The following is a 72,089-nucleotide window of genomic DNA, read 5'->3' on the forward strand; positions in this document are numbered from 1 at the left end:
ACATGTTTGATAAATTCTCCACCTTTTGTAATTCCTTGGGGTGGGATAGAGATGAGCTCTGGGCAAGAACATCGGCTCCCAAACTCCAGGAAAGCATACCTAGTGTCATTTAAAGTGGATCATTTTTGTGGAGCCTGTCTGAACCTCCCAGTTTCTAAGGTTTCCAGGCAAAGCTGGATTGTGTCTTGCATAACTCCCGTGTGTTTATGAAAAGAAAAACGAATTCTGGCTTCAAATTTAAATTACCTTTCCACTTAGGGGAAATGGTTGGCAGAGGAGAAAGTAAACTATTGCAACATGTTATGAAGAATGAGGACTAGTGAAGAGGAAGGAGCTTAGGTAAACAGTCCTGCTTTATTTCTGTGTTAATCATTCATTGGACCCGTCAAAAGTTTCTCCCCATCTGTTTCCATCTAGCCATCCCTGACCAGCCAACTGCATGGCTGAAATTCAGGGACTTTTTGATGGAGCAATTACCCGTCAATTTCAGGGTATGATAAACTCTGATCTGGGGAGGAACCAGGACTGCATAGACCAAGGCAATTTTATTCTTTGAGAAACTATCCAAGATATCATCATAGAATCTTCTGCTCTTCCTCAACTACCAAAGGTCGGTGGACTACTAAACCGCTGAGGTAGCTTGGGGGAAAGGTTGGTGGTTTGGCCCTTTAAGGAGTGCAGGATTAGTAGAATAAAACAGAGACAAAAACTTGGAGGTGTTTTCAGCAGAAATCTTTCTAGAAGCACTGTATTAGGGGGATGTATGACTTGAAAAGTACTTTAAACCCCATCTGAGTCTCAATTTTTAAAAATTATAAATGGAGGAATAATACTGCATTCTAATAAAATAAGCTAAAGAAGAGGTGTAAGGTGTTGCTCTTGTTACCGTATCCAAAAGACAGGTGTGTCTGTTTGTTGCTCTTTCACCATCTTCCCACATCAGGGAGTTGAGGCAAGGGGTCAACCAGATTTTACAAAGCGTTCACAGGAAGCCTGCTTTTCATAGTCTATATTCTGAAAACTGGGGCTTTTTTTTTTTTTGAGATTTGATTAACCACTCCAAATCTCCTCCACCATTGACAGGAAAGACTTTCAGATTTGGTAATAAGGAGGACACTGGCCAGCCTCTGGCTGGTCTCTGAAGCTAGCAGGCTTAGTCATCCTCAGCTTCTTCTTTACTTTTTCAATTTGATGATGTTGTAATTAAGGTATTAGCCAAGTACTGGAAGAACAGAAAACACTGGCATTTCATGAAGTCAGGCAATGCTTCACCAAGGAGGTGACATTTGATTTGAATAGTGAATAAAGGAATAGTAAGTTGGAGGTAAGAGCGTTCATGCATGGGAGACAGTATCTGTAAATGCTTGCAGGTTTTTTTTTTTTTTTAAATCTTGGCTGTGTGTGGTGGCTCATGCCTAAAATTTCAGCACTTTGGGAGGCTGAGGTGGGAGGTTCACTTGAGGCCAGGAGTTCAAGACCAGCTTGGACAACATAGTGAGACCCCCGTCTTTACAAACAATTAAAAGATTAGCTGGATGTCGTGGCATGCTCATGTGGTCCCAGCTACCAGGAAGGTTGACGTGGGAGTATCACTCAAGCCTAGGAGGTTGAGGCTGTAGTGATCTGTGATTGCACCACTGCACTCCAGCCTCAGTGACAGAGTGAGACTCTGTCTCAAAAAAAAAAAAAATCCAGAATGTCTTTGGGAAAGGGTAAGTGCCTTCTTGAGATGGAACCACGGTGTTCTAAGTGAGAAATGATGCAAAAATTGGGACAGATATGGGAACCTATGGAAACTGGGAACCATGAAAGTTTTTAAGCAGAGTAACATGTAAACTGCTTTTTAGGGGCATAATGGCATCAACATGGAAGCCATCTTATAAAGTGTTTGAAGGTTTTTGCAGTGGTCTAGGGTGAGGGGAAGGGAATTATAAGAACCTGAGCCTGGACTGTGAAAGTGGAATGTAGGAGAGAGTGGCAGATTCTGGTGCTGCTGCTGTAACCAACTTGATGGGACTTGATGACTCTGAATAGGGCAGGAAGGTGAGAAGAGGAGGCAAGAATCACTTGGATTTCTAATCTGGGAGGCTGGGTAGAGATTTTTACCTTCACTGAGACAGAAAGCACAGACATCAAATAGTGTTGGAGGAAGACAGTGAGTTTAGTCTGAAATATGTTAAATTCAAGGTGCCTGGGAAATACAAATGAAGTGATTGGAAATACCGATTTGAACTTTGGGAATTTTAACTTAAATTAGAAAAAAAATTTCTTTGCTTAAATGAGAAATCTAACAGAGTCAAAAGTTTTAGTTTACTTTCAAGTTTGCAGGTAAAGAGGAAAGTGTAATAATTATCTCTGAATTTGGCAAGGAAAATTCACAAGCACTTACAACTTTCAGCAAACAGAAATGTTCATTTAAATATTATCCCAGAAAAAAAATTCGCTGAGATAACAAGTCAGAATTACGCTTTTCTAAGGTTAAAAGTTACTTTCATGTGGCAACCATCTCCAAAATCCAGGAATGACTCCTTCGGTAGCAAAAACATTTGCAAGGTCAGTTTTGTCACGCAGATTATCATGTGCTTTTTTGCAGCTGCAGAGGAAGATAAAAGAGTTCCTCCTTATTTCGCAGAGATTTCTTTCACTGCCTTTAGAAAGACCTAACTCGAGCACCAGAATTTAACTAGTTAGCAACCAGAGTAGAGAAGACAAACCTGAATAGCTCAAAACTTACACGGAGGAAGGAATCAGACAGAGTAAAATAATTATTAACAATTGAATTTATGGAGCATGGAAGTTTTTGCATGTGCCAGAGACAATTAGGCCCAGAGGTCTGTGGGTGATTCATGTACGATGATTAAAGTCATGGACACGGATGAATTCCTTCCAGAAACACAGTTGAGGGCAAGGGAAGACAGAGCTCCAGGACAACCCAGGGGCGCCAGCATCCCTCTGCTCTGCGTGACATATTGGATCTCACTGTACCAAAGGCCACAGTGGAGACCAGACCCAGGGCTTCCAGCCAGAAATTCAGTGGATGTTCCTCTGCACTGGGTTGTAATTAAGGTCCCCTGGCAATGCAACCATTATCGCAATTTTAAACCATTATGACGATAATGTTTTGACATGTACGAGTTCGGCTTCTGACAGAGTGACATTCCAATGGCAATTCTATCACACTCTTCCCTAACGTTCCTTCTGAATGTTTACTACGTGCTATCCACGCACCATGCCAAGCCCCTCTCAGCAATTCCAAGATACGATTACAGTTATCCTCATTTTACAAAAAAGGAAACTGAGGCTTACAGGAGCTGAGTGTTTTGCCTGTGGGACTCAGTTCCCATGTGGTAGAACCAGGATCCCAACTCACAGTCTGGGTGTGGCTTCAGAGCCCACGCCCAAGGTCTTGACCACACTGTCCTCCTCTGTCCCCAGCTCTGTGGCCATGGCCTAGGTGTGAGGCTGAAGGAAAGGGAGTGAAATAACTTCCTCATCACAGTGTAGGATCTGCACATGTCTGTATCTCCTGTCATCAGGAGGAGAACCAGTTTCTGCTTACTCCTTCCCTCCTTCACTGTCCTCCCTTGACTAATTGATGATATGTTGACTTCAGATTAAGAATGGAAGAGCCTAGTATAAAATTGCTTGGGCCAGTTTTCATTAAAATACAGATGTGTACCTTGCTTTACAATCAGGTAAAATCGGTCCTTAACGAAGCATACACTATAAGGGGAGACATGGATATGGCACAGTATTACTTTTCTTGGGAACATAGTTTATCACTAGGAGCTTTTGAATTTAAATTCAAGACACTTTATTGAGCACTTTAACTTCATGAGACACAGTGTCAGGTACTATTGTGGGGCAGAAATAAATGGGAGTACACTCTGTAATTTCAAGGATTTGTGGTTTAGCGGTGAAGACAGACTTCAGATATGAGTTACAAACCAAGTGCGAATCAGAGTTATAAATACTAAATTGTACTTGGTATGTGGAGGCTTGCCTGGATAGTAGGAATGCTGGAGGAGGGGCTGGCAGAATGACTAGGAATTAAAGAGGTAAAAGAGAGCGGGTAGATGACATGGACAGGAATGGGAGGTAGGAAAGTACTGGGAATAGTAAGGAATTCTGGTTGTCCAGGACAGCTGGAGCCTAGGGGATCAGACGATGCTACTGAAAAGTTAGTCACCAAATCCAGTTGAGTGAATGCCAGTTCCTGAAGGATCAGTTCATAAAAATCAATTTGATAAATTTATCGAAGTATCAATTTATCTAACATTGTTTTAAGAAATATGCATTTTGGAGCCTGGGCATGGTGGCTCACACCTGTAATTCCAGCGCTTTGGGAGGCAGGCAGATTACCTGAGGTCAGGAGTTCAAGACCAGCCTGGCTAACATGGTGAAACCCTGACTCTACTAAAAATACAAAAATTAGCCAGGCATGGTGGCACATGCCTGTAATCCCAGCTACTTGGGAGTCTGAGGTAGGAGAATCACTTGAGCCTGGCAGGCAGAGGTTGCAGTGAGCTGAGATTGTGCCATTGCACTCGAGCCTGGGTGACAGAGTGAGACTCTGTCTCAAAAAGAAAGAAAGAAAGAAAGAAATACTCATTTTGGGTCAGGCACGATAGCTCATACCTGGAATCCCAGAACTTTGGGAGGCTGAGACTGGAAGACTGCTTGAGGCCAGGAGTTTGAGACCAGTCTGGGAAACATAGTAGGGCCACAGCTGTAGTACAATTTTAGAAAGGAAAAAGAAAAAAAGAAATATTCATTTTGAATATTCAATGAGTATAAATATATTCTTTTTTTTTTTTTGAGATGGAGTTTCACTCTTGTTACCCAGGCTGGAGTGCAATGGCGCGATCTCGGCTCACCGCAACCTCCGCCTCCTGGGTTCAGGCAATTCTCCTGCCTCAGCCTCTCGAGTAGCTGGGATTACAGGCATGCGCCACCACGCCCAGCTAATTTTTTGTGTTAGGAGAGACAGGGTTTCACCATGTTGACCAGGATGGTCTCGATCTCTTGACCTTGTGATCCACCCGCCTCGGCCTCCCAAAGTGCTGGGATTACAGGCGTGAGCCACCGCGCCCGGCCTATATATTCTTTTTGAATGTAGCTAATGAATATATATTTTAGCAGCATTTAAGTCATTTTTGTTCAATTTCTTGAAACTAATGATTAATCTTACAGTGTCATTTTTATAATTATAGTCATGAATATTTTTCTGAATATATTCAACATATATATTTTTCCTGTGAATGTAATAACAACTGCAACAGTTCCTATAGGAAATTGCCACTTTATACTCTTACCCTTTCGATTTTTCATAGTCAACTTCTATTTTGCCAACTCGCCGGTATTTTTAATCTCTTTCTTCAACTTCACTGAAATTCAATAAACATAACAAATCTACTAATTGTCAAAAATTGAAGGAAGTTTTTCCCATAATTTTCATACTTCATAATATATCTTATGGGGTGAGAGAAATTTATCATATTTTATACATTTCATAGATGATGAATGAGCATGAGTGTTTATCATATGCAACCTGCCTGGCTCTCAGCTGTCTCCAGCTTCACAAGACTGCGAGGGCAGAGAGGAGCATAGAGTTAGGCAGGAGGATACTGGGAAAAGAGAGGGGGAAACTGAGTGGAAAGGGCAAGCATGAAGGCGCAGAATATTGGCTTTGGCTGCTCCCAATCTCCCAACCCTCCCACCTGGATTCATTCAGTACAAAGTCTGTGAACGTATTTCCAGTAAGTAACTACAACTGGTAAATTGCTTGTTAGGCAAATTTATGTGTTGACAGAATTGTCCCAGTGGGCGTGTATAGAGCTCATGGGACAGGATGTGTGTGACGTGGGGTTCCCACAGCTGATAACAGGTGGAAGGATGGCGTCATCAGAACTGAGTTTTAGAAAGATAAGAAGCTTATGTGAGTCTTTACTCAATGAAGAACTTGGACCCCACAAAGTATGACGGGCACTATAAACTATTCACCCACACAATTTCTCTCAAAGATGTGTCAGTCCAGCTTTATGTGAGACTGCCCCATATTACTGAGACCAGCATTATGTTGAGGGGCTGAACATTATCTTAGATGTACATTCTATTACATTACATTACAGTCCTACATTATGTAGGACTGAAACATTTTGGGGAGAAATATTGAAGGGACTCCCTTTATCTAAATGCTTGGCATGAATTATGGATGCATGAGAGTGTCCAATCATCTAGATCTAACAGAGATGTCAAAGTAAATGATGAAATTCACTATTTTATGGGAGCGAATTTAGTTAACTTCATATATTCCTTTGAAGACAAGGACTATTTATTTTTTATTTTTATAGATTTACAGTATAGACATTTCTCAGAAAACTAACAATAAAACTCCCCTTTGATCCAGCATTCCCACTATTGAGTATCTATCCAAAGGAAAGGGACTATTTCTAATGTAAACTTAGGATATATTGGGTTTTCCAAAGGGAATGGGAAGTGGTGGTGAAGAATAAAAATGTCCTTACTAACTTTGCTTTAAACAAGTCTTTACATAGTCTATTTTAAAAATAAAAGTGCACTTGCCGTGCATGTTTTTCATATATATATAGAGACATGTGTGTATAATCATTTTTCAAAACTGCAAATTGCTTTATGGTTTATTGCCTTTGTCAATGGTTCTCACAAGGAACCCCAATACTTATATACAGCGACTCAACTCTTTCTATCCCATCATTTTCCTGCCTTTTTGTTTTTTTGATGTTTGGACCTTTCCTCTAACTGCTCTGCCACTTCTTTGTTCAGATCATCTGGCCAATTGCAAGTCTTCTCACTCAAGCTCCCTGTTTCTTTCCTCTAATCCCTTCGATCTATCTTGTGCACATCTGCCATAATGATTTTAAGGCATAATAATTGTGTCACTCCTCAACTTAAAAACAAACACTCAAATCAAAAACAAAATCCCAAACAAAAAGCAAGAGCTTTTTATTCCCCAAGGAGTAAAATCTATTAATTTCCTATATTTGGCCTTTACATCCCATTCAGACGCATCTGTAAACTGTCCCTTCCCCATCTTAGACACTTACCAGCCAAATCATAGTATTATCTACCGTTTCCCCAACACGTCCTGCATCCATTCTCTGACGTCTTCAGTTTACTTAGTGCGGCCGGGCGTGGTGGCTCATGCCTATAATCCCAGCACTTTGGGAGGCCGAGGTGGGTGGATCACCTGAGGTCAAGAGTTCAGTATACTTAGTGCACGTGCAGTCTCCTCTGCAAAGCCCACTCCCTCCCTCCAGTTAGGATCGATCTCTCTTCGGAGCACAGAGCTTCTCCAGAGGCCAATCCTTACTGTCTTGTGCTGTATCATTTGTGTTCAGGGTTTCGTTTTGTTTTTCCACTCCAGGCTATTTCCTTGAAGACATGGATCCCATAACATTTATCCTAGTGCTTTATTACAAGTGGGAATTCAGTGACTATTTATTAAGTTGAGCTCTTTCAGCAGAAAAGCATCGGTGAAGCAGCAGGCCATGCGCCCCTCAAGAACTCCACCCGGGACTCTTCACAGAAAAGGGGAAATGGCAGCCTGGCCCTTCTTCGGGCTTTGGAAAGTCTCTGATCCAATTCTCTTCCAAATGACCTTGGTCGCTGCTCTGCTGCCTACTGTTCTTGGTGAGTAACGGGAAACAAGCTCAGATGGGCAACAAACAAGATCATCTGTGCATTCACTTTTAAGGCTAAAAAAAAAAAGTGGCGAGTGAGCTTCTAGCAGAGACCCAGCTTCATCAACAACTGGTTTATTTGACAGGCTAGAATTTAGGGAAATTTGCTTTACACATAAAGGAAAGAGTGTTCTAGAGATTTTCCCCTAGATTTTTCTTTCTCCAGGAATTTCCAAAACAATCTGTCTCCCAACCATAACTTAAAACAGATCCATATTATCTCTCACTCTGACAGAACAATTCCACTGTTTGTGGGTTTATTCAGGGGGAGCTTAAAAAGTAAATCAGCCTGACATTTAATTCTTGCAAGGAAAGCAAACTTAAAATTGTTATGCTTCAAGGCCTCCACGCTACTTCCCCCACATCATTCAAAATCAAACATGCATAAAAAAATAAATTAAAAATGTTATTCTTACCCATTTCCCAGACACCCTGTTTTCCTTCCCTGAGAAAACCAAACATTTTTTAAATAAAATAATATGTTTCTGTCGAGGCAAACTTGGAGGGACTTCTGACTTTGCACAGATGCATTTGAGTCAGCAGATATGGGGAATCTAATAGGTTGGTAAAGTTCATGTCCTTCTTCTTTTTCAGATAAATTATCTCATATGTAGTAGAGAAGGGATACAAATTCCGCCTTTTATCATTATTGTTTATTGTTATCATTGACATTATCGTTTATGAACAAGTATATGTTACTGATCACTCACTAGGTGTATTGAACAGAGTGTAATAGGAGTTACGGTTTTTCTTGACTAGAAGTGAAAAGAATGATCCCTGCTCTAAACGTCACACTACAGAAACATTAAGATGCTGTGTCCCAAGATATAATTTTTGGTGTTCCTTGTCATTTCGATGTCCAGGCAATTGTGGTCCTCCACCTACTTTATCGTTTGCCACCCCAGTGGATACTACGTTGGCTGAGACACAGTTCAAAACTGGAACTAATCTGAAATACACCTGCCGCCCTGGCTACACCAAGACCAGTTCAAATCAGATGCTTACCTGTAATTCTGACGGCCAATGGACATATATCACTTTCTGTACCCGTAAGTATCAACAGTTATGTTTTTCATTTGTGCTTTTCCTGTCTTTGGAAAGTTGTCTCAGAAGCTACATTTTCGGAATCTTTAGTCACCAAGGAATGAGTTTGTCAATTATCGATTTCAGGTACACACTTGTGGCACTTTTTGAAAAACAAAGCAAAGCAGAAAAATTAGGCGTAGTTAATTGCATTGAAAAATAAGTCTATTTTTTTTTTGAGATGGAGTCTAGCTCTGTCTCCCAGGTTGGAGTGCAGTAGCAGGATCTTGGCTCATTGCAAACTCTGCCTCCTGGTTTCAAGTGACTCTTTTGCCTCAGTCTCCTGAGTAGCTGGGATTACAGGCATATGCCACCACACCTGGCTAATTTTTGTATTTTTAGTAGATATGGGGTTTCACCATATCTTCCAGGATGGTCTCAAACTCCTGACCTCAAGTGATTTGCCCACCTCGTCCTCCCAAAGTGCTGGGATTACAGGTATGAGCCACTGGGCCTGGCCAGAAGTCTACTCTTTATAAAGTAATCCGCCAAACACTTCTTTCAAGAAATGAACTATAAATTTCATTGCAATATTTTGAAAACCAGATTCACTTTTTAAAAATTATAAAAAGTTAGGTGGCTAGAAAGTGGCAATGCAGTTTTCAAAAGAACCCCACTCAAAATATTTGCTGTGTTTAGAAGAAAAGTTATGATTCACTGTCAGTTGGGAAGGCATTCTGTGATGTTTTTCAACAGTAGGAGCATACAATTGATACTTTCTCTTTTTTGTTCCTTTTGTGACATGCATTTTTGAGTGGCTCAGGCTCTAAGTACATTCCATAGACATAGAATGAAGCAAAGCTCCCTGGTCCCTGGTTAGCTTATTAATCCTGGACCACGTGTTCTACTTCTGCAATGATTTAACTGGGCATTTTTCTCTATTGATAAAATGTACCAGAAAAAAATGAGATCAAATGTTGTATTAATTTTTAGGTGAGTCAGGGTTAGAAATAAGTTTGAATTTTAATCTCTGGGTGTTTCTGGAAGCAGAGGTGAACCTTGACTAGTCTTCTTTTCTAATGCCATATCTGTGAGTACTTGGAATCACTAATAATCATTTGAATTTTTCTCCCAGAGAAACGATGCAGAAACCCAGGAGATATACCTAATGGGCAAGTGGAGATTAAGACAGATTTATCTTTTGGATCACAAATAGAATTTAGCTGTTCAGAAGGGTGAGTGTGAGGTAATCTATGAATGAATCTTTTAAATTAATTTCAAAAATGAAGTGTTCATATACTTCAAAATTTCAAATGATGTAAAAAGATAGACATTGAGGATTCTCATTTCCATCCTATCTCCATACACCCATTCCTTCCTGTCCTCAAGAAAAGTTCTGTTTTTATTGGTTCTATGTATCTTTCTTTTTTTTTTTTTTTTTTTTTTTGAGACGGAGTTTCGCTCTTGTTACCCAGGCTGGAGTGCAATGGCACGATCTCGGCTCACCGCAACCTCCGCCTCCTGGGTTCAGGCAATTCTCCTGCCTCAGCCTCCTGAGTAGCTGGGATTACAGGCACGCACCACCATGCCCAGCTAATTTTTTGTATTTTTAGTAGAGACGGGGTTTCACCATGTTGACCAGGATGGTCTCGATCTCTTGACCTCGTGATCCACCCGCCTCGGCCTCCCAAAGTGCTGGGATTACAGGCGTGAGCCACCGTCTATGTATCTTTCTAGTGTTTTCTTATACAAATACAAGCTAAGAAGTTAGCATATATTCTTATTTTTCCCCCTTCCTATAATGAACCTAGTTTTGAATCTTGCTTTATTGTTTACTTATCAATGTATACTAGAGATATTTCCAGGATTGTGCATAGAGAGTTTCCTCATTAATTTCCTTTTACAACTGCATAGCATTTTGTTGTGTGGATGTGTCATGGGTTCACCATCCCTTCGATGGATCCATGGATGTTTCCAACCTTTTGCTATTCAGAACAATGCTCTGACATATTCTCTTGTATGTACGTCATTTGGTACATACGTAGTTACACCTGCAGGGTAGCTTCCTAGAGGGGACCTCCCTGGCTCAAAGAGTAGTTAGTATACTTGAAAATTTAAAAGATATTGTCAGACTGCTCTCCCTTAGGGTTTCATGGTTTTGCAGAGTATGCAAATGTCTGTCTCTCCATAAACTCTCCAACTGTGTTGTCAAACTTGGAAAACTTGTCAAAGTTTTGAATTTTTTCCAATGTAAGAGGTAAAAATAAAATATCACTATAGTTTCAATGTACATTTCTCTTATTGTCAGTGAGGTTGAGTATATTTTTATATGTCCAAGGGTTGTTGGTATTTATTTGTGCACTAGTTAGCATGTCTGTTGCCTTTTTTTTTTTGCTTAATGTTGAACTTTTCATTCTTGTTTTAGGAAATATACATTTATACATAACATGAGTCTGTTCATAACAGGATTTAGGCCTTGATTCTGATATACACTGTAACTTTTCCCACAGTATATATGTGTGTGTGTATATATATTTTTTGACTCGGCTATTGGTATTTTTCCCCCTTAAGAAGAAATTATTTGTAGAGTCATTAAATTCATCAATTTCCCTTTTAGAAATGGCTTTTGGATTTTATGTCTTAAGGCCTTCCCCAATACAAGGTTTAAAAATAATTGCCAATATTTCCTCTACTTCTTTTATATTTTCATATTTTTTAATGTTCAAAGCTTTGATTTATTTGGAGTTAATATACAGTATACAGTATGAGATACAGATTTTAGACAATATTTTTTCATATTGCTTTCCTGTTATCCCAACACCATTTATTTAAAAGTTTGCCTTTACTGATTTGAGATGCTCTTTAATATTGTATAAAAATTTATATACTTATCTAGGTCTATTTCTGGACTTTTTATTCAATGCCTTTTTTTCTGTACATTTATGTTCAAGTTTCATAGTCATTTACTAGTTGAAGCTTTATAATATGTTTAAATAGCCAATGTGGTTAGTGATGGCTTATTGCCCTTCTTTTTTGAAGTTTTCCTGACTGTATGTATTTATTTTTCTATAAGAACTTTAAAGTTAGGCGTATTTTAAAATCTGTGTTAGATTAGTTTTAAAATTAATATTGGGTGAAACGCAGTGGCCCACACCTGTCATGCCAGCACTTTGGAAGGCTGAGGCGGGAGGATCTCTTGAGTCCAGGAGTTCAAGACCAGCCTGGGCAACATAGAGAGACCTTGTCTCTTTAAGAAATTAAAAAATTAGCCAAGTGTGGTGGCATGTATTTCTATTCCCAGATATGCAAGAGACTAAGGTGAGAGAGTCACCTGAGCCTGGGAGGGCGAGGCTGCACTGAGCCATGACAGTGCCACCGCACTACAGCCTGGGTGACAGAGCAAGACCTCATCTCGAAACATAATAAATAAATTAATAAAACTAACTTTAGGAGAATAGATATTTTATAATGTTGAGTCTCTCTAGATAAGAATATGTTATCGTAGGGAAGGCAAAAAGTTTCCTCTACCCTCTTAGGGTCTCCACCAGGCCTGAGAATTAAGTTGATATAAAACAGATTAACAGGAGCAAAGCACACAGATTTTATTTTAACAAGTGCATGGGAGCCTTCACAGGAAAATGAAAACCCCAAAAGTAGTCTTTGCACAGGTTTCTCTTGGCCTTGACTTCCTGCCTCTGGTGATAAGAGTGTTCTTTTCCTTCAGGTATAGGGAAGGTATCTTTCCCATGAGAGTTTCATCTCCTGCCTTCAGGAGGAAAAGGGGAGGTCAGAGTGCCCTTCCTGCATCTTGCTGTGTTTCAAGTGCCTTCAACTCAAAAAACAATCTTTATGCCAAAGTGGTCTATTTTGGCATATTCTGCTACCCTTTGCTATGCTTTTCTCTGGCCATCTTAGTCTTTTTTTTTCTTGCTTCTTCATGACTGTTTCAGCTTTTGTCACATAGATTTTGCATTTCTTGAAGAGTTTAAACCTCTGTCCAAAACCAAAAAAATTTTTTTTGCTATTTTAAATGGTTATTTATCCATTTTATATTGTAACTAGTTTATCTATCTATCTATCTATCATCTATCTATCTATCTATCTCTTCTATCTACTGTTGACTTCTGCAGTTTAGTTTGGTATCTCAGCTAACTCTAAATTCTTTTATTATGTACTAGTACATTCTCAGGATGCTATGAAGAGATAACCAAGACTGGGTAATTTATAAAGAAAAGAGGTTTAATTTACTCAAAGTTCCACATGACTGGGAAGGTCTCAGGAAACTTACAATCATGGAATAAGGCAAAGGGGAAGAAAGGCACCCTCTTCACATGGCAGCAGGAAGGAGAAGTGTTGGATAAAGGGGGAAAAGCCCCTAATAAAACCATCAGACCTGATGAGAACTCACTATCATGAAAACAGCACTGTGGTAACTGCCCCGTGATTCAATTACCTCCCACTAGGTTCCTCCCATGACACATGGGGATTATGAGAACTACAATTCAATATGAGCTTCGGGTGGGGACTCACCCAAACCATGTCATGTTATTTGTGAAAATTTTTAAAAATTGTTTCGGTTGAATTTTCTTAGGATTACTTGGTTTGTAACCACATCATTTCCGTGATTCTTTTACCTCCTACTTTCCAATTTTTAGATTTCCAATTTCTTTTTCTTGTCTACTTACGTTAGTTAATTGTGTCAGTCAGGATTTATCTGGAGAAATCAAATCGCAGGATTTATTGTAGGGACCTGACTTGACAGGTGTGGGAGATGGTTAAATGGTGTGTATAGGAGACTGTTCCTTCAGCGTCTGTTGCTGTGGCCTGAAGTCAGCAAGGCAGGGAGTCAGGAAGGGAAGACAGACATGAACTGAGTGCTTCAAGGACAAACTGGAACCCACGAAGATGAGTGAGTAGCGCCCACCACTGTAGACTGGAATTCATCTTGTTCTTTCACTGCTCCTTAGCCTTCAACTTCAAAAATGGGTAGGTCCTGTAGAAGCTGTCCTTTGTCACGGTGCTAATGTACCTGGATCAGAAGCCATGGTACATGAAGGAGGAGATCCTGCAGGAGCTGGCTCTGCTGTGGCCTAGTTGAGCCCTCTGCCAACAAAGTGATAGACCAGAGAAACAACAGGGCTTGTGAACTGCAGTCACATCCTGTGCTCTGCTCTGACCTTTCTAGCATATGGAGCATGGCTCTACTAATTCACATCTAGCATCTTTTATGGGCCATACTAACGTGGCATTATGCATGGAAGAGAATTCTGGAGAACATAATTACAGCTCAGCTAAGTTGAAACAACACAAATCTACCACAGCTCACCCCTTGTCAAATTTGATATTTGTATTTACTAGTCTTAACCATACTTAGCTTAATTTGCAAACAAAGTCTATAGCAAAACAATACTCACATTTTACATAATGCAACTATCCTTCATACACCTGAAAACATGGGCATTCTCTTCCCAAAAGAGAATTTCCTTTGAGCTGAGTCATATCTTCCCTTTGATATTCTATAACTTAAATATTGAGATGTAAGCTAAGCCACTACTAACACATCTTATACAGTAGGGGAAGGAAAGGGGTAAAGAGAAAACAGGTAATTAATGTAATATCTATTTATATTAAAATAAGAAAGAGTCATAACTTTTATGGTCCTTATTTATGCATCTGAGCATGTGTTTGTAGCAGGTATTTATAACTACATGTTTCTGTTACTCATTCCATATTCTCTTTGCCCTCAGCAAGCACTTCATCTGATGTTGGCTCCTTGCCCAATGGGGTCACCTAAACCTTTATTCTTGAATGGTCTGGGCCATCAGCAGTCCTGCCTGATTTGGGTTGTAGTTTTCACTGATTTTAATTATAGGGCATGGGAGTATGAATAGGTGCCCTAGGGAATCTCCTGCATTCCAGACATACTCATCTTTACCACCACTGTGCAAAAGCAATCTAAGTTTTCCCTTCACTGTCAGGGTTAGTCACTCCAACCATCAGAGCAGGCTCCTTCTTTGCCTTTCATTCACTTGCATGAGGGTCCAGAGTTGACAGGTCTCAACTTCAAGCTTAATTTAGGGTTTTCAGGTAAAATACAGGATGCCCAGTTAAATTTGATTTTCAGATAAAAACAAATAATTTTAATGTATGTTCCATGCGATATTTGGATCACACTTAAACTAAAAAAAGTTCATAGTTTACATCAAATTCACATTTCGCTAAATTCACATTTAACTGTATTTGTATTCACATTTAACTAAATTCACATTTAACTGTATTTTTATTTGCTAAATCTGGCAACTCTAATTTTTGGAACTCTTGCTGTGTCCCATGGTAGAAGCATTCCTCTATTGGAGACTTCCAAACTGACTGGGCCAGGCACAGTGGCTCACACCTGTTAACCCCAACACTTTGGGAGGCTGAAGTTGGGAGGATCACTTGAGCCCAGGAGTTCAAGACCAGCCTGAGCAACATAGCGAGACCCATCTCTAAAGAATAAAAAATATTTAAAAAAGAAAAGAAATAAAAAGACTTCTAGATCAGCCAAGAATGTTACTTATTTCTATGTTTTAAAATTTACAGAGGTTTTAGGGTGCATCATGATATACAACTAATTTTTATTATTATTTCAACAGGCACTTGAAGGATTTTTTTTTATTAGTAGTATATAGAGTTTGCTATATACATATCAGATTTTCTTTCTTTTTTTGAGACGGGGTCTCCCTCTGTCACACAGGCTGGAATGCAGTGGTGCAGTCTTGGCTCACTGTAGGCTGGACTGCCCTGGCTCAAGCAATCCTCCTGCCTCAGCCTTCTGAATAGCTGGGTCTACAGGCATGTGCCGTGATGCCTGGCTAAAGTTTTAATTTTTTGTAGAGATGAGGTCTTGCTATGTTGCTCAGGCTGGTCAAAAACACCTGGGCTCAATAGATTCTCTTGCTCCGGCCTTCCAAACTGCTGAAATTACAGGCATGAGCCACTGTGCCCAGCCAGGTCTACTTTCTTGATAAGTTGTTTTAAATCTTTTATTATGCTTGTCTTCATAGATCTTAAACATGAAGATAGGAATTAAAGTAAATTAACAATTTTATAATTATTTTAAATATCATAAAATAATTTAGTGATAATTAATTAGTAGCATATCTTGATCATTTTTCTTATGTCTCATATATTTCTGTCTTATTAAAATTGCTGCTACATACATATTTTGGTACACAAAGATTCATAGCTCTTCACTGAAAATCAAAATCTTTAACATGTAAAGTATCCATTTTTGTGTAATTAAATAGTCTTGGTTCTGATGTCCAACTTATGGGATTTTAAAATTATTATCATTGCTTTTCTTTTGATTTGCATTTGTTTGGTATAATTTTATCCTGCCTTTTACTTTTAATCTGTCTAAAACACTTTTAGATTTGTCTCCTGTATGTAACACAGAGCTGAATTTTGCTTCAAGTAAAAGCTGTTTTTCTTTCATTAGGCATTTTAAGCCTAATTACATATATTGATGTGAATGATACTTATAGACACGATTTGTCATATTTTGTAATATGTATGTTTAAATATATCGTGGTGTTTAAGAAGGTTCAAATTTGGTTCTAGTGGTTACCTATATACATTTAAATTTATGCAATACTATCATTCCTCTTTACCTTTAGATAGTTTAAGTTGGTTCCTTGTTATAAACAACAATAAACTTATCTTGTATTCTTTCCTCTCCTTTCACCCTTTCTCTCTTCCCTACCAGAAAATTTGCATCATTTGTATTATCTTAGTGTTCATTTTGTATTTAACATTAACGTGAAATACTCGCATGTGTCCATGGTTACTTTCACTCCCAATCTTGCAAATGATCAGGAATAAGGGAGTTTGCTTTATTTTACCCTCTCTTCCCTACCTCTATTTTTTGTTAGTTATACTATTTCAATGCTGCCTGAGCATCTAACGTTTATATTTCCTTCAGTCACACTTAAACTCACATTTGTTTGGTCTTAGATCTGCATGTACAATATTTGCTACCATTTTCATTTGTTTTGGCTAAAGTTGTCATTGTCATCTTTGGTTGGCTATAATTTTTCCTATGGTGGTTTCCAAAAAAAAAAGGTCCAAGTAGAAATTATTCTTTGAGTTCTTGCAGGTTCAGATAATCTATCTGAGGCATTGATACCTAGAAGATAATGGAGTTTTATATGGTCTTTGGCTCATCCTTTCTTTTCTTGGATGCATTATAGTAACTGCTGCACTGTCTTTTGCTAGTGGATGCTACGGATCTGAATTTCTTCTCATATGGCTTGATCTTTGTTTGCCTATCCAAAGATGATATTCTTTATCTTTGAAACCTAATACTTTTAGTTGTTTTGATAGAAATCATTTGGTTTAATTTTTTTGCTGCTAAGTGATATGCAATTTTAATATGTAGATTGAAGTATTATTTCATTTTAGTAAATTTACTTGAAATAATATTTTTTTGAGATAAGGCCTCACTCTCATTGCCCAGGCTGGAGTGTAGTGACGTGGTCATGGCTCACTGCAGCCTCAACTTCCTGGGCTCAAGCAATCCTCCCATCTCAGCCTCTCAAGTAGCTGGGACAACAGGTGTGTTCCACCACGCCCTGCTAATTTTTGTATTTTTAGTAGAGATGGGGTTTTGCCATGTTTGCCAGGCTGGTCTTAAACTCCTGACCTCAAGGAATCCACCTGTCTCAGCCTCCCAAAGTACTGGTATTACAGGTGTAAGCCACCATACTGGCCCGAAATAAATTTTTAAAAAGCTGTTTTGTTCCACTTGGATTCCTCCTTTAGGTTATCCAACAAAGCATATGTTGATTCTCTTTTGTGTGATATCTGTATCTATTAGTTTTCTCTTATCTTTTCTGTTTGTTTCATTTTCGTTGATTTTCTCATTTTTATCCTCTGTTTTCCTTATTGTATATGGCTCCCATGAGGGAAAGTGAAAAGATTCAGAACTGAGATGCTGTTGGAACGCTAAGGTGTTCCCACTGAAACAACCAGAAACAATATTTTGTACTTAGTCTCTTGGCTAGGTTAGAAAAACCACATTTTAAAGAAAATTTAAAGTAAAGAAATACGTAATTGTAGTTGTAGTTGAGATATGTTTTTCTTAAAGCTATTGTTCAATAAATTCCACAGGCTCTTAGATTGCTGAAGGTGACATTTACTTTAGAGTTCTAGTTGGTACTCTCAACCAAAGACAACCACTGAACACATTCAGGTGAGCTTTTAATTGTTGCGCTTGAGGTCTGGATGAACTGCATTCCTGATCCCTAGTAGATTCTCAGTAACAGATTAAGCAATGAGGGTGCAAAGGAAAAAGCGCACGCATCTCATTGCAGTGATGAAATTTTACTGAATGGAGTGCTCAATGGGAAATGATATTCAAGAAAATATGATTTGTTTATTTTAATATGGAGTAACAATTCTATTTACTCAGACCCCTTTTTTTTTTTTTTTTCCCTGAGCTAGAGTTTCGCTCTTGTTACCCAGGCTGGAGTGCAATGGCGTGATCTTGGCTCACCGCAACTTCTGCCTCCTGGGTTCAAGCAATTCTCCTGCCTCAGCCTCCCGAGTAGCTGGGACTACAGGCGTGCGCCACCATGCCCAGCTAATTTTTGTATTTTTAGTAGAGAAGGGGTTTCACCTTGTTGACCAGGATGGTCTTGATCTCTTGACCTCGTGATCCACCCACCTCGGCCTCCCAAAGTGCTGGGATTATAGGCGTGAGTCACTGCGCCTGGCCCTCAGACCACTTTAATTTAATTTAGGGTAGGAGGAATTCCATTAAAGTCTTTGATCTATCTTATTCAGATATTTCTTAATTGGCTCAACCACTAGTCATTGTGAGCTCCAAGACAGAGGAGTTGACTGGAGTCATCCTCTCCCACAATGTGAAAGTAAGTAAAACTTTTCTGACTTGACTATCAATTTAAACTTTGTTAGGTAATAAAGTCCCTGTGCATCTTTACAGGTATGTGTACCTTTCATTAGAATTTGCAGGAATTTTGATTTATCACCATGCTTTCCCTGAGTGTTTCTTTCTCTTCACACACTTACCTCAGTTGTCAAGTGTGAGCCCCCTCCAGACATCAAAAATGGGAAGCACAGCTCTGAAGAAGAATTCTACACATATGGCTCTTCTGTCACCTACAGCTGTGATTCCCGCTTCTCACTCTTGGGCCAAGCCTCCATTTCCTGCACTGTGGAGAATAAAACAATAGGTGTTTGGAGACCAAGCCCTCCTACCTGTGAAAGTAAGTCACAATGATGAATTCTGCATCAAAGTATTTGCTCTCTTTTGCTTAAAAGAGGAAGGTGAATTTATTGGGGGGTAAATGGAACAATTCAAAGAGAAACTAATTATTGCTCTGATGCAATCATTTATTTGGCCACCTGATACTTATTGCATGTTGTATTAGAATATAAAAGCCATAAAAATGGGAATGGTGAGCTGGGAGCTAATGGTGTATGGGAACAAACAGCGGCAACATCTCACCGGTTTGGTAAAGTAAAAGTTTATTCTTATTCATACTGAGTTTGTTCCATGTCTAGGAGACTCTCCGGGGCAGCTGTAGTCTGTGTTAGCTTAGCAACCAGCTCAGCAGGCCAGGTTGCTTTGATCTTATTGCACCTCCTTTTCAAAATGTGCTTTCCCAATCTCTTCAGTAGAGGAAGAAAGAAAGGTCAATTGTGTCCCGGCTGAGAGCTTTGGCCTAGAAGTGACCACATATCACTTTCCATTACAGCTTGTTGTCTAGAGCTAGAGAGTAGTCGCAGAGGACTGGGGAATGTAGTCTTGGTCTGTTCAAGAAGCAGAACTGAAAATATAATTTGCATCTATAAGATGAGACACATACGCCTGCAGGGCAAGCAAAACCTACTAAGCACCAGAAGAACAACAGGACAAAACAAGTGATAATTGAGTTAAAAGATACGTCAGTTAGTGTTGTCGTCTGAGGCATCTTACGTTACTGTTAAGTTTACACAATATTGTTTACTAACCCACCACAGGACACAATCAGACTGGGGCACAAAACAGCAAGATACTGTCACCAGTGCAAAATGCCTGGAGTTAGGTCTGCAAGAAATGGAAGTGGCAATAGCTGAGGCTGGAAAAATTAGCAGGAGTCGGATTATGAAGGGCCTTGTGTTTCAGTCTCAGGAGCTCAGAACAGTCATGAAGGGGTGACTTTGAAAGGCTTTAACCAGGGGAATAAATGTGCTGCATTTTAGAAAGATAACTCTGGCTGTGGGATAAACAATAACCGGAAGTGGGACAACACTTAACTGATAGGGACCTGCTATGGCTTGAATGTGTCCCTTCAAACTTATGTTAGAACCTAAGACCCAATGTGATCTTTTTAATAGGCGGAAGCTTTGGGGAAGTGATTAAGTCATGAGGGATCCACCCTCATGAATGGGATTAGTGCCCTTATAAGAGAGGTTGAAGGGAGAGCCCTAGTCTCTTTTGCCTTTCTGCCTTGTGAGGACAGAGCATTCATTCCTTCCCCCACGTGAGGATTCAGGAAGAAGGCACCATCTGGAAAGGAGAGAGCAAGCAGACTTTCAATCTGATGGTGCCTAGATCTTGAACCTCCCAGCCTCAAGAACTGTGAGAAATACATTTCCGTTATTTATAAACTACGTAGCTAAAGTATTTTGTTATAGCAGCAGGAGCAGACTAAGACAGCACCTGTGCAAACCTCCAGCCAAAAACTAAAGGCGGCAGTGGGGCTGGAGAGACGTTAAGGGATTGTAGAGGAATTAAAGTGGCAGAACTGACAGGACTGGATGACTGCCAGATGTGGGGTCAGGGGAGTGGGATGGGGGCGGTTTGTTCTCTGCTTGTTGGGGGATGTGTCTCTGATTCCCTGGCTACCTCTGCACTATGTAATTACCACGGACCATTGACCCATAACCAAAATCATCTAGGAAATTAGGCCATTATATTGAAAGTTTTGAGGGCCTTGGAAATATGTTTCTGTTGGGTTATGTATGACTGATTTTTATTGGTAGGGAAGTTGGAGGAGTTATGCACAATCACCTCAAAGAAGTGAGGGGATATAATTAACTTCTCTTCCTGGGCCCACAATGGGGCGTGGTTTCAAAGGCAGGAACTTTCCAGCCATATGCAGGACTTGCCTTCTTTCATGTCTCCATTCGGGAGCTTAGAGGTCTTTGTTTAACTTTACCACGCGCAGGGAGATAGACTGCCCAGAAATCAAAGGTCAATCACTCCAGCAGAAGTTTAAAGGAACTCCTTTCATAGGACAGAAAGCTTGAATAGGGCGGGAATAACTCCCAGGTTTAAAGTCCCCTTTCCTCTCACCAGTGCGGACTCCATCTCTGGATCCCCTCCCACAACAACAGCATGGGAGTGCTCTCTCTCTCGCTCTCTCTCTTTTTCTCTCTCTGCCTAAATAAATCACTTTCTGCAAAACTCTTTGGGGTCTGATATTTACTTGAATGAGTTCACCACACCCAGCGGGGTCCTCTCCTCCATTCTTGGGTGAGTGAGGGACCAAGGGCCTGGAAGAACACATCCTATCGGGGAGCAACCTGAGCCCATTGTCCGCAGTTCAGTCACAGAAGGACCAATGTAATGGAAGTTCATTGTAAAAGCTGAAATTATATATATTTTATATATATACACACACACACACATATATGTATATATACATATGTAATATCAAATATCATAAAGATAGAATAATATATAATACTATTAGTATTATATAACACTATATACTATATTATATAATATATAAAATATATAATACTATATGTATTATTAACATAATATAAATGATTTCAGCTTTTGAAAGCCTCAGTAAAATGAGTTTTCATCACACTGGCCTTTCTATGACATAATTGTGGATAACTCCTTCAACTTCCTCACCAATAAAAACTAGTACTAAAAGGAGTACGTATATATAATATGTAATATATATACATGTACACACACAAATATATGTGTGTGTGTGTGTATTCGCTTTAAAATGTTTCCCTTCTATCTACTTGACACACATTCATCAGGTATTTGTGTTCACTTGTAACTGGATTAGCATTAGCAGTAATGTCCTTATTACCATTTGTCTTTAAAAATCCACTTGTTTTTCTCATGTTTTTTTAGAAGTCACCTGTCACAGGCCAGATGTTCCACATGGGAATATTGTCTCTGGATTTGGAATCATCTATAATTACAAAGACACTATTGTGTTTAACTGCCAAAAAGGTTTTGTCCTCAACGGCAGCAGTATAATTCGTTGTGAAGTTGGTAACAAATGGAATCCTTCTCCTCCTGTTTGTGAGCCCAGTAAGTATGGACTAGGAAGGAGTTTCCATGTTCAGCATCTAAAGGTACCCAGAACTGTTAATATGGGTATACTTGCATGCATATGTCCACTATGAATTACAGTAAAAATTTACATTTAGATCAATAATTTCATTTATTATTTTCTTCTTGGAAAGAAGAATGATTTTAATACACTCTGCAAGGTCATATATCATCACACAAGACTGCCACATACCACACGACTGTGCACACTCCAACCTTAAAGGGAGGTATCAACACTGTAGACATTGTGGATTTGTGTGCTCATTTCAACAATTTTCTGGAATTTGATAGAAAATTGTCTTATTCTGACAAAATCATTATATTATTATAATTATTTTGAAAGACAAATAATAATGTGTCCTGAGGACAAATGCCATTTTCTAACTTGCACAAAAGTGTTGTGTGGACTGGTTATGATTCCAACACTCTGAAGTTATAAATTCGTGGATTATTAAAAATAGTGACAATAGTAATGATAACTTGGCACTAGACTAGGTACATAACAAGGATTAACTCAATGAATCCTCCCAAAAATTGTGGGCACTATGGTTATCTTCATGCTACAGATGAGAAACTGTTCAGAGAGGTTAAAAAACTTGCCCAAGATGATACAACTGGTAAGGGAAGGAAGCCACTAATGCCTTGTGCCTTAAGTTTTGCCCTCATGAAATGTCAGGAACTTCTGGGGATTTCTGGAACAGCGGTGGAGGAGTTTGGGGATACCTCCTGAAGAAGTATCCACCAAGCTGGTCAAAATTAGCCAAAAAACAAAAAACAAAAAAAAAAACACCATTCAATATCTCTGGAGATTGATCAAAGGGATTACAACAAACTGAGAAGTATTTATTCAGCAAAAATTTGGAGACTTGATATGAACAATGGGAGGACATTGCATTGGAACTTAGGGGTTGCAACAGCTCTACCTTGTGGGAGGATGTTTTCTTTGGGCTCATGAGTGGCAATTCCCATCTTCCCCAGCTCCCTGTGGTGAAAAAGTTATTTGGGGTGGATTTGGCAGCCAGTGAAAATTATGTGATAGCATTTTTCAAAGATCCATGCTGTGGAAGGTTTATATTGAATAGGTGGCAACAAACAGACATCAGTGTCTGTTCCTTCACCCCCCCAACCCCCATTATATGGGGAGGATCTATGTGGGGCAGCTGGCAAAGAATTCGGTGCCTGCTTTTTGCATGGCTCTGTGTTGCAGGTGAACTATTCCAGTTGGCTCAGTAGCCAAGCGGCATCTCTCCCATCTTCCCCAGCATCCTAGAATGGAAGAACTATTATGGGTGGGTTTGAAAGCTGTGACTATTGGCAGATATTATTCTCCCTGGCTCTGGGCTGTTTAATATGTTTACTTGGTGGTGGGCACAGCTGGGTGGCAGTACCAGTTCTACTGCCCCCTTTTCTCTCCTCACAGCTCCTACACCATAGGAAGAACTCTGGTGGGGTGTCTGGAAAAGAATGAGTTTCCCTCAGCTAATTTCCCCCAGCTCCTGATCTATAGAACGGAGATTCTTCCAGGACAGATTTAGATCAAGCTTCAAAGACTATAAACACTCTGCCCCTTTCAAGGAACTTTAATTGAATCAGGCTTAATAATGCAATTATATACATATTGTTTTACGCAATTGCTGTTTAAATCAGCTAAGAGAAGAAGAAGTAGTAATATACATTATATTGTGTTTCAAATTACTGACATAATGACCTCTGCTGATGCTCATTGTTTTTCTGCATGGATTCAGATTACTGTCTGGTGTCACTTGCTTTCAGTCTGAACAATTTCCTTTAGTATTTCTTATAAGAATAGTCCTCTAGTAACAATCAGATACCACTTCACGTCCAGCAGAATGGCTATAATAAAAAAGATGGACAATAACAAATGTTGATGAGGATGCAGAAAAATTAACACTCTCATACACTGCTAATAAAAATGTAAATTGGTGCAACAATTTTGGAAAAGAATTTTTGCAGTTCCTCTGAAGTTTAAGCATGGAGTTACCACGGGACTCAGTAATTGCTTTCCTGGGTATCTACCCAAGAGAAATGAAAACATATGTCCTCACACAAAAATTTTACGTGAAGATTTAGAGTAGTATTATTCGTAATAGCCAAACAACCCAAATGCTCATCAACTGAATAATGAATAAACAAAAAGTGGTTTATCCATAAAATAGAATATGTCATTTGACAATAAAAATGAGAAATAAAAAGTACTGATGTATGATACAACATGGATGAACCTTGAAAATATTATGCTAACTGAAACAAGTCAGCCACAAAAAGTGCATGTATTGTGTGATTATTATTTATTTAACATGCTCAGAATAGGCAAATCCATAAAGAAAAAAAAATAGATTCGTGGTTGTCAGGACCTAGGGGGAGGTGGATATAGAGAGTGACTGATAATGAATATGAGTTTTCTTCTTGGGTTGATAAAAATATTCTGAATTAGTGGTGATGGTTGCACAACTCCGTGATTATACTAAAAACCATTGAATTGCACATTCTAAATAGGTGAATTTATTTGTTGTGACATGTATCTCAATAAAGCTGTTAAAATGAACTTTTTTTTTTTTGAGACGGAGTTTCGCTCTTGTTACCCAGGCTGGAGTGCAATGGCGCGATCTCGGCTCACTGCAACCTCCGCCTCCTGGGTTCAGGCAATTCTCCTGCCTCAGCCTCCTGAGTAGCTGGGATTACAGGCACGCGCCACCATGCCCAGCTAATCTTTTGTATTTTTAGTAGAGACGGGGTTTCACCATGTTGACCAGGATGGTCTCGATCTCTTGACCTCGTGATCCACCCGCCTCGGCCTCCCAAAGTGCTCGGATTACAGGCGTGAGCCACCGCGCCCGGCAAAATGAACTATTATATTCCATTTTGATTGTCTGAAGATAAAATGTAATCAACATCCAACATGGTAGATGTTTGCATTATATTTCCTTATCATATGAATCAGTAGCATTGGAAAAGAAAGAAGAGGACAAGACCCTAGGCCGAAGTTCAAAAAATGCTTGGAACTTGTTTTTTTTCTTGCCAAGCCATTAAATGATAACATTCCTAGTATCATCTGGATGAGGGGAATGACTCCCGTTTATTTTCCCCAGTCAACCAGGAAACAGTTAGATTTGTTTGTGACAGTTTTCCTGCCATGCTTCAATTCAGAAACTAAAATCTCTGAAGCGTAATGAAGAGGAAGGAGAATTAACTTGATTATACTTGGCATAGCACATGAAAACCACTTAGGAGTGCCCTTAGTAAAGAGCCCATCTGGAGGTGTGCACATCTGGGCAAATGTCCATGAGTGTTTTCTGATGCGGTTGATACGTCAGCCCTTGCAGGCTGGTTCCAGGCTGAATGAACACATGCCCCCCTTTGACAGGACAGGCTTATTGATTGTTGCGGCAGCCCTAGTAATAGTGTCCTTTTGCTGTTGCTCTTCTTCTTCTTTCATGAGTAGATAGTTGTAAGAACTTACCAGACATTCCACATGCTACGTGGGAAGGATATCCTAAGCCAAGTAAAGAGGACGTGCACGTTGTTGGGACTGTGTTAACATACCGCTGTCATCCCGGCTACAAACCTGCTACAGATGCGCCTACGACTGTGACTTGTCAGAAGAATTTGACATGGACCCCATACCAAGGATGTGAGGGTGAGTTTTTGTTTTGAAATATTTTTGTTCAGTACATGCTAGGATTCTCTACCCTAAATGAATATAATTGTATCCCTCACAATAAATTTAGAATTAAATTAATTCAACAGATTAGTAAGCTGTTATTGCCAGAAGGTGACCATAAACATGTTACAGTTTGAGGCACTGAGAAATTGTAACCTTTCTTAATCCCAGTTCAGAATCAAATGAGAAGTAGACACAGACGTGAACATTATGCAGATTAAGTATTAGTTTCCTTACTGGTAAAACTAGAATAGAGAATACAGCTCAACTATTGTGAGAGCCAGGCTTCCTTCATAGCCCTTACCTCCCCAGTGTGGACTTTGGGGTGTTTAGCAAAAGAAAAGTTTGTGAAGCAGTCATGAGCTTAACCAGCTGCAAGGTCACTTGTGTGTCTCCTGCCTCTTGAGCCACAAGATGGCAGGGCTGCCTGATGTGCCTCTAGAAGACAAATCCTGACCCATGACTCAGTTCTCACTTCAGAAGGATAGAAAGAGACTTTCTCCATTTTCTCTGATAGGAGAGGTACCTCTTTTATTTGTGGAAATAAGTGAGGGACTGAAGGACAAGTGGATGTTATTTTATGAGCCTCAGTGGAACACACAAGAGAGGGAGAAAATGCTTCATTCTACCCATCATCAGATCCTTGCCGCTTTAGAGGTGAAGACACTGAGGCTCAGAATACAAGGAATTTTATGCTGCCTATCAGAATTTGAACAAGGTGTGAAATGCACAAATAATGAAAGGTGGTAGTTTAGATCAACCTGTCACAAAATTACTTATTTCATATTAAGACTTAACAAAGTTTAATTACAGTTATTCAGACTCATTTTGGGGCAATAGAATAAAAGATTTTAATAAAAGGACTGAATTAAAAATATACTTAATAAAACTTACTGTCATTACTTAAATAACAAAAAGTATTGCTTATAGATGTTTAAAAACCTACTTTTAAAATTGTATTTAGGCCGGGTGCGGTGGTTCATGCCTATAATCCCAGCACTTTGCGAGGCTGAAGCAGGAGGATTACTAGAGCCCACGAGTTTGAGACCAGCCTGGGCAATATAGTGAGACTGCTGTCTCTACAAATAATTTTTAAAAAATTAGCTGGGTGTGGTGGCACATGCCTGTAATCCCAGATACTCAGGAGGCTGAGGTAGAAGGATAATTTGAAGCTAAGAGGCCAAGGCTGCAGTGAGCTGAGATCATGTCACTGCACTCCAGCGTAGATGACAGAGCAGGACCCAGTCGGTTATATTTATTTGACCCACTGTGGTCTTATTGATTTAATTATTTAATAAAGGGTATTTTTAACCATTTTAAAAGCAGAAGTGAAATAGTATTTATCCAAGTTATGAGATCTGATCAAATGTGAATTTAGACTCATTTAGACTTACATATTTAATAGAATCTTCTACTTCTAAATATTATTGTTGTTACAATATCAAATCCATATGGTTGCTGAGTATTTTTATTACAATTTCTAAACAAATGAGCACTGGAAGTATTTGAGTATGTCCAAAAAGCCCATTTTAATACTGGTCGAGTTACAGACATGGAGAATAGAGCATTTTATTCTGTTTTGATGTTTTCTCTTACATCAGACAATATCAAGTTTTTAAATGTATTTCTACTAATGAATAAAAAATTATATCCCTCTAGCAGCTCTTACTCTATTAAAAAATGAAAGCATTTGGCCAGGTGTGGTGGCTCACATCTGTGACCCCAGCACCTTGGGAGGGCAAGGTGGGGGGACCACTTGAGGCCAGGAGTTTGAGACCAGCCTGGATAACATAGTGAGACCCCTTGTCTACCAAAAAGTAAAAAAATTAGTGAGTGTGGTGGCACAAACCTGTAGTCCCAGCTACTCAGGAGGCTGAAGTGGGAGGATTGCTTGAGCCAGGAGTTTGAGACTGTAGTGAGCCCTAATTGCATCATTGTACTCCAGCCTGAGTGATAAAGCAAGATCCTGCCATTTCGATAACTATTTTTCTTAAAATTTGCAGCAGAAAAGAAAAATCCTTGCAATAAGCAGTAATTTAAATTTATTTATATGCATTAACTATCAGGTGGATATATACTTTTGAAAACTTTCTTCTTTCCTGTGACTTGAGAAGTGTAAGTTAATAGAGAGTTTAATAATGAAGCCATAAGTAGATGAATGTTGTTTGTCACTGCCCTTGAGTAATTCTGAAAATTTTTCATATTGGTTAAAAATTATTTATTTAGTTAATACAGACAGGATCTCACTATGTTGCCCAGACAGGTCTCAAACTCCTGGACTCAAGCAATCCTCTCATCTAGAACGCCCAAAGTGCTGGGATTATAGGCATGAACTACCACACCTGGTTCTTCATATAGGTTTAGTACAACTTTTCATTTTGGAGGCTCCTAATGAAATGCTTAACTGGAGGGAAGCAACCAGATTAGAAGACTTTAGCAATCAGGGGCAAGAAAGCAGACTTGGAATGTCTCGAGTCTCCTTTTCTGTTTCCCCAATCTCTCTTCAGTGGTGAGATCTTCTAAAGATGAAAAAGAGATTGTTAGCCATAGAAGCTTCCTCGTGGTGATTTTACTAACCATGCGCCTTACATTTTATTTTTCAGTGTTATGTTGCCCTGAACCAAAGCTAAGTAATGGTAAAATTACTACACATAGAAAACGTCATTCTGCCAATGGCTGTGTCTATTTCTATGGAGATGAGATTTCATATTCATGTGATAAGAACAGTAGGTTTTCATGGCTTTCAGCTTCATGCCAACAAGATGGCACATGGAGTCCCCGAACACCATCCTGTGAAGACAGTAAGAGTTCATATAATTATATTATTCTGGGAGTTTCTTCATATCAATGTGATGGAGATACTAAGAGAAGGTTTAAAATTAGGTAAAAGAATTCATGTACCATGCATGATTCTTGGAGTGGATCCAGCTTTCTCCTGCTTCCTCATGCATGTTCCCTGTCTTTTGGCCTTCTCAGTTTTCTCTTTTCTGAATCAGTGAAAATAGACCACATCTAATAGGTAATCTGGACTTTTCAAGTACTGCTTTTTGTTTCTTTGTATTATTCTCTTTCCTCCCTTATTTCTGGTCCATATGTATTAATCTGTGAACAAGAACTGTCGAAATCTATTTGAACCTACCTTTCTGAACTTGCTTCCATCTTCTTCCTCAAACAGCAGCTTTCTGTTGCCTCTGAGCCCTCCAGTCAGACCATCACTGAGTGTGCAAAGTGGGCCGGGCATGGTGGCTTATGCCTATAATCCCAGCACTTTGGGATGCTGAGGTGGACAGATCACTTGAGGTCAGGAGTTCGAGTCCAGCCTGGCCAATATGGTAAAACTCGTTCTCTACTGAAAATACAAAAAATTAGCCAGGCATGGTGGTACGGGCCTGTACTCCCAGCTACTCAGGAAACTGAGGCAGGAGAATTGCTTGAACCTGGGAGGCAGAGGTTGCCGTGAGCTGAGATCGCACCACTTCACTCCAGCCTGAGCAACAGAGTGAGACTTTGTCTCAAAAAAAAAGGATCAAGTGTTAACTCATTTTCCCTCCTCCCTTTGTGTTTGATAGCCCTATCTAGTGACGATGAGGGCTCATTACCCCTATTAGGAGCCCAAAGTAACCAGGCATTAGTTGCAGCTTATTAATCAATAGGAAAATTCCTATCTCCCCCTTGTAGAAATGTTCCCACTTTGCCAACCAGGTCTTTTAAACCTACAGATCCCAGAGCTTCAGAGATGCGAAGCACAAATTTCCCAAGTAGGTCACTTAGAGTGGTGGCCAATGGGGCCACTCATGCTGCCATCCCCTGGTTCCTGGACACATCCATTTATTTTACTGGGGACCCAGAGCCATATAAAGGTTGATATGATTCAAAATAAATACAGCATTCTGGAAGATAGGGTCCCATCATTGTCAAGCATTGCCTCCAAGCTAGCACTTCAACAGTGCCTTTAATAGGCCATTCAGTGTTTTCACAGGTCGGCAGGTTCTGAGTGACGCAGTACGTGATTTGAGTAGTGGACTCCGTGAGCACGGTCCCAACAACACACCTGCTTTCCTGTGAGTGGGCTTTCTAGTTGGATGTAGTGGATCCTATGCCAATGCCAACGGTTCAGACACTCTGCAACCCTTAAGATGACAGTGCTGACTGAGGTCCCGCAAGCAGAAAAGGCAAACCCATGCCTGCAATATTTGCCTAGTTCTATCAGAAAACACTGCTCTTCCTTTCATGGTAGAAGGAGTCCAGTGTAGTCAACTTGCTAGGAAGTGGCTTTTTGGTTGCTTCAAGTGATGGCATCATACTAGGGACTTAGCATTGTTGTTGACAGGTTTTCATATTCAGTGACAACGATGAGGCTTGGTGGGTGGGAGCCCATGCTGTTAGGCCCATGCTTGTTTTTCGTGCGTGCCACCACAGCCACTCTGCTTGTCTTCATCTTGTGCCAGCACCCATGAGGCCAATGACAGAGAATGGCTTACCTCAGCTGGCTGACACGATTTTACTTGGTTGTTTAATACCTTTTGTATTGGGGATGCTCTGGTGTTGGCACACAAAGATCTTCACACTTCCTGCCTACTCTCACATGCCCACTTACCTGCTCTTACCCCAGATCTCCCTGTGCCCAGTCTTCCAATCTTTCTCCTTACGGGACCTTGACCAGGCAAGCCATTCATTCTGTTCCCTGAATCCTAATTTAGCCTATCCTTAGGCCACTTGGTTTCTCCTTACAAGCTGTCTTTCAAGACTGACCTTGATTGGGCTGTAACGCGGCTTCCATCCGCTTTAGTGTATACACCAAAGGAGTGAAAGTAATGCTGTCTCAAAATATGCTGAAGTGGTACATTAAATATTTCAAGTTGGAAACATGAAAGGAATTTAAGTTTCAGAAAGGGCTAGCTGTCCTGTCTCTTTTTGCCTGCACAGACCATAAAGATTCCTCTGGGAGGAGTACCCTCCCCCTACTAGAGCAAGAAAATAGCCCTTATCATCAGAGCCTGGGAATTAGGGGCTGCAGTGGACCTGAATACATAAACTTGCCAAAGGAACTTTTATTTTACACCAGTGTTACAGCTCCTTCTCTCTACATCTCCTAGTGACTTTCCTAGACATTTATTGCTCCTAGCTAAATCCCCTTTGTCCTGTCATTTCTTCTGAAATATATTGTTCCTTGTTTACAAAGTATAAAATATCTTGCTTTGGCCTCTTCAGACATCACTCTCTTGGGAAGCTCCCCGTGTATGTATAACATTTGTATGCTTTCCCCTTGTTCATCTACCTAGTGTCAATTTGATTTCTAGATCTAGCCGAAAAGTCCACATAAGAGATAAGGGGATTAGAGGTGGAAGTGATCTCTCACTCCTCTACAACACATACTGTGAACACGAAACATCTGAGACAGGCCTCAATCAGTTTAGAAAATTTATGTTGCCAAGGTTCAGGACACACGTGTGACACAGCCTCAGAAGGTCCTGATGACATGTGCCCAAGTGGCCAGGTGCACCTTGCTTTTATACATTTTAGGGAGACATAATACATGTAAAATTTACACTGGTTTGATCTGGGAGGGTGGGAGAACTCAACGTGGTATCATGGCAGGGGGAGTGGGGCTGGGCTTCCGGGTCATAGGTAGATTTTCTGATTGGCAATTGGTTGAACTATTATCAGAAGAAAGGAATGTCTGGAAGGGGTTGTGGAGATATGTTTTTTGTTTTGTTTTGTTTTGAGACGGAGTTTCATCCTGTTGCCTAGGCTGGAGTGCAGTGATATTATCTCAGCTCATGGCAACCTCTGCCTCCCAGGTTCAAGAGATTCTCCTGCCACAGCTTCCAGAGTAGCTAGAATTATAGGCACGTGACCCTGAGGCCAGCTAATTTTTGTATTTTTAGTAGAGATGGGGTTTCACCGTATTGGCCAGGCTGGTCTTGAACTCCTGACCTGAAGTGATCTGCCCATCTTGGCTTCCCAAAGTGCTGGGATTACAGGCGTGAGCCACCATGCTGAGCCGTAAATGTTTCTTATTAGACTTAAGATCTGTGTTGATGTTCATGCTGGAGGGGTAAAATGAGGCATGGCCCCCTCTTCCATCATCACCTGAACAAGATGTTCAGGTTAATTCTGGAATGCCCTTGGCTGAGAAGAGTGGTCCATTCAGATGGTTGGGGGGCCTTAGAATTTTATTTTTGGTTTACAATACCAAAAATATTTATCTGTGAACCACGCTCAGAGTTTTCTCTGTCCTGACAGTTGGTTACACTAGGTAACTGCCGTAGCCACAACTGTGAACTAAGGAAGAGGCACTTGTGCCACAGTGGCTGTGCACAAGTAGGAACTGGGCTTCCTGTTTGTGCAGCTTGGCTGTGCCATCTTGTCCTGCCCATGCTCAATCCCAGTTGCACTACTTCTGTCTTGTCATGAATGGTTGCCTGCTTGACCTCATAACCTGATGGGCCTGACAGACTTGGCTCATGATGGGTGATTCTGGCTGCATGATCGCTTAATGACCCACTGTCAGGAGCTTTCTCTAACAGGACCTGGAAACATAACTCTAATATGCCAAGAATTAGATTTCAGAAAGCATAAAATCCTCTGTTGCAGTTCACCGCCTTGCTTCAGGATCTCAAGGGTCTATGGTATAAGTGTCCTGTTGACATTTGCGTCTTTCCTACTATAACCACATTCAATACACTAGGCTCTGCTGGGTCCTGAGGCCTCAAGCAACAGGATAATTTAACTGCAGACTAGACCTGCTGTTGATAACATGGGCCCCACTCAAACTTGGAAATCATTTGTCCCCCCTAGCTATGGGTTGGAGCAGTATCCCCAAGTATGGATCATGCTGTGTCTAGAATCTGAAAAGTCCTATTTAGATGCTGTGCTGCGTTCTTCAGATTGGGATGTATGATTTGCGATAATTTGACTTTAGTTTAGATAGGATATCTTAGTGTTCCCTGAACCTTAGACCTCTGAAAGTTTTATTGATGTGAAAAACCCCTGACTCTTTTTTTTTTTTTTTTTTTTTTTTTAACTTTGGAGCAGCATCATGCTAATACCTCTTGTTTATCCGGGGAATTAACATGATGCCATTGATACAGTGTATCAATGTCACGTTCTGTGGATATCCAGATGGTCAAGATATGTTCTGACTCTATTATGACATGGGCAGGAGGGTTATCCTAGCCTAGGAACAAACTTGCAAATGTACACTCTGACACCTTCCATGTATATGCAGACTGTTTCTGCTAGGAATGGGACGAAGCACCTTTGCTCAATCAGTGGCCTCGTTTACTTGAAGCTGCATTAATCTGCCCTAGCAAAGATACCACATCTGGTACAATGGCTGCAATGGGAACTAAAATGTGGCATTTTCTTCAGTGGTATACTGCAGTTCTCCACAATCCTTCTAATGTTTGTAGTAGACATACGGATTTCATAGAGATTATAATAGGGATGATTACTCCCATGTCTTTAGCTATTTGTGGCATTAATTTTCATGTTCCTCTCCTACCCCTGGGAGATATTGTGCTGGTCTATTTTTAAAGATTTTACTTTATTTGCCTTGAGGAGGCGGTGAGGTGGGTGGGCAGTATCAATTGTTTTTACTTGGCCTTCCTGCATAAGATGGCTCTTACCCCACAGGTCAAGAATCCAGTTTAGGGGTTGGGCCAACTGCCAATTTTATCTGTTCTGACTATGCTTTCAAGGATAATGTAAATGACCACAAAGTGGTCTAACAGGAGAGCTATAATGGTTCCAGGTATCAATGTCAACTCAATCCCTATTTGCAATCAGTTTTGAATTATTGTACCTCTTTTTTTTCTTAGTGCACACTGGCTACATAAATAAACATAGGTCCTCTTAGAGGACTGGCGGATTCATTACTGTGCATACCTTCCAAGATTTTGTAGCAGCTTCAGTCCTGGCAACTGGCTTCATCTTCAATTAATGACTACCAGGCCTAAAAACTGTCCTAGGTTCATATATTGGGCAAGGGAGGCACTTTTATTGGGCCAAATGCCATTGGTCCCTTGATCATCCATCCTTAATTTCTTTTGATGGTACAAATAAAGTATATATTGTTTTTGGCTGCTCGTCTGTTTTTATCCCTAAATATGCTATAGTTTAATCTTCATAACTCTCAGGCACCCCTGGTTGCCTCTGACCTTGCAATTCATTATAATGGTTGCATTTATTTAGCTTCTGAGGCCTGTGAGCACCTCTCTGACTGCTATATGGCTATCAGTGAACCTTTTTCATTCATGACCTTTTTTGTCATCAGCTCCAGCATTTGGCGCTGGTTCTCCTCTTTTCGAGGAATTCCTTATAGCTTTGGAAATGTTATTCCCTCTAGGACTTCCCATGTGGCATAACTACCTGGTGCATTTTCCAGTGTACACAAATGTCCACTCCAGCATGCTCACTTTTCTGAGTCATTTAATCCCTTGTTACACCATCTGACATGGAAATCCCAGCATTTCAATCTGACTTATGTGGGCCATCACCTTTTCCATGCTGGTAGGAGCATCCTATTGTAGTAGTTATTACTGCCATAGTCCACTGGTGTAGTACTTTGTCTGGCATTTCTGCTGCTCTGCTTTATTTAACTTTCTCATGCAATGTTTGTGGACCTGCCAGTGTTCCCTTTCAGAGAGGTTCTCTGTACCGTGTCCTCTTGACTATTTCAATGTTCAGGTCACCTTTTCCATTTTTCCTAAGAGCTCTTTTCCATACCGTTTTAAAAGGCAATATTTTCTTCCTGGGCATGCATGGACAGTATCGATTGGGGAGGAATGACTTAGAGATTGTGGATAATATAACATCCTTACAGTTTCTCACAGATGCATATGTCTGCATTTAGCCTGAAAGTGACTAAATGTATTATGAGTATGATGTGACTTAGGGCTGAATTCCACCTTCACGCCAAAATGGATCCTAAACAGTGGAAAGGTGAGTGAACTTGTCAATAAGATGAAGGAAAACCTAAGGGCTATAACTAGAGCCTCTCTATGGTTGTTCTGCCTGAGGCTTACAGGAGGGCAGCACGAGTGCCTGGGTTTGGCTATGTGCTCTTATGGGCAGAGAGGATGGAAGGACAGAATGAAGCCTCCTACAAACCACACACATTCTGCAATGTGCTACTTCACACACTTTACAAACTAATGCCCTCTCACTTTTCTGTCTCTCCCTCAAGACTGCAATTTTCCTCCTAGAATTGCCCATGGACATTATAAAAAAGCTTCATCATTCAATATTTTCAAAGACGACTTTCTATATGAATGTGATGAAGGCTACATTCTGGACGGACAGGCAAGACTCTCCTGCCAGGACTCACACTGGTCAGCTCCAGCCCCTCAATGTAAAGGTAACTCCAGATTCCTTTTCAGCCCAAGACTAAGTGGGTGGACCTGTCCTGAGAGCACTGAGATCTAAGTTTCTTCCCTGCCAGAGGCAGCATTAAAACATTTGATTTTATTTATTTTAAATAATCAATATAGGCAAATGGTACCCAACGCAAAAAGTACAAAGGGCATCTCCTCCACTTCTTTCTCCCAAGCACAAAATTCAGCCTTCTTGAGGTAGCCCATACCCAGTTTCTTGTATATTTCCAGAACCATTCTAAGAGCATCACATTTTATCTTAGTGTACCTGTGGCCTGTGGTAAAGTTTCCATGCAAACTTGCTCTAGTATGAATATAGGCTCCCCTGAGCAAATTCTAAACATGAGTGACAATTATTTCCATTAGAGCCTCATGCAGGGCAGGCACCACCTGCTATGCTATAGATAGTGTGTGTTGGCGTGAGGGTGAAGGGGGACTCTTAGTTTGCAGCAGTTGTGGGGACAGAAGGAATTGAGATCAGGTCTGAGTTTTACATGAATAGAAGTGTGCTGTCAACATGAATGACTTTGCTGTCAACAACTTCAGTATTTATTTGCCACCATTGTCTCTTTTGTACACAGGAGAATAATAGGCAAGAAGGAAATGTTTATAATTAGAATCTTTCAGTAATCATGACTGTGAGTGAGAGTTACCTTGTTAGCTGGGATTCTGGGATTACATACCTTCTTTTAGAAATATCCTGTCATGGAAACAACAGATGCTGGAGAGGATGTGGAGAAACAGAAATGTTTTACACTGTTGGTGGGAGTGTAAATTAGTTCAACCTTTGTGGAAGACAGTGTAGCAATTCCCCAAGGATCTAGAACCAGAAATACCATTTGACCCAGCAGTCCCATTACTAGGTATATACCCAAAGGATTATAAATCATTCTACTACAAAGACACGTGCACACGTATGTTTATTGCAGCACTACTCACGATAGCAAAGACTTGGAACCAACCCAAATGCCCACCAATGATAGACTGGATAAAGAAAATGTGGCACATATACACCATGGAATACTATGCAGCCATAAAAAAGGATGAGTTCATGTCCTTTGCAGGGACATGGATGAAGCTGGAAACCATCATTCTCAGCAAACTAACACAGGAACAGAAAATCAAACACCGCATGTTCTCACTCATAAGTGGGAGTTGAACAATGAGAACACATGGACACAGGGAGGGGAACATCACACACCAGGGCCTGTTGGGGGCAGGGGACTAAGGGAGGGAGAGCCTTAGGAGAAATACCTAATGTAGATGACGGGTTAATGGGTGCAGCAAACCACAATGGCACATACATACCTATGTAACAAACCCGCATGTTCTATACATGTATCCCAGAAATTAAAATTAAAAAAAGAAATATCCTGTCATATTATATAAAAATGTTATCACCTTGAGCAAGTGTCTTAATGTATCTCAACTGTCTCTTAGATAAAATGGGAATAGTAACAGTGCTCACTTCACAGGGCTGTCAGGAGACTCAAATGATAGCAACCTTAAGTGCTTAGCAGAAGTCTGATAGGTAGTCATACTCAATAAAACATTATTGTTTTCAAATGAAGGGAAAGATAGAACCATTAGCAGAGCTAAGTGCAGTTCATTCTTATTATCTGAGACTGTTATCATGTCCTTCTTCCTAGATGTATAGATTTCTTAAAAATATGTTTCCATTACAGCTTTGTGTCTGAAACCAGAATTAGTGAATGGAAGATTGTCTGTGAGTAAGAATCAGTATGTCGAGCCTGAAAATGTCACCATCCAATGCGATTCTGGCTATGGTGTGGTTGGTCCCCAAATTATCACTTGCTCTGGGAACAGAACCTGGTACCCAGAGGTGCCCAGGTGTGAATGGGTAAGTGGCACAATTCAAGGAAAGTCTGTGCTGTCAATCCTTAAAAATGGTGGCATCCCTCACATCTCTGTACCACTCAACAATGGTGAAATCTGACTTCTCAGGATTCATTTCTGAGCCACTCCCACTCAAAGAAACTCTTTTTGTCTTGAAGCATTCTGGTAAGTTCGGGGTGGTCTCTGACTTCTATATGGCTCTCAGTGAACCTTTTTCATTAATGACCTTTTTTTTGGTCATCAGCTCCAGCTTTTGATGCTGGCTCTCTTTTCAGGGAATTCCTTATAGCTTTGGTAAATATTGTTCCCTCTAGGATTTCCCATGTGGCATAAATACCTGGTGCGTTTTCCTGTTCTCACTTGAGAACAGGAAAAACTGAGCCCTTGCAGAGCAGGGTTTCATAGACCTGGTAGTACTGATTCCTAACTTAACTTTTGTTAAGCTATATAACATATTGTTGTTCCATTTCGTGATGGTCAGCAAAAACAGCCTCTGTTACCACGGAGGCCTTCTGTACAGCTGTCTCAGAACAGATCCATGTTCCCCTGGGAAGACTGTGGTGGGACGCAAGTGATTTCTTGTTTTCCCAGCTTCCATCCCCAATCTGAGGATGGTCTTGGTCCAATCCTGTAGTCCTTCCACTGTCAGAATTCACTCTGCTTCATGATTAGGAGGGAAGCTTCTCAATCACACCCACCACTTATATCTCTTTTAGGAGACCCCTGAAGGCTGTGAACAAGTGCTCGCAGGCCAAAATCTCATGCAGTGTCTTCCAAACCCAGAGGACGTGAAAATGGCCCTGGAGGTATATAAGCTGTCTCTGGAGATTGAACAACTGGAACTACAGAGAGACAGGGCAAGATTATCCATTTTGGATAAAGAACTATAACTTTTCTCAAAGGAAGGAAAAAACGTGCCTTGCTGGCTTGCCTCTTGCAATTCAATATGGATAGGTTAGCAAATCTACTGTCAATTTGGCACTGATATTCATCATAACAAATATCTAGAAATGATAATTTGCTAGTTTAGTGCTTTGAGATTGTGAAATTATTAGTCATCCTGTGTGTGGCTCATGTTTTTGCTTTTCAAGACACTAAGCACATTTTTTTTTGATTAAAAACATACATATAAAAAACTATTTTGTCTTTGTGGTCATTTAGGACTCTGTGAAATAAGCATCCTTAAGAAACCCATAATGTAAAGTTAGTACATTTGTTTTACTGTTTAGGCCACAAAAAATAGGTACTTGGGTGTGATTTTTTTTTTTTTAGACAGAGTCTCGCTCTGTCGCACAGGCTGGAGTGCAGTGATGTGATCTTGGCTCACTGTAACTTCTGCCTCCCGGGGTTCACACGATTCTCCCACTTCAGCCTCCCAAGTAGCTGAGATTACAGGCATGTGCCACTATGCCTGGCTAATTTTTGTATTTTTAGTAGAAACAGGGTTTCACCACATTGACCAGGCTGCTCTCAAGCTCCTGACCTCAGATGATCCGACCGCCTTGGCCTCCCAAAGTGCTGGGAAGACAGGAGTAAAACACCGTGCCTGGCCATACTTGGGTTCTTATCCTGGACTGACTGCCTTTACTCAACAGTTCCATGTGTGCACAGCACTCAGGTCCTCCCTGGTGAGGTTAAATGTCAAACACCCCCAAAGTCTCATGCATTCTCCCTATCTGGGGGAGTCACGCCTTCCCCTGAGCCCCTGTTCACATTCTCTCTGTCACTCATGCCACATCTCCACTGTTGCCTTCCATGAAGGAAGTTTACATTTTGTGTCTGACCTCCTCATTCCAACCCCAGAGAAGGAACTTCGAAAGACAGATGAAGATGAAGCTCACATGTCAGCCCTCTGCATATTCTCAAGTCTTCTATCTTATTTGGTCACCATTTCCTTAATATCAAATTAAAACAGGTTGAGCATGAAGAGTTACCCCGTATCAAACTGCCTCATATCTCTGGTTGCTCTAGGAACTTTTGTTCCTTTAAGTCATCCCTTTTTCTGACTCTTGCTTCCTGTGCAGTCTCTTTCTCATTTTTATCCCAGCTCCTCTGGCTGTCTCTTCTTTCCCTGCACACAGAACTCTGACCTTTTGAACACTGGCCGTTTTGGCTTAGTTTTCCCAAACATATTTCATGAAGGAAATGGCATGATGGCAGGCTTTTACTGAAACTTCCACTGAACTTTAGATGTAACAGAGGAGATGGAGCTGTTGGAGAAACCCACTGCTATAGTATGAATGTTTGTCCCCTCCAAACTCATGTTGAGAGTAAATCCCCAAGGTGGAACTATTGAAAATTGGGGTTATTAAGAGGTGGCTGGTTCATGAGAGTTCTGTCCTGATAAATGGATTAAACAATTCACGGATGAATATTTCATGTGCTAATGAGAAGAATGTGTTCTGCAGATGTTATTACAGAAGTGGAGCTGGTGGCTTTATAAGAAGAAGAGACATCTGAGTTAGTATGCTCAGCCCCCTCACCATGTAATGCTCTGTGCCACCTTGGGACCCTGCAGACTCCCCAACAAGAAGAAAGCCCTCACCAGATGCCGAGCCATGACCTCGGATTTCCCAGACTTGAGAATTGTGAAAATCTTTTTTTTAGTAATTGTTTATAAATTACTCAGTTTCAGGTGTTCTGTTATAAGCAACAGAAAATAGACTAAGACATTCACTTAACATAGAAGGTATCTATCCATGATCTTAAAAGCCATTACCTATTAGGGTACTAGGAATTTCTTGGCTTAATGTTTATTTTTGAATTTCCCCAATCCAAGAATTTGTGAGCAACTAGTTTCCCTGGAAGGTGGTTCCAAAAAACACTGTGAGTGAGTGGCCAGTAAGATGGGGAAGAAAGGAAAGCCCATGAGGAAACATTGTTGAAGGGGTTATTGCATTGCCAACCGGGACTCAATCATGCTGGCAGCATCTGAGAGCATGTAGAACCCAACTCTGAGTTGTCCTCCTCAGGATGAAGACATGAGTATTTATCTGCCTATTCTCTTCTCTCACTGGTGAAGTGTTGCTCTAAGTAGCAATGGCTCCCAGACCCAAGGGATCCACACTGTTGGCTGGCTAAGCAGGCTTCAAGGATGGGGATCACCTTCAGGCAGAGAGACATGGGTAGTCAATGGCACCTATGGGACCATTTGCAGTAACCTCTAGAGTAGGTCCAGGGCATACGGCCAGGGTACAAATGGCCTCTTCTATAGTTGCCTTTTCTGTATGGTTCTATCTGTTGACTGAGCACTGTGGCATTGGCCAGTCTCTATTGGCTTGCAGGAACATCAGTAACTTTTTTATATTAATGTTGAATATTGCAATTTTACTGACTTCATTTATCAATTCCAACAGTTTTTTGATAGAGTGTTTATGTTTTTCTAAATATGGGATAGTGTCATCTACAAACAGGGACAATTTGACTTCTCCCTTTCCAAGCTGAATGCCATTTCTTCCCCTCTTTAATTGCTCAGGCTAGGATTTCCAGTACTATGTGGAATAAAAATGGTGAAACTGGGCATTTTTGTCTTTTTCTAGATCTTAGAAGAAAGGCTTTCAAATTTTCCCCATTTAGAATGGTATTAGCAGTGGGCTTGTGTCTTATGGCCTTTTTTGGTTTTAGGTACTTGATATAATTTTGATTTCTAAAAATTTATTGTGACTTGTTTTATGGGCTAACATAGAGTCTATTCTGGAGAATATTTCATGTGCTAATGAGAAAATGTGTTTCCGCAGCTGTTAGATGAAATGTTCTGTAAATGTCAGTTTGTTCCATTTGATAGAGTGTAGTTTAACTCCAAAGTTTCTTTGTTGGTTGACTGTCGGGATGATCTGTTCATTGCTGGAAGCAGGGTGTTGAAATCTTTTAGTATTGTTGCATTGCAGTCAATCTCTTTAAGTCCATTAATATTTGCTTTATATATTAAGATACTCTGGTCTGGTGGGTATATACATGTGTAAATACATACACAAACACAATTGTTATACCATCTTGCCGTATTGACTTCTTTATCATTACATTTATTACAAAATGATCTTCTAAAAAACTGTTTTTAACCTCAAGTCTATTTGATCTAAGTATATCTACTCCTGCTTTTTTGGGGTTATTTTTTGCATTGGTTATCTTTCTCCATCCTTTCACACTAAGTGTATGCATGTCTTTATGGGTGAAATGAGCTTCTTGAGGACAGCATATAGCTGAGTCTTGTTTTCTAAAATCCATTCTGCCATTCTATGTCTTTCAATAGGAGAATTTAATCCATTCACACTCAAGATTATTACTGACAGCTAAAGACATACTATTACCATTTCGTTGCTTATTTTCTGTATGTGTTTTGTTTTTTTGTGGAGTGTTTCTTTCTTTGTTCCTCTCTGATTCTCTTTTCATAGTTAAGTAATTGTCTCTAGTACCCTGTTTTGATTTCATGCTATTTATTTATTTTAAAAGTTTTTAAAAAATTTATTTTAAATTCTAGGTTACATGTGCAGGACATGCAGGTTTGTTACACATTTAAATGTGTGCCATGGTGGTTTGCTGCACCTATCAACTCATCACCTAGGTAGTATTAAGCCCTGAATACATTAGCTATTTATCTTGATGCTCTCCCTCGCCTTGCCCTCTGAAAGGCCCCACTGTGTTGTTCCCCTCCCTGTGTCCATGTGTTCTCATTGTGTAGCTCCCACTTACAAGTGAGAACACGTGGTGTTTGGTTTTCTGTTCCTGTGTTAGTTTGCTGAGGATAATGGCTTCCAGCTCCATCTATATCCCTGCAAAGGGCATGAGCTCATTCCTTTTTATGGCTGCATAGTATTCCATTGTGTATATGTACCACATTTTCTTTATCCAGTCAATCATTGATGGGCATTTGGGTTGATTCCATGTCTTTGCCACTGTGAATAGTGCTGCCACAAACATACACATGCATGTATCTTTATAATAGAATGATTTATATTCTTTTGGGTATATACCCAGTAACGAGATTGTTGGGTCAAATGGTATTTCTGGTTCTAGGTCTTAGAGGAATCACCACATTGTCTTCTGCAGTGGTTGATATTTATTTTTTAATGCATCTACTATAAGTTTTTGCTTTGTGGTTTCCTTAAGGCTTATAAAAATTTTATAGTCATAACAGGTTATTTTAAACTGACAACAATTTAACTTTGATCACAAAGAAGAGTGGAAGCAAAAACAAACCATTCTTTAACATCACTCCTCCCCACATTTTGATGTCTCTATTTGCATATTTTTATATTGCCTATCTCTATTGTCATAGTTATTATCTGTAATAGTCTGTTTTTCAGTCTTCACGCTAAAGATATAAGTGATTGAGTTGCTACAGTTACAATATTATTCTAAATCTGTGTGTATACTTACTTTTACCAATATGTTTTATACTTCCAGATGTTTTCTTCTAACACATTAGTGTCCTTTTCTTTCAGATTAAAGAGCTCTCTTTAACATTTCTCTTAAAACAAATCTAGTCTTGATGAATTTCCTCAAATTTTGTTTGTCCAGGTAAGTCTTTATCTCTCCTTCCTATGTAAAGTTAGCTTTGCTGGGTACTCAAATTCATGTTGGACTTTTTTTTATTCAGTACTTTGAATATATCCTTCCACTCTCTCTTGGCCTGCAGTTTCTGCTGAGAAATCTGAAAGCTGTATTAGGGCTCTGTTTAATGTGACATATTTCTTTTCTCTTGCTGTTTTCAGTATTCTTTCTATGTCTGACATTTGATAATTTCATTATGATGTGCCTTGGGAAAGAATTCCTCTTTGGGTTGAAGTGGATTGGTGACCTCTGAGCTCCACGTACCTGAATGCTATAATCTTTCTCCAGATTTGGGGATTTTCAGCCATTATTTGGTTAAATATTCTTTCTAGGCCTTTTTGTCTCTTGTCTCCTTGGAATCTCCTATTATGTAGAGGTTAATTTGATAGAGTCCCATAATTCTCATGGGCCTTCTTCACTGCATTTTATTCTTTCTTTCTTTTTGTTCTCTGATTGGTTAATTTCATATGTTCTGTCTTTGAGTTTGCTGAATTTGTGTGGTTTTTTTCCTGTCACTCAGGCTAGAGCACAGTGGTGCAATCATAGGTCACTGTAACCTTGAACCCCTGACCTTAAACAATTCTCCCATTTCAGCCTCCTGAGGAACTAGGCCTACAGGCATGCACTATAATGCCTGGCTTTTTTTCTTAAGAGACAAGGAGTCTTATTATATTGCCCAGGCTGGTCTCAAACTCCTGGTCTCAAGCAATCCTCTTATCTTGGCCTCCCAAAGTGCTGGGATTACAGGCATAAGAGCCAGGCTTGTTGATTCTTTCTTCTGTTTGATCAGGTCTGCTGCTGAAGCTTTCTGTTGAGTTTTTCAGTTAAGTTATTTCATTCTTTATTTCTAGAATTTCTATTTGGTTTTTAAAGGTTGTTCCTAGGCTGGGCCTGGTGGCTCATGCCTGTAATTCCAGTGCTTTGAGAGGGCAAAGGGGAGGATTGCTTAAGCCCAGGAATTTGAGACCAGGCTGAGCAATATAGGGAAGCCCTGTTTCCACAAAAAATTTAAAAGTTAGCCAGGCATTGTGGCATGTGCCTGTAGCAGCCACTTCGGAGGCTGAGACTGGAGGATCACTTGAGACCAGGAATTCGAGATGGCATTGAGCTATGATCATACCACTGCACTCCAAGCTGGATGAAAAAGTGAGACCTCCATCTCTAAAAAACAAACAAAAACCAAAAATGATTCTTATTTCTTTTTAAATTCTTATTTTGTTCTGGCTTGTTTTCTAAATTTTATTTAATTTTATATCCATATTTTTTGTGATTTCCTGGACTTTTAAAAGAGGATTCTTATTAATTATTTGTCAGACAGTTCACAGATCTTTAATTCTTCAGGGTCTATTACTGGAGCTTTGTTGGTTTTTGCCCACAATTTTTTCCAATCCTGTGTCTTTACATTGATGCTTGTGCATTTGAAGAGATGGCCACCTTCTCCAGCTTTTGCAGGTGTTCTTTGGTGATGTTAGACTTTTACTACTTAATGTTATAACTTAATTTGCTGGCCTGTAGTTGCTTCCCATTCTGGGAAGGACTTATATTGAGCACCAGAACTTGAACACTACCCTGGAACTAAATCATTGCCCTTTCATTGTTTCCCAGTCTAAGGAAGACTTAGTGTGAGCACAAGAACTTATATCATGCACGGGAACTTAAACGCAGACCTGCAGTGGTTTCCAGGTCTGGGGAAGACTTAAGAGAGCACCAGAACTTCATCACTGACCTTTCAGTTGCTTCCAGGTCAGTGGAAAGTTCCATGTAAGCATCCAGACTGTGTGGGAAATCTGGTCAGGGACTCAGGCCTTCCAATGGATTGTATCCCATGAAGCACTATGGCACTGTCCAGTCTCCTCTGCGTGATGCCCAGCTGATGGAAATGCAGAGTAGACACCAAGATCCACATGTCAGTCCCTGTGATAAGCACCCCTTCCCCCCACTTGTCTTCAATTCACCCCAGGTGGTTCAGCCCTCCTGGCATTCCCAGTGCTTCTTGTGGGACAGGACTGCTGTGGGCTTCCCATGAAAATTCCCAGACCAGTGGGGAGATCAAATGTCCACTTCCAGTTCCCTCCTCCCACCTTGGAAACTGTGGGTTCCAGGAAATTCTCCATGAGTGGCAGTTATGCCAGCTTAAGGGAGAGGGTGGTACAGTCTATAAATGACCATTTCTGTTACCAGTTGTGGTTTTGTTGTAGGGACTTTCTTCTCTTTTCTCCCAGGTTCTGGTGAATTCAAGGTGGTGTTCTTGTCTTTTAACAGTTGCTAGTTGTACTTTTATGGGGAGGAGTGGTGCTGAGGATCTTCTATTCCACCAACCACAAATGAACTAATTTCATAAGTAAAATTAACATTCCCACTATCCAAAAAGTCACCTTCCACACCATTTTATTAGTGGATAAGAATGGGTAATTATGTATGCTTATATTTTCATGTTATTAACATGTTTAAACAGAGTTATCCACCCCAAGTCTCAGTCTTTAAGAGTATACAGAAGAAATAGTTGAGGTTTATAATACTGGCCCTTTATTTTTCCTTTCTTACCATTCTTTACTAATATAAAGGAGTAATGTTGACTTATTTTCACATAGATTTAAATTATGCTTCCATTCTTTAGTTTATCCTTTTATTTAAATCTCTTTCAAAAATTATTTGAAATAAATACATACATGTTCTAACAAATATTAAAACAATAAAGGTAGGTATAGATAGCTTACCTCCATTATATTATCCATTTTTCTCTTTCAATTTTAAATTTAAATTTCACATTTAAGATTTTAACTTTGTACATAATTCTATGAATTATAAACCATGTTAGAAATGCATCTATTTCTTGACCTTTATTTATATTTAAAATTAAGATATATTCATGTTTAACAAATTAGTGTATTATCTGGTGCACACAATTACCTTTTCCTGCTCCTAGAGAAGGATTGTCATATCTTGCAATTTTTTTCTGATATTTGTTTTTATAGTTTAAGATAATATGTTTTTTCTATTTTTCTTGTTATTCATTTTAGCTGTTATCTATTGATTACAGACTAATATTTAATCATCTTCTAATATACCACCTGCTTTTCTTTTTTCTTTCAATATGATTATTGCATCATTTTAGTTGCATCAATAACTTTTACATGTTATGACTATGCAATATACCAAATAGTGTTTTGTGAGCATGTTTCCTTTCTTTTGTTTTAATTTGTTGTCTATAATCTCCTTTTCCAGTAATATTATTTGCTTGCTTGCTTGTTTTGTTTTCTATATTTCTATTTACATTTCCTCCTAAATGCTCCAAGAGATTTTTCAGTCTATCAAATGTATTCCAAATGTTGAGATATCATATGCTTTACCAATTCCTTTCTCATTCCTATGTACCTTTCTCCCAGAGCCCTAGAAACATACCTTGAAATGAGAATTAAAGTGTAGGTCATTTGTTTAGGAGGTACAGGAAATACCAGGAGAGGAAGGAAGTGAAATGTGAAAGGAAAGGCAACCCAAAAAGGATATGTTAGTAAGCTAGTTAGGATGACCAAAGCCTCATCCCAAGGGAACCTGGTAAAGATGGTAAACTTGCACCTCAGAGTAACCATACCTAAGGGTAGGGAGCTGGGATAGTTATACAATATTTCCATCAGTTGTTAATTGAGGTCTGCTTCTGCAAGGTGTTATCTTCAGTTTATCCTGCTAAGTGCAAATCACAGTAGCCTTCCATGTTTGTGGGGAAAGCCCAGGTAAAAGGAAACAAATATTGGCAGTTGGAAGTTGTTTTGAGTGTGCTGAAGTGGCGGCCCCCCGGTGATACTGACAGGACATTGACAGGCTCTGCTACACACTACAACGAGCAATGGACATTCAAATCTGTAGGTTTGCCTTCCCGCCCCATCTTTGCTTTATTGACTCATGTTCTCCTCTTTCCTATTTCCTCACTTTACTGGAGCATATCCTTCAGGAACTGCCTAAGAAATGATGTATAGGAAATAAACTATTGAGTAAACTCCTGTATTCTTGAAACTGTCATTATTGTCACACTTGATTGATAGTCTGGCTGGGCACAGCAGGCTGGATAAAGTATACTTGTTCTTCTCATTTTAAAGGAATTTATCTATTGTTTTAATATACTCCAAATAGCTATTAAGAAGTCAGAAGACATCTTGATTTCTGACCTGATTTTTCTCCAACTCTGGAAGCTTTTAGGATACAATCTTTTTACTCATGACATTCTAAAATATCACATTGGTATTCTTTGCTGTATGATTTATTTTCACTTCTTAAGCTAATTCTTGGTGGGCTCTTTCAATAAAAGAACTCATGTTCTTTTATTCTGAGAAATTTTCTTATAAAATGTTTTCAATAACATTTCTTCATTGTTTTCTCTCTTCATGGAAACCAAACTCATTTGATATTGAACCTCCTTGTTAATTATTGGATTTAGTTATGTTTTCTGTCTTCATTCTTACCCTCAGTCCTCCAAACACTTTTTTGGAGATTTCCTTGACTTCATATGTTTTTGCTGAATTTTTCAATTTCTTCTAAGAACACTTTGTAACATTTTTCCAAGAATTAAAAAAATATATTTTCTGTCTTTAAAAAAATAGTAATCCTATTCTTTCTACCTAGACTCATTATTGTCTCTATGGAACTATTTTGCAATAGAGAAGTATGATTTTGCTCCCTGCAAACCTCTGCTAATAATCATTGGTCAGCAATTGTTCTTTATGAGAAAGGCCCACAAAATCTCGTTTAAAGTTCTGTGTGTGTGAACAAATTTTGCTGGCAGCAGGTTTACTTGAAGCGTGATGGAACAGTGAGGCATTTTTAATTAACTTGTGACTATAACAGAGAATTGTTCTCCTGTATTAACCTCTATTTATACTTTAAGTAATAGAACCACTTCTACCATTTTAAGTATCAGCAAGGCACAGGGTTGCTCAACTAGTCCCTCCCTTGGGGCAACCTCCCAATAAATGCAACTTGCTTGTCACCTTTTTAAAAAGGAAGCTTCTTGCTCTCTTCTTCCTCTTTCCTCCTTTTGAGGGCTGAAATGCTGATAGGGTGCCTGAGAGCCAGCTTCTGCCTTGCTGAGAAGGACAGCATCCTGAGGGATATTAAAGCAACAAGGAGAAAAGGCCCTAGTCTCTAGCTGACCATGTTGAGCAATACTGCCTTCCATCCTAAATGGGTTTGTGACTCTGAACTGTTTTTGAAAGAGTAATAAAGTTCTACGTGCTCTGAGCCACTGAGTTTTCCAGTATCCTGTCTAATGACAAGTATAGGGTGATGAATATCCAAATACTAATGTTTATATGTGTCTTTTCTGTTGTTGTCCAGTTGCTCCAGAGAAGGAACTTCTGTTTTTTTGCATGTTTACAACTTGAATTTACAATTTAAATTTCCCCCATGCAAAATGAGGCAATTACTGCTTCTAACTATTTAAAGTTCTGTTTCTTCATATATTCCTCAATTTCCATCACCAGATTACTTTTGCACTATCAACATCAAGAGAGCTTTCTTTCCTGAAATGATTGCACCTATCCCTAAAAGACGAAGCAGTTGCATTTGTCTGCTTGCTTTAAGTTACATATTTTTCTTTACACTATGACTAACTAGTTCATCTACTTCCTTCAGATGTTCACCCACAATGGTGCTGAATAATTACACTAGGAGTAAAAAATGTTTAGGTTATCTGGAACGTGAATTTGGTGCTAAAATTTAGTTTAGCCTGAGTGAAGTCAACTATGAAACCCCTGCTTCCGAATATCCTTCTTTGACCACAAGAAAATAAATCAAAATGAAGTAAATTGTTTCTATTCCAGGTCTAATAACTATGGGGAGAAAGAAATTAGTAAGCTAGAGGCTCTAGCATAAAAAAAGTTATAACTAAAGAGAGACTATTTTGATTACATTACCATTTTATATTTATGGACACTAAAAAAGGGACATGAATTGTTCAGAGTTAGGTCTATGAGGAGGAAGTACCAGAAGCTAGAACAGGGACAAAATGAGAATGAAAGCAGAATGGCGAGTCTTACCCCTACCTCCAAAGTTTGTTTTTTAGTTAAAAAGAAAATACTGAAAAATTTCATCAGCAGATGTATAACTACCCTCACTTCTCAATTGCAAAACTGTGAGAAGGTCTGATATAGGTATGTGCTTAGTTTTAACCAAGTCTCACTTCTGAATCCAAATCTTTCAACAGTGTTTGGACCCTAAAACAATATAAGTAGACATGTTATGATTCAGCATGTAGAAAACTATGGTCCAATACTGTATAGTATTTCCTATTTTATCCAGCTACTCAGTTTCTGTCCTCTTCCAAGATACGTCATAATTTATTCCAGAAAGATCTTCCTTCACTTGCCAGTCCTCTTAGTCAGTCACCACTTCTTCTTACAGAACCTATTTCCTCAGGCCTCACCTCATCTTGCCCTATTCCTTCTTTTCAAGTGCCATCATTCTTTTGATTTGTAGCAATCATCTTTTTTTCTGCCATTTATGGTTTTATAAAATAAGCATGCATCCCTGAATACTCTAGCTGAGTGTTTGTTACTTCTTTTTATATATAAAATCATTCAGTATGTATTATATTTTGTCTGATTTCTTTTGCTTACATTTGTGAGATTTACTTATGTTGTGTCTAGTTGTCATTTATCAATTTTCATTACTATATATTATACCATTCTGTGACTCTAGTACATTTTATCCACTTTATTAAGGATACAATTTAGATGGTTTTAGTTCTTTGGCTATTACACAACTATGAATATACCTTTATATGTATTTTGGTGTACATGCTGGTTGTATAATATACATATTCAACTTTTGTAGACAAATTTCCAATATCTAGGTTTATATCCTGGCTATACCACTTAAAAGTTATATGATCAGTAAAATACAATTGAGATCTTTTGAAATAATCCAGTCAATGGGAAAATAAAGAAATAGTAAAAAAGAATGAAGAAAGCCTACAGAGCTTATGGGACACTATTAAGTGAACAAATATTTACATTTAGGAGTGTTGGGGGAGAAGATATGGAGAAAGGCACAGAAAGCCTATTTAATAAAACAATAGCTGAAAAGTTTCCAAGTATGAGAAAAGATATAACATCCAGATCCAGGAAGCTGAAGAATCCCAATTTAAATTCAACAAAAGTGATCCTCTCTGAGGCACATTGTAATCAAAAGACAAAAGCAAAGACAAAGACAGCAAAGTTGCAAGAAAAACATGTTAAGTCACATGTAAGGAACCACCATTAGACTATTGGCAGATTTCTTAGCAGAAACCCGGCATACCAGGAGAGATTGGAAAGATATCTTCAAGATGCTGAAAGAAAAAAGCTGTCAGTCAACAATACTATATCCAGCAAAGCTATTTTTCAGAAATAAAGGAGAAATAAAGACCTTCCCAAACAAACAAAAGTGAAGGGAATTCATTGCCAATAGACCAGCCTTACAATAAAATGCTTAAGAGAGCGCTACAGTTGAAAATGAGAGCTGATAATACTTTCATGAAAACACATGAAAGTATTAAACTCATTAGTAGAGGTAAATTTAAAAATTACACTTCGAATACTCCAGTGATGTAATGGTGCTATGTAAATCTCTCAATCCTCTAATATAAATTTTAAAGTCAAAATAGTCAAAACAACAATAACTACAATTAGTGGCTAAAGAACACAGAATAAATAAATAAATTGGGGCAAGAAAAATATAAATTGTGAGAAAGACAGAAAAAATCTAGAGTATTTTCATGTGACCAGTTAAGTTGATATCAGCTAAAAATAGTCAATATAACTATGGGACTCTATGTTTGCTTGATGGTAACTACAAAGAAGGAAATTGCATCAGACACACAGATAAGAAAGAGAAAGGGAACAAAGTTAAACACCACAGAAAACCACCAACAAGAGAGGAAGCAACAAAAATGAAGAAAGAAATAGAGGATCTATGTAACAACCAAAGCAATTAACAAAATGGCAAGAGTCAGTCCTTACCTATCAACAATAACCTTGAATGTAAATAAATCAGTTTTTTAAATTGAAAGGTACATAGTGACTGAATGAATAAAACTACAAGATCCAACGATGTGCCACCTATAAGAGATTCACCTCATGGTTAAAGTCAAATATAGACTGAAATTGAAGGAATGGAAAAAGATATTCCAAGCAAACAAAAACCTAAAGCAAACAGGAGTAGCAATACTTACATATAAATAGACTTGAAGTAAAAAAAAAACTGTAAAAAGGTCATTATATAATGATAAAAAAATGAATTCAGTAGGAGTAAATAAGAATTATAACTACATATGCACCCAATCCTGTAGCACCCAGACGTATAGAGCAAATATTATTAGACCTAAAGAGAAAGAGGGACTGCAATACATTAATACTAGGGAACATCAGTATCTCACTTTCAGCAATGAATATATTATTTAGAAAAAAAAGTCAACCCGTAAACATCAGACTTAAAGTGCACCATAGACTGAATGGAACTAACTGACCTTTACAGAATATTCCATACAACAGCTACAGAATACACACTCTCAATTGCACATGGAATGTTCTCCAGGATAGATCAGACGTTAGGCCACAAAACAATTCTTGACAAATTTAAGAAGGTAGAGATTATATCAAATAGGTTTTCTTATTACCATAATGTGAAACTTGAAATTAACAACAAGAAAAACTTTGAAAATTTTACAAATATTTGGAAGTTAAACAACATGTTCCTAAACAATCGATTGGTCAAAAAGAAATTACTAGGAAAACTAAAAGATTTTTTGAGACAAATGCGAACAACAATATATTGTAACAAAACCTATAGGACACAGCAAAACTAGTTCTAATCGAGAAGTTTATAGCAATAAATAGCTACATAAAAAAGAAGAGAGATTTCTAATAAACGCCCCAAGGAATCAGACAAACAAGAACTAACTAAACCTAAAACTGGTATAAGGTAGAAAATAATAAAGCTCAGAGCAGAAATAAATGAAAAAGATACTAAAAAATTTAAAAAGACCAATGAAATGAAGTTGGCTTTTTGGACATATGAATAAAAATGACATGCGTTTAGCTAGGCTAAGAAAAAAAGAGAGAATACTGAAATAAATAAAACAGATTAAAAAGGTGACATTACTACTAATACACACAAATAGAACATATTATAAGACACTATTATAAACAACTATATGCCAACAAATTTGATAAGATAATAGAAATGGATAAATTCCTGGAAGCATACAACCTACCAAGATCAAGTTATAAAGAAATAGAACATCTGAACAGACCAATTAAAAATTGAAGAGAAAATCAAAATAGTAATAAAAAGTTTTCCGTCAAAGAAAAGCCTAGGACCTTATGTCTTTGTTGCTGAATTCTACCAAACATTTAAAAAAGAACTACCCGGTCAACATGGTGAAACCCCGTCTCTACTAAAAATACAAAAAATTAGCTGGGCATGGTGGCGCGTGCCTGTAATCCCAGCTACTCAGGAGGCTGAGGGAGGAGAATTGCCTGAACCCAGGAGGTGGAGGTTGCAGTGAGCCGAGATCGCGCCATTGCACTCCAGCCTGGGTAACAAGAGCGAAACTCCGTCTCAAAAAATAAATAAATAAATAAATAAATAAAATAATAATAAAAAAAAAGAACTAACACCAATTCCTCTCAAAGTATTCCAGTAAAATTGAAGAGGAGGGAATACTTACAAACTCATTTTCGGAGGCTAGTTTTACTCTGATTCTAAAACTGGACAAGAACACAATGAGAAAAGAAAACCACAGGCTGATATCCCTGATGAGCATCAGGGCAAAGATTCATAAGAAGATACTAGCAAACCAAATCCAAGAGCACATTAAAAAGATTATTCATTATGATCAAGTAGAATTCACCCCAGGGATCCACGGACGGTTTATCATACTCAGATCAATAAATGTGACACTATATTAACAGAGAAAAAGACAAACATATGATCATTTCAATAGGCGCAGAAAAAGAATATGACAAAATTTCACAATCCTTCCTGACAAAAACTCTCAACAAATCAGTATAGAAGGTATGCACCTCAATTCAATAAAACCTATATATAAAAATCTCACAGCTAACATCATACTGAATGGGAAAAACCATCATATACAAATGGACCAATGGAGAAGAGAGAGTCCAGAAATAAACTTATAAAAACTAACTGATTTTTGACACAGGTGAGGACATATATTTGAGAAAAGACAGACTTCAAAAAATGGTGCCGGAAAAATTGGATAACCACATGCAGAAGAATGAGACTAGATTCCTACCTCTCACCATATACAAAACCAACTCAAAATGGATTAGAGATTTAATTATGAAACCCCAACTACAAAACTACTAGAAGAAAACATAGGGGAAATGCCTCACAACATTGACTTACTGACTTACGTGGACATGAGTTGGCAATTCATATAATTAAGGACAGATGATAATATAAACCCATCTCAACCTACCTAAGGTTTCAGAACAAAAGGTGAAATTCTATATTTCACTGAAAGTTAATTTTATATACAACTTTGGTTTGTACTTCTTAAGTAACTTGTTTCTGAAGTAAACAGGTTATGTGAGGGTTTTTCCCATTCAGGGGGTAAGAATGACTTTATAGAGATCTTGCTTTGAAGACGTTTATAATTAATAAATGACTAGAATGAAGAAACCTAACAGTAATGTTACTACTTATTTTTGGTTGTTGTTGGCAAAGACCATACTTAAAAAATTCTAAATGACACAATGGATTGTTGCTTTTTTTGACAGTTGCCTGTCAACAAAAGAAGTCCTATAGGTGGATGGATAGAGAAATATAGATTGATATATGATTCATGGATGCAGACATCTCCAACTCCTTTCTTCTGTCTTGTCATTTTCTTAAGCTTGCTCCTTCTTCTATAACTGTTCTGCCATTTCATTGTTCAGATAATCTCCTTGGCTCACTTGGCCAGTTGCTATAGTCTTCTTAATGAATCTCCCTGTCTCTTCTCTCTGCCTGTTTCAATCTACCTTGTATACATCTGCCATAATAGTCTTTCAAAAACACAGTAATCATGTCACTTAAAAAAAAGTGTATGTCTATTTCCTAGGTTCAAGCTCCCAATCTTGGTCCTAAGAACCTGAACAAACCCAGTTCTAACCTGCCTCTCTATCTTTAACTATCATCTCCTATCAGGAATTCCTTACCTTCTAAATAAACTGAAGTACTAATTACTATTTTCAGGAAATAACCTTTACCTCCTCACTGCTGTGCCTTTACTCCATTTTTACTATTGCCATAAAATATCCTGCATTTAACACTCCAAATTTCACAGCAATATCTACCACCTCTGTAGAGCCCACCCAGGTCTCTGGAATTTACTGATCTCCTGAATATGCTCTTGTAGCAGATAATGCAAACTATCTTTTATTACCAACACTTAATGCCTTTTCTTCCACATTTCATTAGACTCTTCTTGAAAACGGTTCCCATCTGATTCTTCCTAGTAGTTTATGACAGGTAAGAATTTAACGACTGTTTATTAAGTTGAGTTCTTTCAGCAGAAAAACACTGAAGAGGCATCAGATCATGCACTCCCAGAGATCTCCACTTGCACTCCTTGAGGGCTCCACCCTCGATAGAAAAGGAGAAATGTCAGCTTGGCTCTTCTCTAGGCTGTGGAAAGTCTCCAACCTAACTCTGTTCCAAATGATGTTTGTCACTGTTTTGTTGGCTACCGTTCTTGGTGAGTAGTGGGGAGATTGGCCAGATTACCAGCATACAACTAAGTTCATCACATACCCTGTTTTAAGAAGTGTCTAACAGATCTTTAACATTATGGGATATATTTGACCACCTGGAATTTGGGGAACATGCTATAAACTAAAAAAAGAAAATATTGTTTTATAGACCCTCTTAATGCTCCCTTTTATAATTTTTCTCTCCAGGAACTCTGAACAACTTAGCACTGAAGCAATCGTGACTTGCAATAAGTGCGTATCATCTGCCAGCCTGGTCATTCACTCTCACTGTGTGCTTAGAATGCAGAGGGGATCGGTATAATTATTCTGGAGCTTTTGGCAGGTCACTCAGTACTCAGTACTTTATTTCTTGCCAGGGAAGTAGAATTAAGATTTTATTTTTCAAGGGTTTAATAATTCTCCACCTTGTGATGCTTTTGAAAAACATGTTTATCTTCTAACAGGCCATCTATTCTAAATCTAAAAAGTCCAAAATGACATAAATGAAATATCTCCTTATCCCTGACTGAGGCAACTAATCTTGCATAACACTATTATTATTAGAAAATATCTTTCTGCTAAGACAGGAGGTAGAGTCACATGGAATGGCACAGATGCCTGTATTCTGAGCAGGGAGATGTGGGCAATCTGATAGAATGATGAAAATCAAGTCTATTCATTCACTTTCTAATAAATTAGCACTTACACAGTCAAAGATGGATGAAATTTTTCTGCCTTCACTCATTATTGTTGTCGGTGTCATTACTCAACAAACGTATATTATTGATCACGTACTGTGTTCATTGAACAATGAGATCATAGGAGTCACGATGAAAGAGAAAAATCATGGTCTCTGCTCCAGAAAACGTAGTACTCAGACATTGAGATACTGTGTCCCAAGATACAACTGTTGATGTTCCTTGCCATTTTGGCGTGCAGGTGACTGTGGTCCTCCACCCAAGTTACCATTTGCTTCTCCAATAAATCTGTTGTATGATACTCAATTCAAAACTGGAACTATTCTGAAATACACCTGCCACGCTGGATATGGTAAAATCAATTCAAGTCGACTGACTTGTGATGCCAAAGGCTCATAGAGCTATAGTATCTTTTGTGCAAGTAAGTATCAACATTTCTTTTTCTCACCTTTACTTTTTTTCCCAGACAGTTCTTTTAGAAACTTAATGAATTAATTCATATGAAACCCTTTGATCAAAACAGTTCAAAATTAACATCACCTATACTATTTGAAAGAAGTCAGTTGGAAATACGCTCTGGCTTATTTTTCTAACAGTAAGAATACAGCATCTGTTTCCTTTTTCCTTCTGTTTCCCTGTAACAAAGGTCATATATTTTTTAGAGCATACATTTTTATGGACAACTAGTCAATAAATCACATCCTGTATTATTACAGTGGTCTAATTGAGCAAATAAAACTAACTGAAGTTTTTTTTCTCTTCTTAAAATGTGTCAGAAAAATGAGACGATTGTTTACATTTTTTTTTCTCAAAGCAAAATATTAATGAGTCAGAATAAGAAATAAGCATTGAAAAATATCTCTGCATCTATCTGGAAGAAGGAGTTAAAGTTAATTAACCAGACTTTTTTTTTTTCCCCTGAATGTTCTATTTTGTGAGTAATTGGAATCACGAGTCATTATTTTAATTTTCCTCCTAGAGAAACGATGCAGAAATCCAGGAGAATTAATCAATGGGACAGTGGAAGTTAAGAGAGATCTTCTCCTTGGTGCAGTCATAGAATTCAGCTGCTCAGAGGGGTAAGCATAAGGAAACCTAGAAGCAATAATTTCCTTTTCAATTAATTTTTATAAGGAGTTAATGCATTTATACGTTTCAAAAATAAAAGTGGCATAAAAAGGTATACATCAATAATTCTCACTTCCACTCCATCCTCATTCATCCCATTTCTCTCTGCCCTCTGACAGAAAGTGACATTGGTTAGCTTCAGATTTGTTCCTGTAGTGTTTGCTTCTGTAAATACAAGTGAGTACAAGTATTTTTTTTTTTATATCAATTTTCCCCCCTTTGTTATATAGAAGATATCTGACTGCATACATTGTTTGGAACTTTGCTTTTGTTTTTTTCACTTACAACATTGCTATAGACTGAATTTCTTTTCAGTATTCCCTCAAAATTCATGTGCAGGTTTGTTACATAGGTAAACTCATGTCGTGGTGTTTGGTGTACAGATTATTACATTACCCAAGTGCTAAGCATAGTACTCAATATTTATTTTTTCTAAGTTGTCCAAAACTTCATAGACAATTTACGTCTAGAGTAAAAACGAATTCCACTAAAATCTTTGACCTATCTTATTCGGATTTTTCTTAATTGGCTCAACCACCAGTCATTGTCAGATCCAAGGTAAAGGAGTTGACTGGAGTGATCCTCTCCCAGAATGTGTAAGTAAGTAAAACTTTTTTTTCCAGACCTGACTACAAACCTAAACTATTTTAGGTAATAACAAAGTTCACTGCTTCTTTTACCCTCCATTGGAATTTGCATGAATTTTAGATTTGTCGCAATGCCTACTTTGAGTATTTCTTTCTTTTCACTCATTCACCTCAGTTGCCAACTGTGAGTCCCCTCCAGACATCAGAAATGGGAAGCACAGTGGTGGAGATCAAGAATTCTATACATATGCCTCTTCTGTCACCTATAGCTGCAACTCCCACTTCTCACTCATAGGCAACGGAGCCCAAACCCTCCTATCTGTGAAAGTAAGTCGCTATCTGTGAAAGTAAGTCAGAATGATGAATTTTGATCTCTTTGATCAAATGATGAATGATCAAATGATGAATTTTGATCTCTTTGATCTCTTTTATTTGTTTAAAAGCAAAAGGAAGGCGTATTTATTAGGAAAGATGGAATGATTCAAAGAGAAACTAATCATTGCAATGATGGAGTCATTCGTTTGTTCAACTAATCTTGTTACATACTGTATCAGTCAGAATAGCATAAGCTGTGCTGCAGTAGTAATCAGCACCTAAATATCAAGGCCTTCTTATAGTAAAAGTTTTTTTCAAGTTTCTTTTTAGTGCACTGCTAGCCTGGGAACCTCCCTAGGGCAGCTGCCACTTACATGGTAATTCAGATTGTTTAAATCTTTAACACCTCTATGTCAAAACTTCCACAATTTAGTTCAGCGTGAGAAGAGAACAAGGAAGGTCAGTCTCTGGCTCTTCAGTTCTTTGACCTGGAAGTGACACATATCACTTGTCATTACAGCCTTTTGGCCAGAACTAGTGCCTTGTTTCTGCCTAATGAGGAGTAACTGGGAAACATAGTCTTTTGTTTATCTTATAATTACTATAAATATAGGTGGACACTAATAATGTCAACCATACATGCCTAAGGAGCAAACAAAATAATATCAACATCAGCGGCAGGTTAATAGTAGAAGACAATGGAAGAGAGTACTTTCCCTCGGCCCCTCTATGGAACCCAGAAGAGATGTTACGTCAATATCAGTAATGATTCAGCTTGCTGGTCTAGGACATTGTTCTTTAGTGCAACTAAAGTGCCTAAAAAACCACAATATCACATATCGTTTTGACTCAGTACAGGACACAGCTAGCGCTGGGGCGAGGGAGAGCGTAACAGCGGAAAGAGTTCAAAACGCCTGGATTCAGGACTGCAAGAAGTGGAAAAGGCAAGAGCTCAAGCTGAATAAGTTAGCAGGGGCCAGGTTACGAAAGTCTTGTGTGTCACTTTCAGGAGTTTGGAATGAAGGAAAAGGGGAGACATTAAAAGGACAATTTGAAGTGAGACAAACCATAACTGATAGGCACCTGTTGTAACCTTTCAGCCAGCAAGTGAAGGTGGCCTCAACTGTAGCCATAGCAGTGACCCTGGAGGGACGTTGAGGAAGTATAGAGGAATTAAGGTGGCGGGATTGACAGGACGTGATGACTGACAGGATGTGGGGTGAGGGCAGCTTGTTCTCTGCTTGTGGAGGCACAGCACAGATTTCCTGATGCCCTGGCTGCCTCTGCATGACACCATATCATTACCACGGGCCACTGACCCCCAATCAAAATCATCCAGGAAATTGGGCCCTTTAATGGAAGGATTTGGGGACATTGAGATTTGGACTTCAGGGTTTAGATATTGCTCATTTTTATTGATGAGAAAGTTGGAGGACTTTACATGACCCACTTGATGGGACCTCATTTTCCTGAGGTTTCTGGCAACTGAAAGGACATATATAAATCTCTAAAATGTTTTCTTTGTTCAGCACCTATTAAATATATACTTATATCAGGCCCTCCTTGAAGCCATGCCAACAGCTACAGTCACGTCTTTACTGCCATTTCTCTCTGTTAACTCAGATGTCTTTTTGTATGATTCTTTAGAAATTGTCTGTCGTCCACCACAGATTCCAAAGGCAATCTTTGTTTCTGGATTTGGACCCCTCTATACTTACAGAGACTCTATTGTGATTAACTGTGAGGAGGGTTATATCCTCAGAGGCAGCAATTTAATCTATTGTGAAGCGAAAAATGACTGGTATCCTTCTGTTCCCTCTTGTGTATCCAGTGAGTATGGACTATGATGGAGTTTTAATATTTGGATCTAAAATTATCCTGATGTATAGGTGTGGCATGCTCATAAGCACAAGTCTACCTGACTCCCAGTAATCATTATGAGATATATTAATACTTTTCACCAGCTTTCTTGTTAAAAGGAAGACTTTTTATGTTAATAATGTCTTAGTGCTACTGGAAGAATTTCACATATATTATATAGTCATGAGACCAGTGACTTCATAGATATTGTGGACTTATATATTTGCTGTAAAACTTTTCCAGGGCACAATAGTAAAGTGTCTCAGTCTAACAAAATCAACATATTATGAGAATTTTTTGAACAATGGAAGTAAGAGTCCATGAAGGCAGCTCTTTTTTATAATTTGCATGGAAATGCTATAAGGGCTAATACTGGCCTTGAGACCTTGATGTTGTAAATACATACAGATCACTTATAACATTAATGGTTTATTGCTAACATGTATTGAGCATTTTCTCTGTTACAAACACTGTTCTAAGTGCTTTACATCAATTAACTCATTCAATATTTGCAACAATTCTAAGAAGTTGCTATTTTTTATCCAATTTTAATGATGAGAAAACTGAAAAAGAAAGATTAAGTAACTAGCACAAGGTCATATAGCTAACTGGAGGTGACAGCCACCACTGCACTGTGGTTTATCTAGTCCCTTCTGCTGTCACATGAACTTAGGTGCCACTCAAAATGTGTAGTAATGAAATTCAATAAATATGCAGTTTGACAGACACATATCCTCTCCTTGATTTACACAGACCTTTAGGATATTGTAGAACAGGTTAAAAAAAAAAAAAAAAAAAAAAAAAGCAAGACCAAAGGCCCAGCTGCAAAAGTTATATGGGGCTTGATTTGAGGCCAAATTATGAAGTTCCAGATGACAGTGTTATGATGTCAAGAAGAATGCCTCTTATTTTAATTCCCCGTTAGGCAACAAGATTAGAAAGTCAGTCTCATCTTGGAGCAAATTTTTGCTGTATCTTTCTAGTGATCCTAATGCTTCCCCTGAAGACCAACCATTCTAAGGTGCAGTGACGTAAAAGGAAAACTAAGCTCCTACAGAGTTGGCCCAGCACCTAGAAACTGTCCCCTTACCGTACCATGGCGTGCTTCTCAGTACAGCCTCTCCAGTGGCACATGCGTTTAGCAGACACATGTACTTAATAGACACTAGTCTATTGGGCAGTGGTGCTGCCGAGTCTTTTTCTGGAATCCCCATTTAATTTTTACCATCTAATTTTTTGCGGAATGAGTACATGATATCCTTTTTTTTGTGACAGGCTCATGAGTCACTCTGCCCTTCCCAGTAACACGTTTCCTTTACCCGTGTGTTTTCTTTATGAATGGATGGTTGCACCGACCTCCCGGACATTTCCTATGCTTCCTGGGAGAGAAATGACTACAACCTAAGCGATCAAGAAATATTTGAAATTGGAACTGAGTTGAAATATCTATGCAAACCTGGCTATAGACCTGTTCTAGATGAGCCTCTGACTGTGACTTGTCAGGAAAATTTGACATGGACATTTTCCAATGAGTGTGAGAGTAAGTAGACTTGAACTCTATTTTGTGTATACGTGTGCGTATCTTCTTTGCAGTTGAAAATGTTGAACAGACTTCTTGAAATTCGCTGAGACTTGCTTCATTGCATAGCATATAGTTAACTTTTATAAATGTCCTGTGTGCACTTGAAAAGATGCATATTTTGCAATTGTTGGGTGCAATGTTACATATACATCAATTAGATCTAATTTTAGTGGTTTTGTTCAAATCTATTTCCATATCTATATTTATTTCTTGTCTGCTTGTTCTCTCGGATCCTAAGAAAGTTTTGTTTTTTATCTTTTCAGAGTTTTTGTTTGTTTGCTTGTTTGTTTTGAGACCGGGTCTTGCTCTGTCACGCAGGCGGGAATGCAGTGGCATGCTCTCGACTCTCTGCAACCTAGACCTCCCAGGTTCAAGCCATCCTCCTGCCTCAGCCCCTGGAGTAGCTGGGGCTACATGTGTGCACCACCGTACCTGGCTCATTTTTGTATTTTTTATAGAGATGGGGTTTCGCCATGTTGTCCAGGCTGGTCTCAAACTCCTGGACTCAAGCAATTCATTCACCTCGGCCTCCCAAAGTGCTGGGATTACTGCTGTGACCCACCACATCTGGCTATCTTTTTAGTTTTTTCAAATCATTTTTTGCTTTGGATATTTGAGACTATATTGCTAGATGCATACAAATTTAGAATAATGTATTTTCCTGATGAATTTTGCTTTTTATCATTATTAAATGATTCTCTTTATTACTATATCTGTTTTATCTGTAAAATTCTACTTTTACAATAATATAGTTCTGACAGTTTTGAGTTGGTGTTTACATGATTTATCATCTTTTAGTCTTTTGTTTTTAAACTCTGTAATTTTATATTTTAAGTGTAGCTTGTACTTGGATATTTTAATCCTACTTGACAATTTTCCTCATTTAATTAGAGTACTTGTCAGTGTACAGTTAGTGTAATTATTAATACATTTGAATTTGAATCTACCATTTATTTGCTGTATTTTTTCCTGTTTTGCATTTTTTTAACCTTCTTTTGAATCAATTAAAATTTTTTTCAATTTTTTACCTGGTATTTGCTTGATTTTTATTTACTTTTAGCTCTTTTTATGATGTTTACACATAATTTACTACTTTTGCCTCTTCCCAAGCAATGAAAAGCCTTAGAAACCTTTAACTTGATCCTGCCTGACTTATGATTTTATTTTTGTGTATTTCAATTCTAAATGTGTCTTAAACTCTGCATTATTATTATCATTATTACTATTGCTATTATAATTTTAATAAATCCAATTAGTTTAGATTTATCCACATAATTACTATTTTATTTTCTTCTGATTTTTCAGTCATATCTCTTATCCCTTTCTTTTGCCTGATAAACACTCTTTAGTTTCCTTTAGTGAGGATCTGTTGATGATAAATTTTTCTTTTTGCTTTTCTAAATGTGCCTTTATTTCACCTTAATATTTGAAGATATATTTGCTGGATATAAAATTCTAGATTGGCAATTATTTACCTTGCCCATATGAAAGATTTCATTCCATGGTCTTCTGCCTTTGTTTCTGTCAAGAATTTTTGCTATTAGTCACACTGTTGATCATTTGAAGGTTATTTTTTCAGATTGCTTTTAAGATGTTCTTGTCTTTATTTTTTGGCAGTTTTTGTCAGATATGTCTGGGATGGTTTCTTTGTGTTTAGCCTGCTTGAGATTCAGAATATTTCTAGAATATAAAGTTTGATGCCTTTCTTTGATTTTGGAAAAATTTTCAACTTCAAATACTTCAATATTACAAATAATTATTTTCTTTAAGTACTATTTTAGTCCTATTTTCACTCTTCTACTGATACTTTGGCTACATTTATATTAAACTTTTATACTGAATCTTCTGTATTTCCTGTGCTCTTATCTGTGTTCTTGAACTTTGTTTCCCGGTATTTTATTATGAATATAAATCAAGTTCACTAATTCCCTCTTCATTGATGTATTATCTGATATTATCAATTGAATTTTTAATTTTATTATATTTTTTAGTTTCAAGATTCTCACTTGTAGTGGATTTGTAGTATTGATATTGATTTTTCTATCAAAATTCTCAATGTTGTATTTTATTTCCTTCTGCATAACAAAGCAAAGTTGCTCTAAGTCAATGTTTAGAACTTCATTTTCTGGATCCTCTCAGGTCTTTTCGCATTGTCTCTTGCTTTCTTTGTCTTTTAATAACGTTGTCTGGTCTCTCGTTTGCTTCTGGCAGGTGGTAAGGGGCATTAAGTGTTTTGAAGGATCATTACAGTCCAATCAGGGACTGTAATGATACAAGCCTGGGTTTTAAGACTTTTTATAGACAGTTGGTCTATTTTTGGTTTATTCTTACTTCAAGGTATAGTTCTAAACATTCCAAGAGCGGGGAGTTACCAGCAATCAATCCCTACTACCACACACGTATCAAGCTCTGATCAGCTTCTTAGCCACTCAGTTGTATTTTGGGGGAGGAGAATTATTGTATACTTCTATATAAAAAAAGCAGGTCTATATTCCTGGTACACCTCATCAGGTATCTTTCTTTCTCATTAAAATAACAACTAAAACAATTAAGGTCTTAGCACCTGAATTCTTCATGAATTTAGCCGCCCCCTCCCCTCCATGTTTTTCTACTTGCTGTCAAAGAGAAGGTGAATCTGAATTGCTTAGCTCATCACCACCAAAATCAACACTTTGTTTTAAGGACTTCTAATGAAGAAACACAGTTGGAGGGAAATTAAGTAATAGCACTTCAACAAAACAATGGCAGAATTTGGAGAAGATGCTTGGTCTAACTCTTCTCTCAACTTCTCTGTTTCTTTCTTTCTCTTTCTCTCTTTAAATTATGGCAAAAGCACTTAACATGAGATCTACCCTTTCAGCAAGTTTTTCAGCGTATATTACAGAACTGTTAATTATAGGCACTATTTGTACAGCAGATTTCTAGAACTTATTAATCTTGCACAACTGAAACTTTATACCTGTCGAACAACTGGGGAGTTGTTTTCTCTCTTTCCTCCAGCCTCTGGCAACCACTGTTCTACTCTCTACTTCTGTGAGTTTGTCTTCAGATATTAACATCTTCTATAAGGTGGAGTCAGATTTGTGTCCCCCTGATTAATTTATTAAATGTGAACATCACTTTTAAAAAAATTAAAATTTTTGTGGGTACATAGTAGGTGTGTATATTTATGGAGTACATGAGATATCTTGATACAGACATGTAATGTTAAACATTTTTTAATCTATCAGGGGTATGTTGCCCAACACCAGATCTGGAAAACATCAGAATCATAAATGAAAGGAGGTATTTCACTGGTAGATGTGTCTATGCCTATGAGGACTATATTTTATATATGTGTGGTGAAGGCTATTACCCTATTTCTGTTGGTGGGAAGAGTTCTTGCCACCCAGATGGCACATGGAAGCCTAAAATACCAGCATGTGAACCAGGTAAGAATATTGAGAGAACTTGTCATAATTATTTCCTAGATGCCCCAAATGATTCCAACTGGCTCCACAAAAGATCGAACTGCTTAAAACTAACTGAATTTGAGGTTGTTCCTCCAAGAAGCATTGTGCAGAGAGGGTCACAGATACACATCACTAGCACCATGCAAGGCAGCTATAGAACAAAGTATGTTGGAAGAAAAACTTACGGGAGAAATTTTCTTGTAAGAGAAAAAAGTAGAATTGATGAAGTCTTTTAGTCTCATTTTGTCCTTTTTTTCCTGCATATGTGGTCTACTAGCACTATGGGTGATGTTTTAGTAAAGAGGGATACTACCTCACAAAGCTCCCTATTTATAGGTCAAGGGAGAAAACATGATTTACGTATTATGTAATAATGGAAGCTTCAGGTTGAAGAAGTGATCTGTTAGGGAGAGCCTTGAAGCCCAGTGGCTGACACAGCGTCAGCCTTTCCTTTCCTTGCTTTAACTCAGACCTACTGAACCACCTCTCTATTGAAATATGAAGAAGGAGAAGAAATAAGTATCTAGGGTGATAAACATCTGCCTCTAATCAGGATAAGGCACTGAAAATGTCGTTATGATGGAAATATCTTCATTATAAAGGACTCTTTACATCAACACAATGGTGATTACTGGGGACTATAGTTTGGATTTCTCTAAAAGCAAAGCTTGAGAAAGTGACTTGGGAGCCAGTAGTTTATTTCGGAGGTGATTCTAGGAGGTAGGAGTGAGGGATGAGAGAGAGACAAGGGGAATAAGCAAAGGCGATAAGCGGTCAATTCTTTGGGACCACCGAGAAGTGTAAGGAATGCCTTTTATAATTATCTGTCTGAAGGATGGGAGACCGGAATGTTTATCCACTACTTTCTGTTGCTCACTGGTTTAGGGTTGCCCTAAAGGGCATTAACTGCTTTGGTAATTTAGGCAGTAACTGAGCTCTTTCAGCTGCAAAGGAGGCCCCAAAGTAAGACTGAGAGATTCACATTGACTGCCTTCTGTAGAACATCATCAGCATATATCTGAGCTTGCGTAAAACTGTATTTCATCTGCAACTGTAGTCAGAAGTCCAAAGGGACATGGCATGGGTACAAAACATCTGTTAACAATATATCCTTTGCACCACTCCATTTGTTTATGCCCCATTAATTAAATTCTATTAATTTTAAGTAATCTACTGCTAACGTGTTATAAAAGGAAAGAACAGACATTGTGTATTGGAATAATCAAAGAAAGCTTCATGGAGAAGTGGGACTTGAGATAACAATTAGAGAAGGTAAGCAAATTCTAATAAGGAAGAGTCCCAGGAGGAAATCATCCTTCAACAGAGGACTTCTTTGACATTCTCAGTGCTTGCAATTTGTTGCAAATTTTTATACAAGAGTTCCTGAAAATTGAAAGTTCCCTTCTAGTTTGACTACCCAGCATTTCATATGACTTATGTCAACACTGAAATCATTGTTTAAATTGTGAAATATGGTAATTATGTTCTTATGGTTGTAGTTATGGACAAGATTATTTGGGGATCCTGCAGTTATTCAGAGCCTTCACAATTATTCACAGATAAATATTTCCTTTACTTAGCCTGACTTTTTTTGAGACTGATTCTTATTTAATAGGACTCTCTGTGGTTGAATTCATGCTTTCATACCAAAGCTCATGTAATTTCCCTAAGCAGTGAAATATTTTAGTGATAATGTAAACGAAAACCAAAAAAGTTCCTATAAAATGGAGAATTCTCTCAACCCAAGTTGCTTTCATTCACATCAAGCTTTTCTCCAGGTTCTCAGCCTGAAAGCAGTAGAAATGTTGAATTGTGTCAAGTTACCCTACGGAAAAAGGATTTGGATGGGAACATTTGACTCTCCTACAGATCACTCAGATTTGGGTTGATGAATCTGAAACTATGAGCTCATGCTCCTCTCTCTCTCTCTCTCTCTCTCTATCTCTCTCTCTCTCTCTCTCAGCATCCAAGTTTGTAGGTACCCTCCCAGAATTACCTATTGACACTACAAGGAAGTTATTTTAATAACTCCTTATCCTGAGGCTACATATGAATGTGATGAAGGATATGTTTCGGCTGGATTTGCTACAACCTACTGCAAGTCTTTTCAATGGCGACGTGCATCTCCTCAATGTAAAGGTAACTCCAGCTCAACTCAACTCATAATCCATTGAAGACAGAATTACAAAATATTAAGAGCAATGTTTCCTATTAATCAAAGGCAGCATACATTTTGTCTTTATGTATTCATTCATACTATTTAAATTATGCCTGATATACTTTAGAAAGTAATTGACAGGTACATTGAAAATGAACTTTACTCCCTACTCCAGTCTTCCAAAAGCATAGCTTGCCCCACGTTCAGAGGGCACCACTACTACCAGGTTCTTATGTATCTTTCCAGAATATGTTGAGACAATATCATTTATCCTAGAATACCTTTGTGGCTCTAGTTTCCAAGAGAATCCTGAGATAATTTCAACTACTCAAGAAAGAGGAATCTCAAGTGTTAATTCCCAAATTAGGAAGTGTTGGAAATCTCCACAAAAACCTCATGCTGGTCACCATTTCCCCATGACCATTTTCCCTTTTGATGACCTGATGGTGGTGCTGTTGGTAAATCTGCTGTAGAACAAGATGAATCAAGTAAGGCTCTGTCTCTTGATTGTGCTTGGAGCTTTCATCATTCTGCTAATAATCAGCACTGGCTCCATTTAGCCCAGGAAGGTTATGAAGCAAGAACAATGGAAAGTACATATCAGGAATCACACAAATTAAGGCCGTGGAGTGCAGCAACTGAGAGCACCAGTTTTTACCACTTACAAGCTATGTGATACAGAGGAAATATTTAACTTTTCAGTTTCCTTGTTGGCAAAATTGTGATAATAATATTATCTAACTCATGGATTGGTAGTGAGGATTAAATGAGGTAAGTAAAAACTTAGCACATATAGTACTTGTTCAATAAATGCTAATTATTACTGTTATAATTATCATTAAAATGAAAGCATACAACAATCTGCAGGACCAGAATATAATTATGAATATGCTTTCTTATCCATTTTATTATCCAATGCTGTTAGGATGACTGTTTTTAGGAAACAATATGCTCAAAGACACGTTTCCATTACAGCTCTGTGTCTGAAACCAGAAGTAGTGAATGGAAGGCTGTCTGTGGATAAGGATCAGTATGCTGAGCCTGAAAATGTCACCATCCAATGTGATTCTGGCTATGGTTTGGTCGGTCCCAAAAGTATCACTTGCTCAGAGGAAAGAACCTGGCACCCAGAAGTGCCCAGATGTGAGTGGGTAAGTGGCACAATTCAAGGAAGTTCTGTGCCACTAATCCCTAAAAATAGTGGCCTCTCCCAAAATTCTGTCCCAGTTAGCAATGGTGAGATCTGACTTTTGTCAGGAAGCATAAGTAATTACCACAATTAGCACTTCCACACTTGCATGATGATAAGCCATGAGAGGCACATTTTCCCGCTCTGTGCCTAGAGCCAAAATCTCTACACTTGAAAGGCTATTGACCCAGATGTCCTGACCCCTAGATCTACATTTTCTACAATAAACATTGTGCATTTGTTCCATTTCTGGTTGGTCCTCAGAACCATCCCCTAGTTGTCCTTGAGGATGTGCTTTGCATCTCCTTTGGAGCCCAGCATCATTTTAGCTTCAACCTGCTTGGTTGCTGCTCAAGGACTGAGCTGGGCTTGGCTTGCATGTGAACACTTGCTAGGATGCAGTGTCTTTCCTGATTTCTTCTTTGTTCCTCAGGTCAATCTCCCTTTTGCCAGTAATGACTCTCAGAATGTACTCCCATCCCCTATTCACTTCTTTAAATCACTTGTAGGAGGTATCTGAAGGTTGTGAGCAAGGGCTCACAGGCAGAAAGCTCGTGCAGTGCCTGCCAAGCCCAGAAGATGTGAAAATGGCCCTGGAGGTGTATAAGCTGTCTCTGGAGATTGAACGACTTGAAAAAGAGAGAGAGAAATCGGTGAACACCCATCAGAAATTTTCTGAAAAAGAGGAAACAAAGGACTTATTTTTTCCTTTAAATCAATACATAGACTCTTCATTCATCAACTCTACTCTTCCTTAGGCACCATCACTCTAATAAGTGTCTGGGCTAGGAGAACTTTCTTATTACTTTTAGAGAAAATGTGTAATTATTGGTAATCTAGCCTTTTGTGGCTCCCATGTCTACTTTCCTGGACTTGAAGTACTGGTTAATTAAATAATTATTTATCAAATATCAATTTGTCTGTGTTGTCATCTTGGTCAATATGTCACATAAATATGACACAGTACAGTACACAAATCCACCGCCTAAAGTGTCTGTAATTAACTTTACCTCACTTTTTTTGTACCTTAGAAAGAATGGAAGCGAGGAAATTCAAACCATGTTCATACTGTAATCTTAGCCTGAACACCTTTACTCTGAATCCCACATGTGCCTACTCTTTACCTACAGAAAAGGATACAAAACTCAAAGGATTTTCTGTATTGTTACAGACAAACCATTGTCTGTTTGATGGCCCCTATCCATTAGTAACTCACCCCTTCACCCCTGCACAGAATTCCACTCGTCTCACTTTTAACAGATTGGGCTTGCATGTTGCTCAACTTTACAGAAATGGAATCATCCATTATGCATTCTTTCATTCATGTTATTTTTTCCTTTAAATATATTTGTGAGATTCATCCATGTTATGCATAGTTGAGGTTCATTTATTTTCATTTCTACTTAGTATTCCACCAGCATATGAATATATCACAATTAATTTATCTTGAATATTTGGGTTATTTTTAGTTTTTTTGGCTACTATGAATAGTGCTGCTACGAATATTTTTGTAAATGTCTTTTGCTGAATATTGACATTTATTTTCTGCATATACCAGAGGATGAAATTGCTGGTTTATAAGGTGTGCGTGTGTGTTTGTTCAGTTTTCCACCACACTCCTGCAGAACATGGAACACTTGCTATTGTTAATGGGTTTTTTTTTTTTTTTTTTTTTTTGGAGAAATTCTGTTGGGTGTAAAGTAGTATCACATTGTGTCCTTCAGTGACTCAAAGTGGTGGCCTTCCCAAAACTTAGTTTCTTGGTTCAGGCATCAATTTACTAGTGATTTGGAGCAACAACTTTCATCTATTTAGGGTGCCTGAGAATGCTGAGCCCAGTACTGTGTCTGAGATTCTGCACAGTGCCTCACAAGTTGCAGGGAATCTTCCTAGCACTGCTTCCCCAGAGCCCCATCTCTTCTGTGGTGTCCACCTGTCCTGTGTGGTGAGCGCTGAGGTTATGGGGAAGAAAAGAACAAGAGGGGATAGTTGAAATCAAGATATGTTGTTGGTATAGTTTTTTCTCTTCTTTACATTTTTCTTTTATTTTTAGAGAAATCTTACTGGCCAGATATTGATCCTTTTTATCAATCTAGAAATTTTCTTAAATTGTCTCTCTTTTTCCCTTACATAATCTCTGTCTCATCCCTTCTCCACATTCTTTGGGGATCATTCCTTGATTTTATATTTTAACCATTTTCAAAAATACTCCCTTCATTTAAAAAAGTATTCTGTTTTTTATGATTACAGTGCCTACTTATATTTCTCAGAGGATATTAATAATAGCTTGTTTGAAAATTATATTCTGCTCTCTGCAAACTTCTGCTGATGATGGTTCTAGGTTACATATTCATTTTAAAGAGTGAGACCCATATCGCTGATTATTTAAGTTCTACATACATGGTGAGACTGGGCAGTGAACTATTTTGTTCTCATTGGCAGTTGTAGCAGAAACTGCTGATTGTTTCTCAGTATCCATTTCCCCTACTTGTTTAAGTAACACAACTACCCTCAGCCCTTTAAATAGCAGCAGGGCACCTGCTGCTCTGTTAGATGATCCCTTGGAGTAACCTCCCGATGTGTACAACTTCCTGGTCACTTTCTCAGGAACGAAGACACTTGCTTTCCACTTCCTCTTTCCCCCTGTTGTGGGCTGGAGTGTTGACAAGAGTGATGGTGAGTCAGCCTCTGCCATGCTGAAGACAGTGCTGGGGCATGCTAGAGTAATGAAGAGGAAAGCACTTGGCCCCTGGATGACCTTGTCAAACTGCATCAGAGCTGGTGACTGTTCTGAATGCGTTTCCATTTCTGGACTGTCATATGAAAGAGAGATAAACTTCTGCCTGGTTAGCCATTGTGCTTGGGGCGTGTTTGTTACAGGAGCTTAGCTTATGCCCTAACAAATTCAGAGGGATCCCCAAATATCAGTGTTTACTGGTATTTCCTCTGTTGCTGTCCAGTTTCTCTAGGGAATGATTCTCCAGTCTCCTGTCTGCTTATTTATTAACTTGAATTTCTACCATGCAACAAAGAAGATTACTGCTTCTATTTTCTTGTGGAACTCTGCTTCTCCCTCCACCTATCACCCTGTTTCTACTGCAACATTACTTTTGCAGTGTCGAAGTTGAAAGCATTTACATTCTTTCTTGAAATGATTTTTCCTATTTCTATCATTGTATTCATCAGCTGGTTTTAGTGACGTTTTTCCTTCTATTATGACTAGTTTAATCAATCTTTGTATTTGCCTCAGAGGTGTGTATGCAGGATGTGCTTAATAATTATATCATGAGAAAACAGTATATGAAATTATATGAAATATTTGGTACTAATGCAGTCCAGAAGAAGGTCAGTTACAAAATTTCTGCTGCTAAATATTCTTCTCTGACTATAGGGAAGCCAACTGTAAGTATGTGATTCATTCTCTCTCCAGGCTTAAAGAAAGAGCCTAGGAAAAAGGAAGCTGCTGAACTAGAGACTTTCAGATGGAAAATTACATGTGAATGGAAACTGTGGGCTGAGCTGCCGTTTTGTAATATGGGAAATTAAGGTTCAGAAAAATAATAGAGGTTTCCAATCCAGAAATAGCCCTGTGAATAGCTACCAGTCCTGGGTTCACATGACTTTTACCCAATTATCAATTTTCTAGACACTGATATTTTTAAGTTTAAAGATATGATAAACTGTCCCTCATTGTAAATATTAATATATAACCAATAATGCATATTTATATTGAAAAAAATTTTCCTAATTTTATTTTTCTATTTTTATGTCTACCTCAGTACCCAGTAGAAGCTTAAAATACATTAAAATAATTTCAAAAAGCTTAAAATATATTAGTTTGTAACAATATGTATAACTTAAATGTGCTAAAATAAAAACGGAAGATCAAAGTCATGTAAGAGAGACAAATTTCCCTAAGTTTAAATTTATACAGTAACTGCAATTGAGTTTATTTTCAGTCAAACTAAAATAGAAAATATAATGTATCAAATATTTACATTGTTTGGTAAAAATAAACATATCAGTTCTACTTACAGTAGAAATATTTTTTCTTGCTATGAAAATAGAAAGGAAATTTATTGCATAAGTTATTTTTACAAGGGACGGTGAATAACATAACATATAATGCCTTCAACTTCAGTTGATAAGTTCTTCAAAAGCTAAATATATCAATCCTCTATAAAAACCGAGATAATACAGTAAAATATCAGTCAGGATTTATATTTTTGCAAACCATTGAGCTATTGAGATCCAGCCATGTGTATACTGGAGATCTAAGTTTATAACAAAGATAAACCCTGGAATACACAGAGCAATGAATTAGTATCTCTCTTAAACTAGAGGTCCTCAAATTGTCTAGTTTTACATTTATGTCTATGATCCATTTTGAATTAATTTTTGTATGTGGTGAAAAGTAAGGGTCAAGATTCTTTTTTCGGCCAGGTGCAGTGTCTCATGCCTGTAATCCTAGCCCCCTTTTGGATTACAGGAGGCCGAGGCAGGCAGATCACAAGGTCAAGAGATCGAGACCATCCTGGCCAACATGATGAAACCTGTCTCTACTAAAAATACAAAATCAGCTGGGTGTGGTGGCGCGTGCCTGTAGTCCTAGCTACTCGGGACACTGAGGCAGGAGAAGCATTTGAACCCGGGAAGCGGAGGTTGTCATGAGCCAAGATCTTGCCGCTGCACTGCAGCCTGGTGACAGAGTAAGACTCTGCCTCAAAAAAAAAAAAAAAAAAAAAAAATTTTTTTTTTCTTCATATGGACAGCCAAGTGTTCTGACATCATTTGTTGAAAAGACTACCCTTTCTCTATGGAATTACCAAA

At 38.5% G+C, this 72,089-nt stretch overlaps 2 protein-coding genes across 6 annotated transcripts; both read left to right on the forward strand.

The window, feature by feature from the left end:
* Positions 1-391: 391 nt before the first annotated feature.
* On the forward strand, positions 392-38,150 carry C4BPA (complement component 4 binding protein alpha). Of its 5 annotated transcripts, none has more exons than XM_012459273.3 (12): positions 392-635; positions 7,502-7,671; positions 8,585-8,770; positions 9,880-9,979; positions 18,570-18,655; positions 18,821-19,012; positions 21,892-22,074; positions 25,559-25,753; positions 28,381-28,578; positions 34,968-35,138; positions 36,840-37,015; positions 37,728-38,150. In XM_012459273.3, the coding sequence occupies exons 2-12, from the start codon at positions 7,530-7,532 to the stop codon at positions 37,899-37,901; spliced, it is 1,803 nt and encodes a 600-aa protein (XP_012314696.1). In that variant the 5' UTR covers positions 392-635; positions 7,502-7,529; the 3' UTR covers positions 37,902-38,150. The 5 variants fall into 5 exon arrangements, with proteins under 5 accessions (XP_012314696.1, XP_012314695.1, XP_012314693.1 ...); XM_012459272.3 differs by having other exon boundaries at positions 7,505-7,671; XM_012459270.3 differs by having other exon boundaries at positions 392-610.
* Positions 38,151-52,316: 14,166 nt separating this feature from the next.
* LOC105721913 (zona pellucida sperm-binding protein 3 receptor-like) lies at positions 52,317-68,017 on the forward strand. Its single transcript, XM_064360204.1, is given in 13 exon segments — positions 52,317-52,462; positions 54,114-54,295; positions 55,230-55,409; positions 55,968-55,983; positions 56,703-56,716; positions 56,879-57,001; positions 57,004-57,030; positions 58,666-58,848; positions 60,215-60,418; positions 63,691-63,891; positions 65,884-66,051; positions 67,046-67,221; positions 67,769-68,017. Coding segments are annotated over 13 exon segments (1,869 nt in total).
* Positions 68,018-72,089: the final 4,072 nt, after the last annotated feature.

Source organism: Aotus nancymaae, unplaced genomic scaffold (genome assembly GCF_030222135.1).
Source record: "Aotus nancymaae isolate 86718 unplaced genomic scaffold, 86718_ANA_hifiasm-v0.15.2.pri h1tg000039l, whole genome shotgun sequence".
Taxonomy (NCBI): Eukaryota; Metazoa; Chordata; class Mammalia; order Primates; family Aotidae; genus Aotus; species Aotus nancymaae.

Bases quoted from the DNA above. Each gene is read 5' to 3' on its own strand.
- C4BPA (XM_012459273.3), top strand. From the start codon at position 7,530: ATGCGCCCCTCAAGAACTCCACCCGGGACTCTTCACAGAAAAGGGGAA. The intron at 8,771-9,879 runs GTAAGTATCAAC...TTTTTCTCCCAG, and splicing joins ATATATCACTTTCTGTACCC to AGAAACGATGCAGAAACCCA. The intron at 25,754-28,380 runs GTGAGTTTTTGT...TTTATTTTTCAG, and splicing joins CCCATACCAAGGATGTGAGG to TGTTATGTTGCCCTGAACCA.